The 72,089-nt window shown below is 45.8% G+C and overlaps 1 protein-coding gene across 4 annotated transcripts; it reads left to right on the plus strand.

Moving 5' to 3' along the window:
• Positions 1–19,441: 19,441 nt before the first annotated feature.
• LOC136625582 (arylsulfatase D-like) lies at positions 19,442–53,572 on the plus strand. Of its 4 annotated transcripts, none has more exons than XM_066599892.1 (10): positions 19,442–19,504; positions 20,147–20,281; positions 20,980–21,101; positions 30,278–30,400; positions 30,853–31,276; positions 35,604–35,740; positions 43,613–43,747; positions 44,178–44,340; positions 51,638–51,759; positions 53,012–53,572. In XM_066599892.1, exons 2-10 carry the CDS (start codon positions 20,223–20,225, stop codon positions 53,383–53,385), a joined length of 1,659 nt encoding a protein of 552 aa, XP_066455989.1. In that variant the 5' UTR covers positions 19,442–19,504; positions 20,147–20,222; the 3' UTR covers positions 53,386–53,572. The 4 variants fall into 4 exon arrangements, with proteins under 4 accessions (XP_066455989.1, XP_066455987.1, XP_066455988.1 ...); XM_066599890.1 differs by lacking the exon at positions 19,442–19,504 and adding an exon at positions 19,878–20,009; XM_066599891.1 differs by lacking the exon at positions 19,442–19,504 and adding an exon at positions 19,878–20,009 and having other exon boundaries at positions 35,607–35,740.
• Positions 53,573–72,089: the final 18,517 nt, after the last annotated feature.

Below are 72,089 nucleotides of genomic sequence, written 5' to 3' on the forward strand. Positions count from 1 at the left end.
CAAAAAAGAAGGCTGAGAGGAGACTTAATAGCGGTCTACAAATATCTGAAGAGCTGTCACACTGCAGAGGGATCAGCACTATTCTCATTTGCACAAGGAAAGGCTAGAAGCAATGGGATGAAACTGAAAGGGAGAAGACACAAATTAGATATTAGGAAAAACTTTCTGACAGTGAGGGTGCTCAATGAGTGGAACAGGTTACCACGAGAGGTGGTGAGTTCTACTTCAATGAAGTGTTCAAACAAAGGCTGGACAAATCTCTCTGGGATGATTTAGTGAATCCTACACTGAGCAGGGGGTTGGACCCGATGACCCTGGAAGTCCCTTCCAACTGTACGATTATATGAAATACATGCACTGGGCAACTAAAGAAGCAAATCTGTGAGCATGTAGGTGCCAAGGCAACCTATCAATTCAGAGAACGAAAATTATTATTTTCCAGGACTTTTCAGCTGAAATCACACAAACTTAAAACATTCAGTCCAATTTGTTGTGTTTTGCATGAAAAGAACATGTTTCCAGCTTGTGTGCCCTGCAGAGCTACAGGTTCAGGACAGAAACGGCACCCTCACATTTGCCACTCTAGAAGAGGCTCAAAGACGCATACAATTAGATGTTGGGGACTGATTTCTGACAACGTGGGGAGGGGCGTCCTAATAACTATCGCACCTACAGTTTGAACTACCTGGATTTGGCGACTTTTATATGTTTTGTTAATGATAACATAGTTAAAAGTTACGTTGTTTCTTTCTTTTAGTCAGACCTGCTTAGCCCTCGAAAAACAATTTTACATCTGAGTGACAAAGGATGCGGACCACTCTCTGCACAGTACGGTATGTTTTGTTGTGCCTGTGGCTTGCTTGAATCGAAAGGAACAACAACGAACATGAGGTTTATGGAGGCTATGTATTCTATGCCATTTATCCAATTATGCCCACCAGAATAGTAACAGATGAGTTCCAAATGCCCTCAACTATACGATTCATACCCTGGAATGTAGTGGGACTTACTCCTATTTAATGAAAAAAAAAAAGTACACACTTAAAAAAACTGTATAAACCTAACCTTTATCTACAGGAAATGCACTGTAGATTAGAAGTGGGAGTGGGTGACATGCGGACACCCTGGACTGATTCTTGTCACACAGCATCACATATATTGGCAGCCTGAGATGTAGCCATTCTGATTCAGAGGAGAACATAATTTACAATAGAGGATCTGCTATTATTTCATATTGTGCATAAACATAGTTTCCCAAGTATACTGAACATATATGCCCCCAACAGCAACCAATCAACATTCTATTCTGCTCTATTTCAAGTATTACAACCATACAAGACACATTATTTAATCATTTTGGGTGTCTTTAATGGCGTGCAGGATAATTGCCCTGCCACACAACCACTTGTAACCACTGATGCATTATGGGATTGATAGTCAATCGCAGGGATCACAGAAACTTAGCTGATCTAACACTAATAGTAGGGAATATACTTGTTGCTCCACTGCGCATTATTACGTTGTGCCTCCTCATTGTTTGCCACCATCAATGCGCAATTCACCCAATCATCCTCTCTGATCACACACCTGTCTTGTTGGAGCTTCAGCTAGTCCCTTCCCAGCGTTTGCCAGATACGTTGTGAATCTCCATATTCTTGACAGTCTGAGGATTTTCAGAACTATCTGAGGCTCTGCTGGAACAATTATGTAGATGACAGCAAGGAACATAAGGATAGCATAGTGCTGTGACCCCCAAGGCTGTTATTTGAGGACATATTATAGGCTATGTTTCCCAATTTTTTTTTGTGAGGAATTTGCCAAATTACTTGCTTTCTTGTTGATCTCATAGAAAGAACATGCAGACTCTCAAACTGCGCATTCATATAAAACATATACACACTGGCACGTTCAACTAACAAAGAATAAATTTTTACAGATGGGGTAATCAAAGAGGCCGCTTATTAGCCAAACTTACCAAGCAATGGAAACCCCACAAACTGATTCTGAAGCACCCTACCACACGTGACCTTGTTACTGACCTTGATGAGGTGGCAGAGATGTTTGATAACTATTCTGAAAATCTCTATGGAGCAGATCTATTTAATACGCAAGACACACACTTTTCTGGACAAGGTTGGGATACCTTATCTTACCACAGAACAAGCAAAAATGCTGGATGTAGAGATACAAGAGTAGGGATTGCACAGGGCAATGGCAACATCAATAGGGCAGAAAACACCAGGGCCAGATGTTTTTTTGGCCGAATACTACAAAATACTTACAATATACCTAGTACCAATGCTCACCAAACTTTACAATGCGATATATCTGCAAGGAACCCAGGTAAACGACTTTGGGATTTCTAGAACTATTGTGCTACCCAAATCGAATAAAGACCCCACTGACCGAAGCTCCTATAGACCCACAGCCCTACTTAACCAAGGCTAAAAGTTTTTATCTAAAATACAAGTAGATGGATTACAATCTCTTTCCTTCAATACTCAGCACATCACAAAAGGGTTTCAAACGGGAACAAAACTTCCTAAAAATATTAGAACAGCGATGGCAGCAACCACAGTTGCTCCAACCCCCGATAGACCAGTGACAATGCTTTCAAGTTTTAGATGCTGAGAAAGCATTTGACAAAATGGCGTTGCCCTTCCTATACACTACATTGGAAGGACGTGATTTTGGGCGATGTTTTACCAACTACATAAATATAATACCTACAGAAGCCACCACTGCTCTCACCATCAACGGACTGAATACATCGTCAATCAACCTATTCCGGGGGGAGCCCATCAGGGATGCCTCCTATCGCCACTCCTCTTTGATCTATCCATAGACCCCTTACTTTTCCACTTAATATCTACATTGCTCTTCACAGGTATTCGATGAGCCAAATTAGAACTGAAAGTAGCGGCCTTTGCAGATGTACTTTTAATGATTAGTAACCCAAGAGACATCCTGACACTTATTACAAGAAATAGAAAACCTTAGTAGCTTTTTATGTTACACTTTAAACTTAAGCAAAACTGAAGCATTGCTACTCAAAAAACAGCAATACCTCTGTGCACGGCCCAATATCCATTCATATGGAAAAAAAATAAATACAATACTCAGGAATACGTGTCGCTAAACACCCCTCTAGGTTATATAGAATGAACATAGGTCTCTACATAAAAAATGGAAATAAACCTAGGCTATTGGAGGAACTTCCCACTCTTTTTTTTTTAGGGAGAGCTAATTTACTCAAGATGGTTGAGTTCCCTCACCTGTCTTATCTCCTTCATTCACTACCCATACTTTTAAAACCAAAAGATGAGATGGAATCACCTGTTTATATAGAACTTTCATATAGGGTGGAAAAAGGCCCTGCGTAGTTTTTAAAATGATACAAAACCCCAAATCCAATGGAGGAATTAATTTCCCCCCCATAAAGGACTATAACTTAGCACCACAAGTATGCAGCATTTAGAACTGGTATATATTCACTATCAAATTTCACAAATATAGTTTTAGAACAAAGAATGTCCTTCCCAGTATCACTACCAAATATCCTTCACCTCCCTATACAGAAACTATTAGCCCTTTAATTTTCACTGTATGGAAGTCATGGAATAGATTGTGCCGTGATAGCCACGCATCCCCTCACGTATCTACTTGTATTTTATAAGGAATCCCAATTTTCTAAGTAATAGCTCATACCGGATGTTTTACGATTGGACTACCCAGGGGGTTGACTCTGTAGATAAATTGCTGCATAAAAAAGAGAAATGTATTTTGTCCTATGAGGAGGTGAGGCAGAAGTTTGCTGAGATACGAATCCATTTTTTTCCTATCTACAAGTCTGACATTTCTATCCCACAACTTTTACCAAAGTTCTGAGACTTTGATTGGGATCTGATAGGAAACGCTTGGCTCTCTAGACCAACAACTGTACAAGTCTTGATTTCCAGGATGTATAGGTCCAACTGTAAATGCAAGAGTTGGGTGATATCCTGGATATAGAAAGTAGTTCACAGATTATCCCCTGCAAGGATTCTAAAATCAATGACTTCTGCTTATAAATATTTGCTCTCTGTTAGATTCTTAGAAATGAGATTACAAATTAGTCATAGATCTTATTTAACCCCGACGAAGGGATATTATATAGATATATATACAACCACAAACTGTTTCAAATGTAAAGCACCAAATCCAATTTTGTATCACCATCAGGTCTTTTGGTTGTGAAACCACAATAACACTATAATGCATCTGACAACCTTTTGTCTGAAAGAACCAATATGGGCTAAATTTGGATATTTAGAATTCAACAAGTATCGTTGCTCCATTGGGGCATGTAAACTGTTGCACTTCATAGCAGCAGGACTGAAAGCTATATTGCAGATGTAGCTACAGCCAACAGCACGTCCTTTCAAACTGTTCTTGGATAAACTTGCTTTTCTGTTTTAAATGGATTGAACCCAAAACTCACTTTTTAGGAAGAAAATGATGCAATCCTTTTTTGCGACCTGGGGGAGCTTTATCCTCAAAGAGTTGGGGACAAACTCAGAGATTGCTTTTATTACACTTTCTGGTTTCAGGAGCAAATATGGTTGGGGGAACCACTCCTTTAGGGTGTTTTGAATGCTTGACTTGGGCTGTAGAGGGATTTCTGCATCCATCCATCTCATCTCCAGGATGAAGTCCAACAGTTTGGTTCTGTTTTTGCATACATACATTGTGATTGATTTCTGGAAAGATAATTAGTACCATCCTTCCTCGTTGCGCGGGAGGGAGGGACACAATGAAATTACAGTAAAAGCAGGTATGACTTTATTTTCTTCACATTTTCATTTCTTTAAAATGTTTTCTGGTTATATTTGAACCTAGACATATTATCGAACTGACTGTATATAAATTTACCGTATAATCTCTGACCCAACAATCAACATAAACTGAGCGGCAGACATGGTCACAAAACTCAGACTTTTTTCACCCCACTTTGGGTGGGTGGGGGGGAGTGAATCTTTAAGAGCGAAAAATACAGTGCATGATGTAATAAAAACAGGAATTTATGACAAAGGTTTTCACCCAAGGTCTCCAAAGTGCAGAGCGGAATTCATCCCACTGTCACTGATAGCTGGCCTCCCACTGCAACAGCAGGGGTGCATAGGAGATGCGACCCCTGCTGTTAACCCCTTCCTTGCCACCACCTATGAAGATCGCTGCATGGCAAGGGTTCACAGAGGGTTCACAGATGTCATTGTAGAGAGCCCGGCTGGTTGCCATGGTAACAGGACGCCACCTACAGCTGTCCTGTATTACCACTGCCTATGATCGCTTATACAAGTGATAAGGCATTGCAGGAGAGAAGTCCTGCAATGCCTTATCATAGCGATCATCAGTGGTATGATGAAAGTCCCCCAGAGGGGGACAAATGGTGTAAAAAAAATTTTAAAATAACGTACAAAAAAGAAAAATGTAAAAAAGAATGTAAAAAAACATTTTTTGTGCTTTTTCTCATATTAGCATAAAAAAAATCCCACATATTTCATATCGACTTGTCCGTAATACCGCGTACAATAAGTTGAACATGCTTTTTTTCCTGCACGGCAAAAAAGTGTAAAAAGAAATTATAAAAAACTGAGACAAAATGCTAATTTTTAGCATTTTGCCTCTCAAAAACGCAATAAAAGTTATTAAAAAAGCCATATGTACCCCAAAATGGTACCAATAAAAACTACAGCTCGTCTCACAAAAAATAAGTCCTCACAGAGCTCAGTCAATGGAAAAATAAAAAAGTTATAGGACTTTGAATGCAGCAATTTAGAATTTTTTTTCCCGATAAAAGGGTTTTTATTGCAGAAAAGTGGAAAAACCTATAAAAAAAATATAAGAATTTTGGTATCATCGTAATCATATGAACCTGCAGAAAAAGTGTACTGTGTCATTTATGCTGCATGATTAACTCTGTAAAAAAAAAGAAATCGATGTCAGAATTGATGCGTTTTCTCTCCCTGCGATCATAAAAAAATAATAAAAGTTTTACAATATAGTCTATGTACCCAAAAATGGCACCAATAAAAGCTACAGTTCACCACGCAAAAAACAAGCCCTGATACGGTCGTGTCGAGAAAGAGCATGCTGCGATCTATTTCTTGTGTGTATCGATACAGTGTCCACACACCGATATGCATGGATCAATGAAAATCTATCGATCCATGTTTTACTAACCTTCTAGTAGGCCACTACTCATGAACCAGAGCTGTGTGCTTGCCTCCTCAAGCTAAAATTTGCCAGCTAGCCCCTGACAGGGCCATCGCCAACTGGCAACACACTGTAAAAGGGGAATGAGTGGCTAGCAGCTTAATACAAGGGGCCTTAGAACATAGCGCCACAATATAGGAATGTTAACAGGCAGCTATCTGAAGTGTGCAGATAGCAGACCTCACTTATCAATAGGGGAAGTGAGAGCTAAAAGTACATAGGGCAGCATGAATTGTAAATATGGCCATGTATGGGACATTTCACACTGGACAGAATGGCTGCGTGACACACCGCAAGCCGCAGTACATTCTGCACCAAAATCCGCAAGCTGCCTCTGGATTTTTATGCGAAATTGAAAATGGTTTAAAATCTGCCCCCAATTCCGTATCAAAATCAGCAGTTAGACCTGCAAATTTCGGTGTGAAATCCAGAAGCTGCAGATTTGGCTGCGACCTGTGAAGTAATTGTGTCCCTCGTGAAAGGTCCCTATGTGTCATCAGTGGTTTTCCATAGCACTGCAAATAAATGTGTAGCATTATGAGACGATGCACCCTAAAGAGTTAGCTGACAGGCTCAAGTCTCCTACACATGCACAATATTGGATGTTATCACGAGGAGCGGCTTACTCTGTTTGCACTGTCATTCTTCAACAGCAGGCTACATACACATGGATGATTTTAAAGTTATGCCCAATATTTTCGTGCGCAACTTACTTCGGCTAGTACATGGACAGCGTGCCGTCGGATGTATGGGACACTACACATGTACATGTATTATATTTGTCTGAGAATCGGACAAGAATAGAACATGCAATTTTTCTTTTACTCTGACTTTAAGGCCTCTTTCACACGGGCTACAAAGTCATCGCTACAAAATGCATGTATGTGGAGCTTTTGGTTTCCAATAGGTTCTTTCACAGGAGAGATATTTTGTAGCCTGAAAGAACCCATTGGAAACCACGGGCTTCACATACATGTGTTTTGTAGCGATGATTTTGCAGCAATGACTTTGTAGCCTGTGTGAAAGAGGCATTAGTCTGAGTAAAAAAGTTAGACATGAATGGGTGCTCTTACTGCCCGATTCTCGGACAAATTTTTTGATCCATAAATCGGACAGAAATATTGTCCATGTACAAGTTCCCTAAGGATAATTGTAGAGTAGATGATATTTACTTACCAGACCTAAGAGCGTACCGTCCTGTCACAAAAGCAGCTCTGCTGGGTGAACATAATGGTGCAGCTGCAATGTGTTGGGTGAATTTAACTCCATCATTTGCAAGTTTGTCAATATTAGGCGTCCTATAAAAAGAAAAAAAAATAGTTTTTTATTTTTGAGCATATTATATAAATGGTTTCTATGAAAAATATCTTCCACGCTGAGACAAATATTCTCTTGGTATGTACGAGAGAAGTATCAAAATTCTGTGCTGCTTCCTATAATGTTGGCGTCCATAATTCTAGTACCATATACGATGCTTACAGTAACAAAACCACCATAAAAAAGGCTGCGCATTCAGTCCACGAAAATCAATCAATTTTCACCGTCTTGTCATTTTTAAGTCAGAAATTCTGTGCAGCTCCATTTTCCTTCCGCAGAGCTCCAAATATCTCCTATAGACAGTGTGAAATGATAAAATTATGGCTGTCTGCATCCATCATCAGGATAGGCTGATGACATCACTCCGTACTGTTTTATTATGGAATGTGATATATTCAGCCAGCTCCATAGCTCCCCACAGTCGTGGCGGATACAAAGCTTTATTGCTAACCTGAATTTTTTCGAAAATTCCAGACCGACATTTTTGCAGACACATTGAAAAACCATAATGAATGCTAAATATTACAACTAATGCATGTTTATTAGAGATGAGCGAACACCAAAATGTTCGGGTGTTCGTTATTCGTAACGAACTTCCCGTGATGCTCGAGGGTTCGTTTCGAACAACGAACCCCATTGAAGTCAATGGGCGACCGGAACATTTTTGTATTTCGCCGATGCTCGCTAAGGTTTTCATGTGTGAAAATCTGGGCAATTCAGGAAAGTGATGGGAATGACACAGTGACGGATAGGGCAGGCGAGGGGCTACATGGTGGGCTGCATCTCAAGTTCACAGGTCCCACTATTAAGCCACAATAGCGGCAAGAGTGCCCCCCCCCCCCCCCCCCACTGTCAGCATAAAGATCGTCCTCCTCTGGCACAGCTGTAACAGCTGTAGCAGAGAAGAACGATGTTTGCCCATTGAATTCAATGGAACCGGCAATACAGCCGACTCCACTGAATGCAATGGGCTGCCGGCGATCGCAGGATGAATGGTCGGAAAGGGGTTAAATATATAACCCCTTTCCTGCAATTCATCCAGAAATGTGTTACACTAAAAATATATACCGGCGTATAAGGCGACAGGGCGTATAAGACGACCCCCCAACTGTCACCTTATACGCCGGTAATACAGTGGAGCAAAGAATAAAAAGCATTACTTACGTTTTTAGATGATCTGCGCCGCTCCTGCAGGCTGTCACTCCCTCCTGGTCCACGGCAGACAAGCTTTCTCCACGAAAGACTTTAAATCCCTGCCTCCAGAAGCACATGTGCCTTCAGCCAATCACAGCCAATGACAATGATGTCATTGAATGGCTGTGATTGGCTGTGTTTCTGGAGGCGGGGATTTCAAGGCTTGAAATCCCCGCCTCCAGAAACACAGCCAATCACAGCCATTCAATGACATCATTGTCATTGGCTGTGATTGGCTGAAGGCACATGTGCTTCTGGAGGCAGGGATTTAAAGTCTTTCGTGGAGAAAGCTTGTCTGCCGTGGACCAGGAGGGAGTGACAGCCTGCAGGAGCGCCGCAGATCATCTAAAAACGTAAGTAATGCTTTTTATTCTTTGCTCCACTGTATTACCGGCGTATAAGGTGACAGTTGGGGGGTCGTCTTATACGCCCTGTCGCCTTATACGCCGGTATATATTTTTAGTGTAACACATTTTTGGATGAATTGCAGGAAAGGGGTTATATATTTAACCCCTTTCCGACCATTCATCCTGCGATCGCCGGCAGCCCATTGCATTCAGTGGAGTCGGCTGTATTGCCGGTTCCATTGAATTCAATGGGCAAACATCGTTCTTCTCTGCTACAGCTGTTACAGCTGTGCCAGAGAAGAAGGATTTGTCTTCTATATGTTCTCAATGGGGTCAGCGCTGCTGCCGCTGGCCCCATTGAGCGCATATAGAATGCATCCATAGCGAGCAGCGGGAGGGGCAGATTTCAATACTCGGGTGACACCTTATCTCCCCAGCCACTCACAGCAGGGGGGTGGTATAGGGCTTAAACGTTGCAGGGGGAAGTTGTAATGCCTTCCCTGTCTTTATATTGGCCAAAAAAAAGCGCTAACGTCTCAGGGAAGAAAGTTTAATTTACCAGAACACCGCATGGTGTTCGTTACGAATAACGAACATCCCGAACACCCTAATATTCGCACGAATAGCAAGCTCGGACGAACGCGTTCGCTCATCTCTAATGTTTATAGGTCAGATACTGAAATGAACTCATTACCAGCATTTACTGTGAATTGCCAGATGATCGTAATTACAATCATAATAACCTGCTCAAGCACCTACAGCTTCAAAAATTTCACGGACGCATCAATCCTTTTTTTTGGAGGGGGGGGGGGGGGGAGTTGGGGGGGGGGGGCAGGACACTAAAATTAGTGCCTTATCTTTATTAACTGTCCAGTGGATAACTGTTCCCCTGCATGAGGAAACTAGACTTCTAAAAACATAAAAGCAATAGTGAACAGTTACTTCAATGGAGAAGCCATTGTTACAGATGATATATGTCACCAGTCCAGAACACTTCATTATAGACTTAACATTCTTTTTTACCATCTCTTTAAAAAGGTCACACTAATTACAATAATAGTGCTTAAATTATATTTTAAACGTGTAAATGTAACTTATTGTGGTATTTCCATAGCATCCAATATATGCCCTTATAAGTGTATTACCGGCTAAATACAAGATGACCAGAAAAATCCTAAAACAGACAGTCACAGAAATACATGGAATTACATAACATATACATGGCAGAGTCCATGTTACTTCAAGTTCCAGATGCTCATAGAAGCCCATTTTCATCCTCCATGGTACATAGGAATGATATTAGTTGGATTATATTTGCAGCCACTAAAACATTTAGGACAGAACAGAACCGAACAGATGTCATTGCGGGGCTCCTGCAGTCATCCACATCTCCTTCAGTGTTGACCTACCATGTATATGTGAGTCGTAGCAAACTGTGGAGAGCCTTCTGGGCAAGCATTTGCTTGCTCTACTGTTTTTCTTGTTTGGAAGGAGGATAAAGAGAATGGCTAGGAGTACACTGGTGTATTTTGGTGTGCAGCCATGAAAACAAATGCTCACCCCCTTTTCAACGGAGAAGTCAGGTTCACCAGCGTAGAAACGCATGGAGCTCTAGACACACCGGCAGTCCATCCAGTATTTATGAGCAAGCAGGGAAACAAAGTGTCGGCTCTAACGTGTGAAAAATACTTTATTCTTTAAAAACAGCAGGCATCTGGCTTACATCAGGCGTTTCCACCGACACAGCGGTCTTGATCACATAGTATATTTTGGGGCCCCATGCTGTCTGTGTAATTCCACGCACAACACATGGCCCCACTATAGTCTATGACGCTATACACTATATACATAGACGTGATTTTCTGTGTGAAAAAACTCATGGCAGGTCCTATTCTTGACCATTTCATGGATGAGATATACCAATGCCAGTGGTGTGTCTGTATATATAGGACAGCTCATGGGCTGGTATATGTGTATTGTCCAACGTGAGTTGCACTTGAATCTCTTGGGTGCAACTTGCAGTTATGGCAGTGTGTACCTAGCCTTAAAGTCCTTGTCCCACTTCTAGCTGTTTTGCTACAGTAATTTTGTCATTGCTTTGTTGTTCTCCTCCAGGGCGATCAAGTCATGAAAATGGTATGGGGGCATCAGCACCACTACTTGCAGGAGGTTCAGAGTGTGACGGTGTCTATCAGCACTTGTAAAAGGTATAATATTATCTTTACTATGGAGCATCCCATTTACTATGTGCGTCCCTCCTGCTATATTTATAGTATTTGCAAAGAGCACCTTACAAACATTTCATGTACATATAGTGCCTCGATAATACTTACCCGTGCCTTCTTGTAAAGCCCATTCTTCATCCTACACTGAAGGAAAATGTGGTAATGATTATTACCATGTAGATACGACTCTATTTGACTGTTGGAATTAACATTTCTTGCATGACTGAGGTCAAATTCCACATTGCTGACACTTTTGTCTCTGTGTTCTGTGTGAAGAGAGTTAAAAATTGCCCGCTTGGAGGAAAAGGTTCGGCTGCCGGCGCGGGTGAGAGGTGAGTTGCGGCAGTGAGCAGGGGAGAGTGGGGGGGAGAGAGGGATCTCCCCTCCGTTCCGCCCTGCTCTCCCCCGCCGCTCCCCGCCCGCCGCCGGCAGCCAAATCTTTTCTTCCCGAGTGGGCAGGTACTCGCTAAGGGCAATGCTCGATCAAGTAATTGCCCTTAGCGAGTATGCTCACTCATCTCTAATAGAGACCAATTTTAAGTGGCGGTAATATGACACAGATGCTGCAGGGCAGAAGTGAAGATTTGCCTGAGCAACAAGGTTCCATATTATATTTCATAATAATATTTCCATTGTATATTACTACAGTGATAGAACTACTAAGAGGTTTTAAGTTCTTTGTGTGCGGAGAACTTACACTTCTGCTGGATCCTGTGCTGCTTCCTGGATTCCACTGCTCTGCAGTTTCATTGGTTCAGCAGCTTCTGACTTCACTGTCCCCTCATTCAACCGGAGGCGTCAGTTCATGTAAACGCTGAGGCTGCCAGTATTACTCCAAGAAATGCAATTAAGTTTTTATTGGAATACACATCACTCTGCTGGAGCATTGTCTTACCAGCTTACTGACAGGAAAATGATATTTTCGAATATTTTAAGGATACGGTATATTCACAGGTGAAAGACGTGTTGCAGAAATGTCTTTTTCAAACAATGCTCACGAAAATCTAAGTTCTTGCCCCCAAATCATCCCTAATCAGATGAACAGAAATGATTTTTAGTCACATAATTGTTTTTTAACTAAACTGCTACGTGTGAATACACCCTTACTGGGCTTTCAATCAACTATTCCATCCAGATATTCTCAGTTTGGGGGGGTTTTGTTAAAGGGAACTTGTCACTGGGTTCATGCTGCTTGTAAACCCGGGACAGAACTGCACAGCGCCCCCATGTGTGTGTTATTTTAAAACTCTGTGATCTTTTAGAATAACTTCACTTTGAAATTTGCTGAGTTATTGAGTCAAAGAAGCAAGCAGTGCAGCCGCCCCCTCAATATTTAGGAGGCTTTGTGAGTGGCTGACTCATCAGTGTCCTCATGTGTTTCTTGCTCCTCCGTTTAGCATTCTGGCCGTCTGCTTTTTAGGGCTTACATGGTGTATATGTCTGCCCTTGCATCAGTATGGCCGTTTTCTGTGATTTTTTTTTTAAATTTTGTATATATGATATTTCCCTTTTTACAGCACTATACAGATCTATGGCACAATGCAGCTCTGTATTGCACATGTAACACCGAGACTTCCCTAGCATACAGTTATACACGGGTACAAAACACCTGTCTGAATGAGGTAATGTAATAGGTTAATTGGCAGACCTATGTCAAAGGACTTATATATTATGATATCACAGTGAGCGATTTCATATAACAAATCTGGTTCTGCAGCTAGCCTATTTATGTAGGGATCTGCTATGTGTGGCATTAATAAAGAAGGGAAGCATGGTGTTACGTCCGCTGGGCGCACAAAGCACCAATGCCTAGCACAGACGCAAGATGGTGCCCTAATAAAACTGCAAACACACACCCCATTTGCAAGGACCAATTGCAGCACTCCAGGCAAAGATCGAAGGAAACCTGTCCCTTACTAATCAGGGAAAGTGGGGCACACCTGCCTAAAAGCGGAGTAGGTTCCCTAATAAGTACGGCCCCATTGTCAGGGACCTGGCTATCCCTGATTAGGAACCTGGAGAGAAGTACGAAACACAGGACATGACACTGTTCATACACACTGAATATGGCACTTCATACTTCATGTCCGGTCACCTGCACAAACACTAAGAACATGTTGCTGTCCACACCAACACACCAGGTAATGCATACAGCACAGAACAGGACTGCGCATACACCACATGTCTGGCCACCTGCATAGAAATACAAAACATGCAGCTGTTCACACCAACACACAAGGTCATGCATATCACACAGAACAGGACTGCACATAGAGCACGTCTGGCCACCTGCACAGACATACAAAACACATCGCTGTTCACACCAACACACAAATGCATACCATACAGAACAGGTACCAAACTCAGAACTGTCATGCATGCAGCTAGTAAACCATAGCTAGTCCAAGAGTCCTCAAACCAAGGGGAAAGAGAGTCAGCCACCATGCTGACATAAAGGGAACAGTGTCTGGAATTAACCGTCTGACCATACGTGACATCAGATATCTGAAGGCCGCATCTGTCAAAGGGAAGGGGAGAGGGGTCTGCATAAGATGCAGATGGGGACAACTGGTGCCCAGGCCGTTCTCAGGGAAGGAGAGAGAAACACTTCAGACCAGCATGCATTACACCAAGCTCTGAGAGGGAATACCAGAGACTGAGTAAGGCTGCCTGTCCACGGGCAGGAGCCAGCAGATGGATCTCCATGGTGAGCCGATCTGTCAGATAGGCTCACTACAGAGAATTGAGGCAATTCGCAGCATGCTGCAAATTGCCAGACGCGACTGGAGAATCGCAATGATTCTCCACCCGTGGACAGGGGAGCTGCGCTTTCCATAGCAATGCTAGGAAAAGCGTTCCCTGCGGCCGGATTATCGCAATGAAACGGGGAATGCAGTAAAAATTCGCCCGTGGACAGGAGCCCTAAAACTGAGTAAAATGACTAGCATCCTGTAAACTGAGGAGCTGGTATTTATGTGCAGCAGACCAGGGGAGATTGGCTGGCTGGAGAAACTCCACACCCAGCTAGCACAATTATCCCTCACCCGTAAAGGTGGACTTCTGAAAATCCATAGAACTACAGGTCCCAGGAGCACATAGGCAGTGTTTCGTTCCACTAGTATTATGTTACTTCTTATAGAGGTGTCATGGTTTAGCTATGTCATTTTTAAAACAGTCTCATAACATAAATAGACCTGCAGTATTGGAACCACACTTCTGGTCCGGTTCCAACACCAGGTCATGTGCTATGCACTCTGGCTGTGCCTGTAACATCATCGGAGGTGGTTGATTGTTCTGTCCTTCTTAATAACTAAGACAGCTCCCTGCAATGACTTGATTGAAAAAGGCAGAGTGCATACCTTGTGAGCCACTGTCACAACTGGATTGGAAGTTCAGGACCCAACACCGCAAGTCAGGATATGGGTTTTGCTTTCCCTGGACAACCCCCTTAATGCTTTATTGGACATGATACATACTGTACTACAGTGAGGCTAGAGGAGAACAACAAAGCAATCACAAGTGAGGTATACAAAGATTAGCAAAGCCCACTATGCAAACAGAAAGCTCCAGAACTTGTTGCCCCCTCACCGTCTTCTGATCATTTGAAGTAGACGCTGCTATTAACATCTGCTAACTTTTTGGCTTGAGTAAACCCCCTTCTTCACACAACAGTTCAATTGGAAGCTTCTATGGCAGTTTTCTTAATTTCAGTATTCAAGTACCCCAATAGGAAATGTCTTCAGGATTTCCTAAGTAATTCTCTGATGATGTAATTGTGAGCACCTCAGAAATTGCCACAGGTATTCCCTCTGTAGGATATCCTCAGATCATGACCCATTGTAAGTACTTGAAGAATGGAGTTGAGAAACACTAGTCTATCATACATATGCCTTTGTAGCTAAGAGATATTGAATAGTCAATGGAAAGTTTTAAGAGGAAACATAATACCACAAATGTAATTCAACATATTCAATAGTCTTTATTATTCAGACCAACATAATACTTTACTAGAAGACTACTTAAAGGGGTTGTCTCGCGGGAGCAAGTGGGGTTATGCACTTCTGTATGGCCATATTAATGCACTTTGTAATATACATCGTGCATTAAATATGAGCCATACAGATGTTATACACTTACCTGCTCCGTTGCTGGCGTCCTCGTCTCCATGGTGCCGTCTAACGCTGTCTTCTCCTTCCATTTAGACGCGCTTGCGCTGTGCGGTCTTCTGCTGTGTTCAATGGAGCCGCTCTGGCGTGCTCGCGCCGCTGAGGTCTGCATGCGCAGACCAGCTCTCCGGGCTGAGGTGTGTTCTGAAGAAGAGTGCCAGGGGGAGGCACTACGTCCATGGTTTATTGAGCTTTGCCATGGCCTTTTGGATTTTGTTTTATAAGGTACCATTTAATCTCTCTGCTCTACCACTGCTTTGTGAATGGTACAGACCATGAAAGGCCCATTCTACCCCCAATGCTTTCTTTCATTCCTGCATCACTTCTCCCATGAAGGTAGTGCATCAGTTACACCGTACCTGCATACCACCTCAAAGATCAGTTTTTGACAGTGGCAATTGTGAGCGGGTGGGCCTGACTGGTCACCCTAAAAAGAGGTCTAGGCGGACTAAAACGTACTCGTACCTGCCCATCCTTGACAGTTGGATGTAGTCTATTTGAAGATGCTGGAATGGGTAGTCGGGACGAGGGATGCACTTTATGGGAGTCTGTACAGAGCTACCCACGTTATGCTCTGCACAAATCAGGCAGCCCTGTGTGTATTTAGCTGCCATGATGCTAAATCCTGGTGGATAGCAGTGACTAGTGAACACATCTGTCATAGCTCTTTTTGACAGGTGTGTATTTCCATGAGAGGCCGGAGCCATGATGGGATAGAGGGTCAGTGGAAGACTGAGCTTGTTGGATATCATCCATGCATCTCCAGGTGTCTCTCTGCCCCTTCTTCTGGTTCCTATTGTTCCTTTTTCCCCCTTTGTTGCCTGCTTTTGTAACTAAATCAACAGGTCATAATCCACCTGGGGTAGCATCTGAGAAGGTATCTATACCACCCCAACCCCATGAAGGATCAAGTCTTGGCTTCTGTGTGGCTGTCTTTACAGCCTGATCAGTTTGCTGATTTACGGTTGCCTCTTTTGTACCATCCTTGGACGGGGCTTTTGTTATGTTTTCATGCCACTATCTTGGGCAACAAGAAGGCTTCCATCAGTGCCTGTACACATTTAATGTTTTTAATTGGTTTTCCATTTGCTATCAAGAATGACCTCGCTCTCCAGATGGGTCCATAGTTATGAGGAATGCCAAAGGCATAATGTGAGTCTGTGTAGATGTTAGCCATGTTCTCTTGGGCATGCTTCATGCTACTTTCAGAGCTCACAATTTGGCTTCTCAAGCTGACATGTGAGATGGAAAGGGTTTGTCCTTGACCACATCATGTAAGGAGAGCACAGTAGAACCTGTATAAAACCTTCCTTCTTGACCGAGCCTCGATCCATCCACAAAGAGTGCAAAATTAGGGTTGTCTAATGACTGATCAACAACATGACTGAATCCCATGTCTGCTGGGCTATATATCAGCTTATGGTCATGTGTATCAGCAGCTAAAAGCAAAGCTATCAAATAAGTATCCCCCAACCCCCTCCTTTTCGAGATGCAGCATGGTGGCAGTAGTTCAGAGCTGAATAGACACGTTTAATGGCATGAGTAGAGCGCACTGTAGGCGAGATGACATGCTGTGGATAAATGTTTGAGCTGAACCTGTGTCAGTATGGCCATGACATCATGGAGGAGAATACTGTCACAGGAAAATTGAAACCTATCTCATAACATTTTCCAACATGGTCTGACCTGTTGCAACTATTTTTAACACAAGAGGGTGCACCACAAGCAACAGGGTCAAAGCGTGCTGAGTAATATGCCACGGGGCATTGCCAACCAGTCTGACCCTACGTGAGAACAGCTGCAGTGTGTCTATTAATTTCTGTACAGTAAAGCATGAGAGGCTTAGTATAGTCTGGTATCCCCAGGGCTGAGAAGAAGAAGAAAAAAAAAACTGGACCATAATTTTCAAGGTGCGAGAAGAAGAAGAAAAAAAAATTTCCTCAGTTTCTGCATTAACCTCACGGTCGAAATGTTGCTGCACTTCAGTGTTGTTGGGCAATAAATTCTATTTATATTTAGCACCTTTGCATGCTGCGAAAGCCTTTTTTCATTATCTGGATACCTTGTGGGAACTAATGTTTGGATTTCCCTCTTTGGTTGTTGCATCCTTTAGCCTGATGCAGAGTGGGTATGTGATTGGTGCTGCTGGTACAATTTCTTTCTTTGTACAGACTGCATGAATAAGAGGGTAAAAGGATTCCCCCTTTCCCCTTGCTTTGGAGCAGACAAGGTTCTCCAGATCTTTCCAGCAACAACTAGATGCGCAGGCAATTTGGCCAATGCCGGCCGGGTGCTATCACAGGCTGCAGGGGAGATAGTCGGGGGAAAGGGGTGGCAGCCGGGATGGTGGGGTTTCTAATATTCCTACTCAATTCAGAGAAGGCACTTATGATTGGTGTTGTACTGCCTGCGGTGTGGATGTGTCAGAGACTACTACCGATGCAAGCATTGGGATGCCAGGTAAAAGTATATCTGCAGGAGGTGAGAAACCTGACTGTGCCTGCTGTGGAGCTAAAATGGTGCTTAGGCGGCAGCCAAAGGTATTGTTGCAGCAGATTCTAAAATGACCACTGGGGGCGTGAATGGCATTGAAATGGCCACTGGATGCATGGCCTGACTGGGCACTGGTAAGGGGCAGTGTCTAGCAGCACTACACACTAGACACATATCATGTCAAGCAGGGTTCTGTTGGCTACAATGCCAACACGACCATCTGAGAGCGGGACGATAGGGAGGAGGCACCATCTGTGACACGTCCAGGGTGGAAACCTCAGATGGTGAAGAAGGGCTGGCCTTCTTTGTCTTACACACAAAGCACATGTAACAATTGCCATCTTTCAATTTCAACTATATTTCACTGTGTCGCCTGCCTAGACATTCTCCACTGAGCCTCTGCAAATTTGAGCAGCCCTCTATCAGACAAAGTACCTGTACTATCATCTTTTTCCCCAAAACTACTCATCTAAATGTCCATTGGGACACATCCTGTAATTTCAATCTTTTCATTTTCTGTACATGTCTACATGTTGCACTTTCTCTCCTGCTGTGAACATCTTATCTTTATCATCATCAATTCTACAGTTAGCGTCACTCATTAAGTATGGCTACAAAGTGACACCTATGGTCTGGCTTTTACTGTCAACTATTTTGTATCCTTATGCTCAAAATAGTTAATATAACGTTGAGATCAGACGTCCATACAGACATCATGCCAGCAGCAGGCTGTCTCTATTTCTCAAATATAACCTTGAGAGCACACAATTCTAATTCTCAAATATGCATCAAGTACCCATCAGAACTTGGAACCAGGGCACACTACTGACGATGATAACAGCTATCTGATGTCTAGCAGCAATTTTCATTAAGCAACACAATATAGCAAAATCCCAAACAGGGGTCATCAATAGACAAGCGGTTAGTAAAAATAAATCAGAACCCTTTACGCGAATTCACTTACCCAACACTTGGCACTCAAAATGACGGTACGTACAATGGGGATGGGAGAATATGTTGTCTCCATTGTTTGCGTCCGCCAATCCTTGTGCCTAATGGTTGGACTCGTGATTCCAGACAAACCCACTTGTTGTTCTGAGGTTGGATGCCATACGTTACGGGAAATAAATCACATCCCTCTGACTTCACTGTACTGCTCCAAATTGGTTATGAAAAGTGCATGCATGCAGAGTCACTGAGTCTGACGCAAAGTTTGTCAACATCAGTACACTTCTGGTTTGTTATTTAACATCATGGCACAAATATACCCCAAATGATGCAGCAATAGAAATACATCCCCCCCAAAGTCATAACAACTCATAATTGGCTTAGTTTGCAATGACTAACATATGTTAACGCCTTAAGGTGTGTTACTAATAAAACATGTGATTTCTTATAAACAAAACTTGACAGAGAATAGACTTATTAATATTCCTGCATGGCCTAAGCAATGTGAAAGTGGGGGCCCCAGAGCACTCTCGTGAGAAAGATCTGTGAGAGGAGGATGGTATGAGAGCTGAGAACTGTGTGTTGAAGATAGGACACAACAATCTAATACTTGCCAGTGTATAATATTGAACAAGTTAATCATTTAGATGCTGTTATTTACTAAGAAGGAATATATACTTATATATGTGTTTACCTAGGCTGCTGTGAGAAACATATAGAAAGATATATACAATAGAATACATATATTATTACTATAACAATAGCCTCATAGACTATAGTGGGGTTATGTGCTTTCTGTGGAATTACACAGACAGTACATGGCCCCAAAATACACTAGTTTACACCTAGCTATTCTCTGTATCCTCCTTGCAATTCTCTGTACCCTCCTTGCAAGACACAAGCAATAGAGCAAACAAATGTTTGCCTTTCCAGAGTTTGCTACAACTCACGTGTACATGGTAGATCAACATTAAAGTAGGTACGGATGCCTGAAGGAGCGCCACAATGAGATCTGCTCCCTAAACTGGATATATGATCAGTTCTGCTATTTGGATCCTAAAAATGTTAGTGGTTACAAATATTATCTAACTAGTATGATTCCTATGTACTTTGTAAAATGAAAATGGACTTCTGAGAGTATCTGGAACTTGTAGTAACAGGAATGTTATGTATTTATGTGACTTGTCTTTGTCTATTTTAGGATTTTTCTGGTTATCTTACATTTAGCCGGTGACGCACTTATAGGGGCATCAAACTCTAAACCCAACTTTGTGTTAATGCTTGCTGATGATCTTGGCATTGGAGATATTGGATGCTATGGAAATACCACAATAAGGTACATTTACACGTTTAAAATATAATTTAAGCACTCTTATTGTAATTAGTGTGACCTTTTCAAAGAGATGGTAAAAAGGAATGTTAAGCTTATAAGGAAGTGTTCTGGACTGGTGACATATACCATGTATAACAATGGCTTCTCCTGTCACTTGAAGTAAATGTTCATTATCTGATTCTTGTTTTTAGAACGGTGATTTCCTAATAGAAGCTCCATATTTGCCACCATATTTGGAGGGAGCTGTGGAGCTTGCTGCATACATTAAAATTGGTAATAAAACAGTATGGAGCTAAGTCATCAGCTTATCCTAGAGGTAGCTATAGGCAGCTGTAAGTTTATCATTTCACACTATATATGAGGGGGATTTGGAGCTCTATGGAAGGTAAATGGAGCTGCACAGAATCAGTGCAGAATTGTGAACCTCAAAATGACATGATGATAAAAGATAGAAAGGTGTAGGAAGTGATTGCTTCTCGAGGACTGTATGCACAGCCTTGTTTTATGGCAGTTATGTGATTTTAGGCATTGTATATGGTACTAGAATTATGGATTTCATCAATATAGGAGGAACTGCTGAACTTTGATACTACTGTTTTACATATCAGGAGAATATTTGATGCAGTGAGGAAGTTTTTTTTTTTCATGGAAACCATTTATACAATAAGCTAAAGAAAATTACATGTTTCTTCTTTTTGAAGGACACCTAATATTGACAAACTTGCAAATGATGGAGTTAAATTAACCCAACACATTGCAGCTGCACGATTGTGTACACCAAGCAGAGCGGCTTTTATGACAGGACGGTACGCTCTTAGGTCTGGTAAGTAAATATCATCTACTCTTCAATTATCCTTAAGTGGGATAATGACAGTGCAAAAACCTCAGGATAGGTCATCAATAATAATTGATTAGCTGGGGTCCGCTGCTCAGGACCCCAGCCAACCGGTTGATTGGGTGCCCTTTATCGGTGATGCAATACACGGGGTACAGAGCAGAATCTGCTGCTCCGACTCCTGAATAGAGGCCAGCGTTTGTAAGTTGCTTGTGCCAGCCATTACACAGGGATCAAAGCAGCAGCTTCCGCTCCAAACCCCTGTGTACTGCTGTGCTGACAGCTCATGCCTGATCGGCCGTGGTCCCAAGCGGTGGGCACCAGCCAATCAACTATTGATGACTTATCCTAAAGATAGGTCAGCAATAGTATTTCCCTGGAAAACCCCTTTCAGCTGCTGCCTACATACTTAAGATACCTGCCTGTTAATTATTATATATAGAAATTCTGCTGTCTGTTCTTTAAGCACAGCCAAATAACTGGAGCAATCTGTACCAAATTTGCCAGATAGCTAAATAAGGCATTTTGGAAATGTTTTAGACTAGGTTTTAGCTTTCTAGGACCTGGACATATTTGCAAAAAAATCAGAATGCAAATGTAAATATTAAAAGGGTTGTCTGATTCCTGGACAATCCCGCTTCAATAGGATGCCCTTTATTAAAATAAAAGAGTGAACTATACTTACCCCTTTGTGGCCACCAGAATTCAGTGCTGCAGCACCATTGTGGTCCTGGTGTTTGTTGTGACTGATCATGTCACAGGAAAACAGGTGATCGCTGCAGCATCATATTCTTGAACTACTAGTATCATGGTGCTCAGAATGTGAGCAGTGATGCTGCAACCTCTGTAATGGTCGCCTGAATTACTGTGATATGATCTGTCACAGCAATCATCGGGACCACAGCAGAGCTTCAGCCTCTGAGTGGTAAGTATAGTTCAATTTACTATTTTAATACAGGGGGTCCTATTGAGGCCATCCAGTAACCGGACAACCCTGTTAATTAAAATCTCTTCAGGGCGCTAAAATATTCTTAAATGTTTTATTTTTCCAAAAAATGATGGTGGGGTGTTCAGGTAGTTTATCTGTTAAATATGGGTCCCCATGTAGAATACTCCAATGGTTTTAATAATTGTCTTGTGTTCTGAATGTTTGGAGTTGACATGGGTGGAGATCAGTGCCTTTGTATTATACTCCCAATTGGTGTTGAATCTTTGCAGGCTGGCTGTTCTCCCCTCTGATTCAACTTGTTTGTATGAGGATTGAATAATATCCTCCTGATAATCCTTTTCCCTACAGCAATGCTTTAAAAGTTTTGACTGATTTTAAAAAACTTCATCACAGGAGCAATTCCTTCTGAATCTTTTAAATTCTCCACAGGGAACATTAGTCTTGCATCTCTTGGCATGGCAACTGAAAAAATCCAAGTAACTGTTGGAATCAACTGGTTTAAAATGTGTTTTTTTTAATGAATCTGGTTGTTAAGAATGTATATCTTCAAAAAAAACAACACTATTGTAGAATCGATGGAGCCTGAGAACACCAAACTTTGTCATTCAGCTCGGTGATTGATGATTCTAGCTCTGAGCGATTACTGGGGCAGATAAATATTATATCTTCTTTATATTTGTCAGTGTCTGTTTGTTGGAGCATCACGCACAAACTGTATGACTGATTGACATGACATTTTGCATACAGTATAATCTCGACCGGGAGAAGGTTATAGGTAGAGATGAGCGAACGTACTCGTCCGAGCTTGATACTCGTTCGAGTATTAGCGTGTTCGAGATGCTCGTTACTCGAGACGAGTGCCACGCGATGTTCGAGTTACTTTCAGTTTCATCTCTGAGACGTTAGCGCGCTTTTCTGGCCAATAGAAAGACAGGGAAGGCATTACAACTTCCCCCTGCGACGTTCAAGCCCTATACCACCCCCCTGCAGTGAGTGGCTGGCGAGATCAGGTGTCACCCGAGTATAAAAATCGGCCCCTCCCGCGGCTCGCCTCAGATGCGTTCTGACATAGTTTAGGGAAAGTGCTGTCTTGGTGGAGTTGCTATAGGGAGAGCGTTAGGAGTATTTTAGGCTTCAAGAACCCCAACGGTCCTTCTTAGGGCCACATCTAACCGTGTGCAGTAGTGGGGAGGCTGCTTTTTGCAGTGTTGCACTTTTTTTTTGTATATCGGCCGTGCAGAGCATTGCGTCCTGCAGTAATTTTACATTGTCCAGGGCCAGTAGTGGTGAGGCAGGGACAGAAGACATATTTAGTGTATATAGGCAGTGGTCCTTTCCAAAAACATTTGGGAAAAAAAATCTATTTGGGCTGCCTGTGACCATCCTCAGTGTACAGGGTCTGTGCTGGGGGTAGTTGTCCTAATTCATATGCAGCCAGCTAAGTGTTACAGCAGGCTTGCACAAAATTCTTTCCTGCCTCTGTGTTGCCTGTTACATCACCGCTGTATTCCTGTCCACAGTGAAACAGTCTGCAGTAATTTTACATTGTCCAGGGCCAGTAGTGGTGAGGCAGGGACAGAAGACATATTTAGTGTATATAGGCAGTGGGCCTTTCCAAAAACATTTGGGAAAAAAAATCTATTTGGGCTGCCTGTGACAGTCCTCAGTGTACTGGGTATCTGCTGGGGGTAGTTGTCCTAATTCATACGCAGCCAGCTAAGTGTTACAACAGGCTTGCGCAAAATTCTTTCCTGGCTCTGCTGTGTGTTCCGTAAGCGAAGTCAGCCTCCAACCACAGGCCAATAAGTGGCACATTTAATTACAGCGTTCTGTTTCTGCACTACTGGTAATACAGCATGCTGAGGGGTAGGCCTAGAGGACGTGGACGCGGGTGAGGACGCGGAGGCCCACGTCAGGGTGTGGGCACAGGCCGAGCCAGTGTGGTGGCCAGGGGTAGAGGCAGGGCCAGACCGAATAATCCACCAACTGTTTCCCAAAGCGCCCCCTCACGCCATGCCACCCTGCAGAGGCCAAGGTGCTCTAAGGTGTGGCAGTTTTTCACAGAGACGCCTGACGACCGACGAACAGTGGTGCGCAACCTTTGTCGCGCCAAGATAAGCTGGGGAGCCACCACCACCAGCATGCGCAGGCATATGATGGCCAAGCACCCCACAAGGTGGGACGAAGGCCGTTCACCGCCTCTCCCCCTGTGCCCCAACCTGCCACTGAGATCCAACCCCCCTCTGAGGACACAGGCACGAGTGCCTACCGGCCTGCACCCACACCCTCACCTCCGCTGTCCTCGGCCCCATCCAGCAATGTCTCTCAGCGCAGCGTCCAGATGTCGCTAGCGCGACTGTTTGAGCCCAAGCGCAAGTACGCCGCCACGCACCCGCACGCTCAAGCGTTAAACGTGCACATAGCCAAATTGATCTGCCTGGAGATGCTGCCGTATAGGCTTGTGGAAACGGAGGCTTTCAAAAGCATGATGGCGGCGGCGGCCCCGCGCTACTCGGTTCCCAGTCGCCACCACTTTTCCCGATGTGCCGTCCCAGCCCTGCACGACCAAGTCTCCCGCAACATTGTACGCGCCCTCACCAACGCGGTTACTGCCAAGGTCCACTTAACAACGGACACGTGGACAAGCACAGGCGGGCAAGGCCACTATATCTCCCTGACGGCACATTGGGTGAATTTAGTGGAGGCTGGGAGAGAGTCAGAGCCTGGGACCGCTCACGTCCTACCCACCCCTAGAATTGCGGGCCCCAGCTCGGTGCTGGTATCTGCGGCAGTGTATGCTTCCTCCACTAAACCACCCTCCTCCTCCTCCTCCTACGCAACCTCTGTCTCGCAATCAAGATGTGTCAGCAGCAGCAGCACGTCGCCAGCAGTTGGTGTTGCGCAGCGTGGCAGCACAGCGGTGGGCAAGCGTCAGCAGACCATGCTGAAACTACTCAGCTTAGGAGAGAAGAGGCACGTGGCCCACGAACTGCTGCAGGGTCTGACAGAGCAGACCGACCGCTGGCTTGCGCCACTAAGCCTCCAACCGGGCATGGTCGTGTGTGACAACGGCTGTAACCTGGTGGCGGCTCTGCAGCTCGGCAGCCTCACTCACGTGCCATGCCTGGCCCATGTCTTTAATTTGGTGGTTCAGCGCTTTCTGAAAAGCTACCCACACTTGTCATACCTGCTCGGAAAGGTGCGCCGGGTCAGTGCACATTTCCGCAAGTCCAAGACGGACGCTGCCACCCTGCAGACCCAGCAACATCGGTTTAATCTGCCAGTGCACCGACTGCTGTGCGACGTGCCCACACGGTGGAACTCTATGCTCCACATGTTGGCCAGACTCTATGAGCAGCGTAGAGCTATAGTGGAATACCAACTCCAACATGGGCGGCGTAGTGGGAGTCAGCCTCCTCAATTCCCTACAGAAGAGTGGGCCTGGTTGGCAGCCATCTGCCAGGTCCTTGGAAACTTTGAGGAGTCTACCCAGATGGTGAGCAGGGATGCTGCAATCATTAGCGTCACCATTCCTCTGCTATGCCTCTTGAGAAGTTCCCTGCAAAGCATAAAGGCAGACAATTTGCACTTGGAAACGGAGGCGGGGGAAGACAGTATGTCGCTGGATAGTCAGAGCACCCTCATGTCTATATCTCAGTGCGTTGAGGAGGAGGAGGAGCATGAGGAGGAGGGGGAAGAGACAGCTTGGCCCACTGCTGAGGGGACCCATGCTGCTTGCCTGTCATCCTTTCAGTATGTATGTCCGGAGGAGGAGGAGGATCCTGAAAGTAATCTTCCTAGCGAGGACAGCCATGTGTTGCGTACAGGTACCCTGGCACACATGGCTGACTTCATGTTAGGATGCCTTTCTCGAGACCCTCGCATTACACGCATTCTGGCCACTACGGATTACTGGGTGTACACACTGCTCGACCCACGGTATAAGGAGAACCTTTCCACTCTCATACACAAAGAGGAAAGGCGTTCGAGAGTGATGCTATACCACAGGACCCTGGCGGACAAACTGATGGTAACATTCCCATCCGACAGCGCTAGTGGCAGAAGGTGCAGTTCCGAGGGCCAGGTAGCAGGGGAGGCACAGAGATCAGGCAGCATGTACAGCGCAGGCAGGAGAACATTCTCCAAGGCCTTTGCCAGCTTTATGGCTCCCCAGCAAGACTGTGTCACTGCTCCCCAGTCAAGGCTGAGTTGGCGGAAGCACTGTAAAAGGATAGTGAGGGAGTACGTAGCCGATCGCACGACCGTCCTCGGTGACGCCTCTGCCCCCTACAACTACTGGGTGTCGAAGCTGGACACGTGGCCTGAACTCGCGCTGTATGCCCTGGAGGTGCTTGCTTGTCCTGCGGCTAGCGTCTTGTCAGAGAGGGTGTTTAGTGAGGCTGGGGGAATCATCACGGATAAGCGTACCCGCCTGTCAACCGACAGGCTTACACTCATCAAGATGAACAAAGCCTGGATTTCCCCAGACATCTCTTCTCCACCAGCGGACAGCAGCGATACCTAAGCAATACGTAGGCTGCACCCGCGGATGGAAGCATTGTTCTCTATCACCATCAAAAAAGGGGACCTTTTTGCTTCATCAATCTGTGTATTCTATTCATCCTCCTCCTCCTGCTCCTCCTCCTGAAACCTCACGTAATCACGCCGAACGGGCAATTTTTCTTAGGCCCACAAGGCTCAGTCATAATTTTTGTAAACAATTTTTATACGTTTCAATGCTCATTAAAGTGTTGAAACTTTCACCTGAACCAATTTTTATTTTAACTGGGCTGCCTCCAGGCCTAGTCACCAATTAAGCCACATTAACCAAAGCGAATAATGGGTTTCACCTGCCCTCTTGGTTGGGCATGGGTAATTTTTCTGACGTACATTAGTACTGTTGGTACACCAATTTTTTGGGGCCCTCGCCTACAATGTAATCCGATTAATTTTTTGCCCACCTGCATTAAAGCTGACGTTACATCAGCTGTGATGGGCAATGCAATGGGATATATTTATGTACCGCCGGTGGCTTCCTGGCACCCACCCATGCTGTGGGTCCACAGGGAGTTGTAACTGCATGTGTCCAATTCTAAAGAACCCCAGTCTGACTGGGGCATGCAGTGTGGGCCGAAGCCCACCTGCATTTAATCGGACGTTACCTCAGCTGTGATGGGCACTGCAATGGGATACATTTATGTACAGCCGGCGGGTTCCAGGGAGCCACCCATGCTGTGGGTGCACACAGAATTCCCATTGCGGAGTTGTACCTGCCTGTGACTATTTATAAAAAACCGCGGTCTGACTGGGGCATGCAGACACCTTGACAGAATGAATAGTGTGTGGCACATAGGTTCCCCATTGCTATGCCCACGTGTGCAGCTCCTGATGGCGGTGGCACAGGATTATATTTCTCATTGCTTCTGTACAGCATTGTGGGCTATCGCCCCGCCCCTTTTAAAGAGGGTCGCTGCCTAGCCGTGCCAACCCTCTGCAGTGTGTGCCTGCGGTTCCTCCTTATGGCAGACGCACTTATAAATAGACATGAGGGTGGTGTGGCATGAGTGCAGCTGAAGGCTGTGCAGGGACACTTTGGTGTGCGCTGTGGGGGGGAGGGGGGGGCGGTTGGTTAGCATGTAACCCAGGAGAAGTGGCAGCGGAGTGTCATGCAGGCAGTGATTGTGCTTTGTTGGAGGTAGTGTGGTGCTTAGCTAAGGTATGCATTGCTAATGAGGGCTTTTCAGAAGTAAAAATTGTTGGGAGGGGGGGCCCACTCTTGCCGCTATTGTGGCTTAATAGTGGGACCTGGGAACTTAAGATGCAGCCCAACATGTAGCCCCTCGCCTGCCCTATCCGTTGCTGTGTCGTTCCCATCACTTTCTTGAATTGCCCAGATTTTCACAAATGAAAACCTTAGCGAGCATCGGCGATATACAAAAATGCTCGGGTCGCCTATTGACTTCAATGGGGTTCGTTACTCGAAACGAACCCTCGAGCATTGCGATAATTTCGTCCCGAGTAACGAGCACCCGAGCATTTTGGTGCTCGCTCATCTCTAGTTATAGGTTAAAAAAATCTGAAATGTTGTTGTCTTTGCAAACTTATTTGTATTTTTTGCTTTTGCTTAAATTTTAATGTAGCAACCCCCAAATTTGCTTTCACCAATACACACATATATATGTAACAGATAAACAGATAAAGATAGATAGCATTTCCATGTTTAAAATTAACACAAGAGAAATAAGAAGGAATGCAGGAAGAAGTGGAGAACAAAGACAAAAACTAGATGAGAAAAACTAAATGAATTAAAGGGGTGGTCTCGCGAAATCAAGTGGGGTTATACACTTCTGTATGGCCATATTAATGCACTTTGTAATATACATCGTGCATTAAATATGAGCCATACAGAAGTTATTCACTTACCTGCTCCGTTGCTAGCGTCCCCGTCGCCATGGTTCCGTCTAATTTCGGTGTCTTCTTGCCTTTTTAGACGCGCTTGCGCAGATCCGTCTTCTCCCTTCTTCTCCCTTCGGCTCCGCTCGGCAGCATCGGCATTTTGGCTCCGCCCCCTTGTACGCATCATCGCGTAGCTCCGCCCCCGTCACGTGCCGATTCCAGCCAATCAGGAGGCTGGAACCGGCACACATCATGGGGCGGAGCTACGCGATGATGCGTACAAGGGGGCGGAGCCAAAATGCCGATGCTGCCGAGCGGAGCCGAAGGGAGAAGAAGGGAGAAGACGGATCTGCGCAAGCGCGTCTAAAAAGGCAAGAAGACACCGAAATTAGACGGAACCATGGCGACGGGGACGCTAGCAACGGAGCAGGTAAGTGAATAACTTCTGTATGGCTCATATTTAATGCACGATGTATATTACAAAGTGCATTAATATGGCCATACAGAAGTGTATAACCCCACTTGCTGCCGCGAGACCACCCCTTTAATCAATCAATCAGTATTCTACTCTATTTATCTATGTCTACTATAGTTCTACTCTTAAAAAAACCCACACTTTATTGATTAAACATATAAGACCATGTGATGAATACCTCCTGCTCATGGATATAGTTTTGTAAGTGGATTCTTATTTGATCTTACCTACATTTATTAAAAACCACATGTTTATAGTCTGATTTTGTGTTATTTTTTATAGTTACTTCATAGTCATAATTTTATATATACTAATATGAATTTTATTTTAACTTTACAGTAAATAAAGGAAATAAATTTTATCAATAATATATTATTTTAGCTAGCTAGTTCTGCCATGGGAAAACAGACAGACTTGTAATATGGACTATGGACTATTCATCATGTTCATTAGTTTTTTGCCTAATGAGAATTGACCTTTCTCAAAAAGTAGAATATTGATTGATTTTTTTCCCTCGTTTAATTTTTATTTCTGTTCTCCACTTCTTCCTACGTTCTTTTTTATTTCTCTAATGTTCATTTTATACATGGAAATTACACCCTTATATTCATATCTGTATAAAATCCCCTCCCATTTTGTCTATACATGTTTTGATAAAGTATATCCCCAGCAACTACTGACAAAGGGGTCTTTTTAGCCCCAAAACATGTTTATTTATGTTGGATAATAATAAAACAGAGAGGTGGAGCTAATATTTTTATGTGTTCATGCTTCTCTTAAAAAGATTGCGCCTATGCCCAAATTTTAATTGCTGATTTTAATTGGGTCTTAGTCATATACATGTCCTCCTTATAGGTTGAGGTGATATTTGGGTTGGCTGCACCTGTTGGATGAACATTAACCATACCAGGGAAACAAAGATAGTTCTAACAAAAGGCCCACCTCATCCTGGGGTTGCTCCACCCCTCTTTTTTTCCTCTGTTCTCTTATCACTGATATCTGCAGCAAGCAGACAGCTCCTCTTCCGCTGCAGTGGTTAGGCTTGGTATTACAAGGAAGGTTCCTATTCACATTAAAGTGGCAACTTTGCTGTAAAACAACATCTAGCCACTATAGTGGGAATGTAGCTGTCTGTTTCCTGCAGAAATCAGCTCAGTGCACAAGCACACCAGCCTGGTAAACAGCTAATTGGTGAGGGTCCCTGATAGCAGACCCTTGCTGATATACAATTGGAGGCCTATACTAAGAAAAGGCTATCAGTAGTTTATACCTGGACAACAATCCCTTAAGGAGTTAAGATATATTTATATTTTACATGAGTTATAATCAAAAGTGTTATATTAGGTATGGACTCATGCGGTGGAGCTCCTGTTATAGATTGGCTTGCTTCCCCCGGAGGACTTCCCCCTAATGAGACTACATTTGCCTCAATACTGCAGAAACAAGGCTATACTACTGGAATTATAGGTAATGTTGTAAAATATACTACTTTTTCCACATGGATAAAACTCTACCTTTACATTTTTCTTTGCCCTCCATATTATAAAGGGAAATTACATGTGTTCCGTGAAGAAGACTAAATCAGTGTGCTGAAAGAAAATGCGGAAGCAGTGAGGAATCACATAGAGCCAATTTAATAGAAAGCCGGTTACCGTTCCGGACAATAATTTGTGCTATTTATGCGGTGTGATAATACAGCTTAAGGTTTGGAAGGCTAAAGCCTCCAGATTTTGAGGACCAGTAGCGTTGTTTATTTGAGCTCTATGGCCAGCTCAATTAATTGTATTAATCAGTGTAATACTGTGCATTTTAAACCTTCATACTCAGACAGGCCTTAATATTCCCTTAAATTTCTGAAACAAGTTGTTTTTGCTCAATCGTATACTACGCTTTAACTTCAGTATCTTTTTCATCATTAGGCAAATGGCATCTTGGGATGAATTGTGAATCTCTTAATGACCATTGTCATCATCCTCTTAACCATGGCTTTGATTATTTCTATGGTATGCCACTTACCCTCCTCAATGAGTGCCAGCCTGGAGGGTTGCTGCAAATTGAGGTCCCTTTTCGAGCACAACTGACACTTCTTACTCAGATTATGGCTTTTGCTGTGATGACGTTAGTGATTGCCAGATACAGTAATATGGTCGCCATCAACTGGAAGATCATTTTCTACAGCGCACTGGTTGTCATTTTATTTTTTATCACATGGTACATAAAATATGGTTTTATACAATACTGGAGCTGTATAATAATGAGAAATCATGAAATCATTGAGCAACCAATGAATCTTGAAAGAACGGCATCTCAGATGCTGAGGGAGGTGCAGCACTTCATTGACAGGTATGTTGGCTTGGCTTTTATTCTGCAACAAATTAATTTGCTGCAGTAGCCTGTAACGTCTCATCAACAAGCTAGGAGAAAGGAGGTGCAGCACTGGAGCTCTGGGGTCCCAGGACGGGTGAGTATGGCTTAGTTTATTATTTTGTGGTGTTGTTAGCTAAATTAAAGAAAGTAACTCAGAAACCTGATTTAAGGGTATATTCAGACGTTTTAGAAATCTTCAGCATTCCCTCATCATAAACTGTGTCACAATCTGTAGCATTGGTGTGGATTTTGATGCATTCAGCCATGGGTCTGCAGCTGATTTCAGCTTGTACATAATGGCATCTGCGGTATTTTGGCCAAGTGTGAACGTACCCTAAGAATGCAGTTGGGGTCTTTGTCGTGTTGAAAAAGTGCTTAATAACCCAGAGTATATAGGGAGATAGGACCTTCTCTTTCAATACTTTGCAATGTATTTAGGAATTCACGATGCTGTTGATGAAATATTATTTGCCCCACACATTTAGTACTCCTTCATCCCCATATAAGAACTTCCCTGGTGGCCATTCCCTTCTCATGGTACTCTTCCCTATTAGAATGCCATATATATACATAGTGAGTAAATCAGACTTGCTGGAGCAGAACTTAACTTATGATTTATTTCTAAATTATAATTACTGAATGCATCAGATTTCAAAGAGGGTTGTACTCACTTATGTAGTGTATATCAGAACCATATCCATAGAGTCCAGGAGCTGCAAACTCCACAAAAACATACGAAAAAGTCATGTATTCAAGCCATTCAGCCAAATCTGTGGCCCTACGTTCTAAATTTGAGATGGAAAAATGCCTCTGTAGCATTACTAATAGAAAGGTAGCTTCCCTATAAGCCAATGTCAAACCTTTAAACACGTCTATCAACATGGGTTAGGGTCTGATTAGTTTTAAACAAGCCAATGACATCAGAGTTCACTTGTGCAGCCTGTTTATGCAGGCAGACACATCATTGGTTCTTCCATCGAGAAATTGTTTAGTTATTTAGCTGCACTGTGTAAGTGAATGAGAACAACTGAATGAACCAACAAGGATTTTTATCCCTGCATAAAATGAACAACAAACAAAATGTGAATGATTTGTAATGGCCAAATGGGTCCTACAAAAGCGCCTTGCCTTTAAATGGCGGTGCTAAATTCATGTATAACCAGCAGGGGTTAACCACTACTTAATTTGCTCTACGACAGAGCAATTAATAATCTGCCAGGTGGACAGTTAATTTTGATTGGTTGCCAGCAGATTGAACTCTGATTGGCTGCAAGCTAGTGGAGTGACAGTTGGGAGGCAGTTAATCATGCAGGTCTGGGGAGTGAAGAGAGAGAGGTAGGAGAGGAGTCGTGTCGTAGTTATAGTGAGAAGACAGTCGGTGAGATTTCAGTCAGATCAGAACAGTAAAGTGCGCAGAGTTTGTCAGTAAGTTGGCTGTTAAACAAGTAAACCGTATAGTTAATCAGTGTGACCATGTGTGTAGTTAAGAGCAGTTAGTCAAACAAGTGAGAAAGTTAGATCGTGAAAATCTTCGGGTGTCCATCAGAGAGGGAGAGAGGAACAGTGTTAGTGTGTATAGGGAGTGAGTTAGGATTATCGGGAGAAGAAAGATCCCTGTCAGCATTACAGTCAGGAAGCTGCCGGAAGCTACCGGAAGAGTTGTTGGACCTAGAGGCAAGTTGTGGCCTGTCACAGGAGAGTCCCTGCGAGGTGGCTGAGACACGAGAGGTAAAACACAGAAGTATACTTTTTACCATGGGGAGAGGGCCCCAAATACAGAGCAGAGTCATAATCGGGGACACTAGAGCCATGAAATACTCTCATAACCTGGGCCAAAACGGAGGTGTATACTGCTCACAGTTCACGCCACTGAAGAGCAAATAAACCCGCCCAGGGCAAACTAACAGCGCTGCCATATGTTACCCAGAACATCATCTCTGTCTTTAACCTGAAGAATTCCATATACATTATTCCTGTTAATGACACTCCTTAAATTTTAAAGAAAATAACCACTTTTACTGAAAGGCTTGCATGTGTCCACTGATATATGATCGCTACTGACATCAACAAAGAAGTAGAAAAGAAAGTAATCACATTTTAAACCCTGGTTCTTGTGATTTCTTAAAGGGGTTGTCCCGCGCCGAAACGGTTTTTGTTTTTTTTTCAACCCCCCCCCCCCGTTCGGCGCGAGACAACCCCGATGCAGGGGTTAAAAAAGAACACCGGAGAGTGCTTACCTGAATCCCCGCGCTCCGGTGACTTCTTACTTACCTGATGAAGATGGCCGCAGGGATCTTCTCACTCGGTGGACCGCAGGGCTTCTGTGCGGTCCATTGCCGATTCCAGCCTCCTGATTGGCTGGAATCGGCACGTGACGGGGCGGAGCTACACGGAGCCACACGGAGCCCCATTCAGAAAAGAAGAAGACCCGGACTGCGCAAGCGCGGCTAATTTGTCCATTAGACGGCGAAAGTTAGTCGGCTCCATGGAAACGAGGACGCTAGCAACGGAACAGGTAAGTGAAAAACTTCTTATAACTTCTGTATGGCTCATAATTAATGCACAATGTACATTACAAAGTGCATTAATATGGTCATACAGAAGTGTATAGACCCACTTGCTGCCGCGGGACAACCCCTTTAATTGCATCACATTTAACATTCTGGTGCTAATGTAGCTCTGATGACACAATTTACTAATAAAAAAATGTTTAAAAAAAAAGAAATCTTTAACTTGGTTGATACCAGTACCAAGTGCTAAGCTGGACAACAGTCAAGGCAGAGCGACCAAAGCAATACAAACATTAAACCTGTGTGATGTGTGTGACCAGGCCCAGAAACATCCTGACAATGTGATATGTATTTAGTACGGCTGCTTTCTGCAGTAGCATGAATACGTTTTTGTTTAGCTGTAATGTTTCTAGACATTTGTGTAGTGTATGTGGTCCAACCCCAGTGGCACAGAAGATGACCGGCACAATAAGTACTCCATCCATTCTCCATAGGCATCTTCTGTGGGAGTTCAGTGTAGTTAGTGATTGTCTCAGTGTATGCATTGTGAATGCTGTGAGTGTTTGGGATGGATGAAATAAAAAATAAATCTTGTTATTTGTAATTCATTTATTACCCCTCACCAAGCTGGGTACACATTTTACCAACCTCGAAAGGTTGGAAGGCTGAGTTGACCTTGAGCCAGCTGAACCATGCCGGAATTAAAGGAGATGTCCCGCGCCGAAACGGGTTTTTTTTTTTTTTAACCCCCCCCCCCCCGTTCGGCGCGAGACAACCCCGATGCAGGGGTTAAAAAAACCACCCGCACAGCGCTTACCTGAATCCCGGCGGTCCGGCGTCTTCATACTCACCTGCTGAAGATGGCCGCCGGGATCCTCTGTCTTCGTGGACCGCAGCTCTTCTGTGCGGTCCACTGCCGATTCCAGCCTCCTGATTGGCTGGAATCGGCACGTGACGGGGCGGAGCTACACGGAGCCGCTCTCTGGCACGAGCGGCTCCATAGAAGACTGCTGAAGACCCGGACTGCGCAAGCGCGGCTAATTTGGCCATCGGAGGCCAAAAATTAGTCGGCACCATGGAGACGAGGACGCTAGCAACGGAGCAGGTAAGTAAAAAACTTTTTATAACTTCTGTATGGCTCATAATTAATGCACAATGTATATTACAAAGTGCATTATTATGGCCATACAGAAGTGTATAGACCCACTTGCTGCCTCGGGACAACCCCTTTAAGTCTATGATGGATGTGGTTTGTTATGTTGGTCAATGAGTGTGATGTGTGGTTTGTTGTGGTGGATTATTTTGGCTCTGTCATAGTACAATTTATGCATATTATTTTCTGTTTCTGCAAAGAGCAACTGGAGGTGATGTGTTATATTGTTTCTGCCACATGTGGCATTTCCTACACATGTCATCAGTAAGTGGGGTGTCTTTTAGGATGCGTTTTCTGTAGTTTCTTGTGTTTATGACTTGATCCTGTATGGCAATCATGAACCCCTCTGTTTCTCCAAAGAGGTTACCCCGAACCAGACAGCAGTTTGACACAGTTTTGTCAACATGATCCAGATTGAAGTCTAAGGTATGCCTACCATGGAGCTTCCTTAGGGCCCATGATTGCTTTATGGTGTTGGCGTTTTTCATGTGTTATTACTTTTATTATTATCATGCATAACCCTTATGAATATTATTATCATCATGTTATTGATATTCTTTAGTGAAAATTGGAGGTTAGATTTTTTAATCTTTTCTTTTATTATTGTTTAAATATTGTATTTCTTTATTTGTTTTATAAGAAGTAAGGACACCCCTTTTCTGCTCATCGTCTCTTTTCTCCATGTTCACACACCACTGATAACCACAAAAGCATTTACGGGAAAAAGCAAGCATGGGCTTTATGGAGATAATGTTGAAGAAATGGACTTCATGGTTGGTAAGTAGAGATGAGCGAGCATCAAAATGCTCGGGTGCTCGTTACTCGGGACGAAATTTTCGCGATCCTCAAGGGTTCGTTTCGAATAACGAACCCCATTGAAGTCAATGGGCGACCCGAGCATTTTTGTATATCCCCGACGCTCGCTAAGGTTTTCATTTGTGAAAATCTGGGCAATTCAAGAAAGTGATGGGAACGACACAGCAACGGATAGGGCAGGCGAGGGGCTACATGTTGGGCTGCATCTCAAGTTCCCAGTTCCCACTATTAAGCCACAATAGTGGCAAGAGTGGGCCCCCCCCCTCCCAACAATTTTTACTTCTGAAAAGCCCTCATTAGCAATGCATACCTTAGCTAAGCACCACACTACCTCCAACAAAGCACAATCACTGCCTGCATGACCCTCCGCTGCCACTTCTCCTGGGTTACATGCTGCCCAACCCCCCCCCCCCCCGCACGACCCAGTGTCCACAGCACACACCAAAGTGTCCCTGCGCAGCCTTCAGCTGCCCTTATGCCACGCCACCCTCATGTCTATTTATAAGTGCGTCTGCCATGAGGAGGAACCGCAGGCACACACTGCAGAGGGTTGGCACGGCTAGGCAGCAACCCTCTTTAAAAGGGGCAGGACGATAGCCCACAATGCTGTACAGAAGCAGTGAGAAATATAATCCTGTGCCACCGCCATCAGGAGCTGCACACGTGGGCATAGCAATGGGGAACCTATGTGCCACACACTATTCATTCTGTCAAGGTGTCTGCATGCCCCAGTCAGACCGCGGTTTTTTATAAATAGTCACAGGCAGGTACAACTCCGCAATGGGAATTCTGTGTGCACCCACAGCATGGGTGGCTCCCTGGAACCCACCGGCTGTACATAAATGTATCCCATTGCAGTGCCCTGGACAGCAGAGCTAACGTCAGATTAAATGCAGGTGGGCTTCGGCCCACACTGCATGCCCCAGTCAGACTGGGGTTTTTTATAAGTAGACACAGGCAGGTACAACTCCCTATTGTGAAGTCCGTGTGGACGAACAGCATGGGTGGCTCCCTGGAACCCACCGGCGGTACATAAATATATCCCATTGCAGTGCCCTGGACAGCAAAGCTAATGTCAGGTTTAATGCAGGTGGGCTTCGGCCCACACTGCATGCCCCAGTCAGACTGGGGTTCCTTAGAAGTGGACACATACAGTTACAACTCTGTGTGGACCGACAGCATGGGTGAGTGCCAGGAAGCCACCGGCGGTACATAAATATATCCCATTGCAGTGCCCAACACAGCTGATGTAACGTCAGCTTTAATGCAGGTGGGCAAAAAATTAATTGGATTACACTGTAGGCGAGGGCCCAAAAAAATTGGTGTACCAGCAGTACTAATGTACCTCAGAAAAATTGCCCATGCCCAACCAAGAGGGCAGGTGAAACCCATTAATCGCTTTGGTTAATGTGGCTTAATTTGTAACTAGGCCTGGAGGCAGCCCAGTTAAAATAAAAATTGGTTCAAGTGCAAGTTTCAACGCTTTAATGAGCATTGAAACGTATAAAAATTGTTTACAAAAATTATATGACTGAGTTTTGTGGGCCTAAGAAAAATTGCCCGTTCGGCGTGATTACGTCAGGTTTCAGGAGGAGGAGCAGGAGGAGGAGGATGAATAGAATACACATATTGATGAAGCTAAAAGGTCCCCGTTTTTGATGGTGATAGAGAACGATGCTTCCATCCGCGGGTGCAGCCTACGTATTGCTTAGGTATCGCTGCTGTCCGCTGGTGGAGAAGAGATGTCAGGGGAAATCCAGGCTTTGTTCATCTTTATGAGTGTAAGCCTGTCGGCACTGTCGGTTGACAGGTGGGTACGCTTATCCGTGATGATTCCCCCAGCCGCACTAAACACCCTCTCTGACAAGACGCTAGCCGCAGGACAAGCAAGCACCTCCAGGGCATACAGCGCGAGTTCAGGCCACGTGTCCAGCTTCGACACCCAGTAGTTGTAGGGGGCAGAGGCGTCACCGAGGATGGTCGTGCGATCGGCTACGTACTCCCTCACCATCCTTTTACAGTGCGCCCGCCGACTCAGCCTTGACTGGGGAGCAGTGACACAGTCTTGCTGGGGAGCCATAAAGCTGGCAAAGGCCTTGGAGAGTGTTCCCCTGCCTGCGCTGTACATGCTGACTGATCTCCGCGCCTCCCCTGCTACCTAGCCCTCGGAACTGCGCCTTCTGCCACTAGCGCTGTCGGATGGGAATGTTACCATCAGTTTGTCCGCCAGGGTCCTGTGGTATAGCACCACTCTCGAACCCCTTTCCTCTTCGGGTATGAGAGTGGAAAGGTTCTCCTTATACCGTGGGTCGAGCAGTGTGTACACCCAGTAATCCGTAGTGGCCAGAATGCGTGTAACGCGAGGGTCACGAGAAAGGCATCCTAACATGAAGTCAGCCATGTGTGCCAGGGTACCTGTACGCAACACATGGCTGTCCTCACTAGGAAGATCACTTTCAGGATCCTCTTCCTCTTTCTCCTCCTCCTCAGGCCATACACGCTGAAAGGATGACAGGCAAGCAGCATGGGTACCCTCAGCAGTGGGCCAAACTGTCTCTTCCCCCTCCTCCTCATGCTCCTCCACCTCCTCCTCCTCCTCAACGTGCTGAGATATAGACATGAGGGTGCTCTGACTATCCAGCGACATACTGTCTTCCCTCGCCTCCGTTTCCGAGCGCAAAGCGTCTGCCTTTATGCTTTGCAGGGAACTTCTCAAGAGGCATAGCAGAGGAATGGTGACGCTAATGATTGCAGCATCCCCGCTCACCATCTGGGTAGACTCCTCAAAGTTTCCAAGGACCTGGCAGATGGCTGCCAACCAGACCCACTCTTCTGTAAAGAATTGAGGAGTCTGACTCCCACTACGCCGCCCATGTTGGAGTTGGTATTCCACTATAGCTCTACGCTGCTCATAGAGTCTGGCCAACATGTGGAGCGTAGTGTTCCACCGTGTGGGCACGTCGCACAGCAGTCGGTGCACTGGCAGATTAAACCGATGTTGCAGGGTCCGCAGGGTGGCAGCGTCCGTCTTGGCCTTGCGGAAATGTGCGCTGACCCGGCGCACCTTCAGAAAGCGCTGAACCACCAAATTAAAGACATGGGCCAGGCATGGCACGTGCGTGAGGCTGCCGAGCTGCAGAGCCGCCACCAGGTTACGGCCGTTGTCACACACGACCATGCCCGGTTGGAGGCTCAGCGGCGAAAGCCAGTGGTCGGTCTGCTCTGTCAGACCCTGCAGCAGTTCGCGGGCCGTGTGCCTCTTATCTCCTAAGCTGAGTAGTTTCAGCATGGCCTGCTGACGCTTGTCCACCGCTGTGCTGCCACGCTGCGCGACACCGACTGCTGGCGACGTGCTGCTGCTGACATCTTGATTCTGAGACAGAGGTTGCGTTGGAGGAGGAGGAGGGTGGTTTAGTGGAGGAAGCATACACCGCCGCAGATACTAGCACCGAGCTGGGGCCCGCAATTCTGGGGGTGGGTAGGACGTGAGTGGTCCCAGGCTCTGACTCGGTCGCAGCCTCCACTAAATTCACCCAATGTGCCGTCAGGGAGATATAGTGGCCCTGCCCGCCTGTGCTTGTCCACGTGTCCGTTGTTAAGTGGACCTTGGCAGTAACCGCGTTGGTGAGGGCGCGTACAATGTTGCGGGAGACGTGGTCGTGCAGGGCTGGGACGGCACATCGGGAAAAGTAGTGGCGACTGGGAACCGAGTAGCGCGGGGCCGCCGCCGCCATCATGTATTTGAAAGCCTCCGTACGGCAGCATCTCCAGGCTGATCAATTTGGCTATGTGCACGTTTAACGCTTGAGCATGCGGGTGCGTGGCGGCGTACTTGCGCTTGCACTCAAACAGTTGTGCTAGCGACGTCTGGATGCTGCGCTGAGAGACATTGCTGGATGGGGCCGAGGACAGCGGAGGTGAGGGTGTGGGTGCAGGCCAGGAGACGGTAGTGCCTGTGTCCTGAGAGGGGTGTTGGATCTCAGTGGCAGGTTGGGGCACAGGGGGAGAGGCAGTGGTGCAAACCGGAGGTGGTGAACGGCCTTCGACCCACCTTGTAGGGTGCTTGGCCATCATATGCCTGCGCATGCTGGTGGTGGTGAGGCTGGTGGTGGTGGCTCCCCGGCTGATCTTGGCGCGACAAAGGTTGCACACCACTGTTCGTCGGTCCTCTGCACTCTCAGTGAAAAACTGCCAGACCTTTGAGCACCTCGGCCTCTGCAGGGTGGCATGGCGCGAGGGGGCGCTTTGGGAAACAGTTGGTGGATTATTCGGTCTGGCCCTGCCTCTACCCCTGGCCACCGCACTGCCTCTTCCAACCTGCCCTGCTGCTGCACTTGCCTCCCCCTCTGAAGACCTGTCCTCAGTAGGCTTAGCAAACCAGGTGGGGTCAGTCACCTCATCATCCTGCTGCTCTTCCTCCGAATCCTCTGTCGGCTCCTCCTTCGGACTTACTGCAATTACTATCTGAGTGATAGACAATTGTGTCCCATTGTCATAGTCCTCCTCACCCACTGAAAGCTCTTGAGACAGTTGCCGGAAGTCCCCAGCCTCATCCCCCGGACCCCGGGAACTTTCCAAAGGTTGGGCATCGGTCACGACAAACTCCTCCAGTGGCAGAGGATTCGGAACCATTGCTGCCCATTCTGGGCAGGGGCCCAAGAACAGTTCCTGGGAGTCTGCCTGCTCCTCAGAATGTGTCATTGTAATGGAGTGAGGAGGCTGGGAGGAAGGAAGAGCAGCAGCCAGAGAATTCAGATTTGCAGCAGTGGACGGCGCAGAACTCTGGGTGGTCGATAGATTGCTGGATGCACATTCTGCCATCCACGACAGGACCTGCTCACACTGCTCATTTTCTAATAAAGGTCTACCGCATGGACCCATTAATTGTGAGATGAATGTGGGGAAACATGCCTCTCTCCTAATCCCGCAGCTGTCGGCTGCGATACACCTGGATCAGGAGCTCGGCCTGTGCCCACACCCTGACTTGGGCCTCTGCCTCCTCGCCCGCGTCCACTTCCTCTAGGCCTACCCCTACCCCTCAGCATGCTGTATTACCAGTAGTGCAGAAACAGAACGCTGTCATTAAATGTGCCGCTTATTGGCCTGTGGTTGGAGGCTGACTTCGCTTACAGAACGCACAGCAGAGCCAGGAAAGAAGTTTGCGCAAGCCTGCTGTAACACTTAGCTGGCTGCGTATGAATTAGGACAACTACCCCCAGCAGAGACCCAGTACACTGAGGATGGTCACAGGCAGCCCAAATAGATTTTTTTTCCCAAATTTTTTTGGAAAAGCCCACTGCCTACATAGACTGTATATGTCTTCTGTCCCTGCCTCACCACTACTGGCCCTGGACTATGTAAAATTACTGCAGACTGTTTCACTCTGGACAAGATGACAGCGGTGATGTGACGGGCAATGCAGAGCCAGGAAAGAATTTTGCGCAAGCCTGCTGTAACACTTAGCTGGCTGCGTATGAATTAGGACAACTACCCCCAGCAGAGACCCAGTACACTGAGGACGGTCACAGGCAGCCCAAATAGATTTTTTTTCCCAACTTTTTTGGGAAAAGCCCACTGCCTATATAGCCTGTATATGTCTTCTGTCCCTGCCTCACCACTACTGGCCCTGGACTATGTAAAATTACTGCAGGACGCAATGCTCTGGACGCAATGCTCTGCACGGCCGATATACAAAAAAAAAAAAAGTGCAACACTGTAAAAAGCAGCCTCAACAGTACTGCACACGAGCAGATGTGGCCCTAAGAAGGACCGGTGGGGTTCTTGAAGCCTAAAATAACTCCTAACACTCTCCCTATAGCAGCAGCAGCATCAGCAGCACTTTCCCTGATCTATGTCAGAATGCATCTGTGGCGAGCCGCGGGAGGGGCCGATTTATATACTCGGGTGACGCCTGATCTCGCCAGCCACTCACTGCAGGGCTGTGGTATAGGGCTTGAACGTCGCAGGGGGAAGTTGTAATGCCTTCCCTGTCTTTCTATTGGCCAGAAAAGCGCGCTAACGTCTCAGAGATGAAAGTGAAAGTAACTCGAACAACGCGTGGTGCTCGTTTCGAATAACGAGCATCTCGAACACGCTAATACTCGAACGAATATCAAGCTCGGACGAGTACGTTCGCTCATCTCTATTGGTATGTCATAGTAACATAGCATGAAAGGCTAAAAAAGACAGATGCACATCCAGTTCAGCCTATTATCCTGTAATGTTGATCCAGAGCAAGGTAAAAACCCCTTGAGGTAGAAGTTATTAATAGAGATGAGCGAGCACCCAAATGCTCGGGTCCTTGTTATTCGAGTCGAGCTTTTCGTAAAAGAGCTCTACTTGAGTAATGAACCCCATTGACTACAATGGGAGACTCGAGCATTTTTGTATGTGGAACGCAGGGTCCCGAGCTTTTTTCTTTCTCTCTCTCTCCAAAAAATTTGCCGTTGACACACGCGCTGCGTCGCGGCGGGGAGGGGCCAAAACAGGCACATCACAGTTGGGAGGAGGCAAAAACTGGGGCGGGATCGAACACGGTATGATGCTCGTTCGAGTAACGAGCACCATCCAGTATGCTAATACTCGAATGAGCATCAAGCTTGGCAGAGAACGTTCGCTCAACTCTAGTTATTAAGTTTATTTTTACATATTAATATTGATAAAATTGACGTTACCCATTTCGAACAAATCAGATAATTACTTTATTTTATATTTAAATAATTTGTTTTCTTATTCTTCTGTGTTTATTACTTATATAAATATAAAATATATCAAATTAAGAGCTTTGCGGTTTTAGCTCATAAAGTTTAGCATAGCAGAGAGATTTTATATGAATAAGTTAGAGCAGTGTTCCCCAACTCCAGTCCTCAGGGACCACCAACAGACCATGTTTTCAGGATATCCTATGGTAAGAACACCTGTGGCAATGTCTGAGGCATTGACAATAATTACATCATTTGTGCAACACTGAGGAAATCCTGAAAACATGACCTGTTGGTGGTCCCTGAGGACTGGAGTTGGGGAACACTGAGTTATAGCAACCACTATGTGCCTCCATATAAAATCAAAGTTACATTATGCGCCCTGCTTGTGAATTAGTTTCTATTAATACTTACAAAAACAGTGTTGTGTTGTGTATCATGTTAAAGTAGTCACTTCATTTATGTGAAACTCAAAAGGTATCATAGCCTTATCAATCAGGTATGTCTAATTAATAATTATCATTTGATGAATCAGAGACGAATACAATGAGAAACACCCAAGTAATGTTTCCAAGTTCTTCTGTTTTATTGGTCCAATGCAAGAGGTGTGTCATCCCCCTACAAAGTAAACATATAAAATTCTACAGAATGTGTGATACTTCTCTCTCAGCAAAACATTACAAAGCTTTATTATGACAAAGTTGCATGCTTAGCGTATGGAACCCTGTTAGTAAAATTTGACAAATGTGTCTTTTGCACACAAACTTCTTTCTATGCACACAACACAAATATCATGCACAGGAAACTACTGCATAAAATATAATTCAATACTTTCACAATGAGATATATAATATATAGAGAGCTATATTCAGCATATATGGAATTTGAAGGAGAGACGTTTACATAGGAGTTATGATTGCCACATTGTTTTTTGGAAATGTTCTAATTTCCATGTTTTCCAAGCTTTTTAGTCTTCCATGTAGTAGTAAGATGAGAAGAACACTGTCTTATATATTGTTGTAGATGTATGCATTTGTTGCTTATGGTTTTATATGAGTCCTCACTTTCTGTGCAGTGTAACCAATTTATCATTTAGTGGCTCATAATTTGAACAACAAATATTGTTTTTAAGGTTCAGTCGTTAATGCTATTGATAATGCAGGACTAAAGAACAGCACAATGATCTATTTTACCTCTGATCATGGAGGACATTTAGAGGCTAAATATGGTACACTCCAAACTGGAGGATGGAATGGAATTTATCGAGGTGAGAAAAGAGTTCATAGAATGATATCATACAAGCTATATCTGTATTAAAACATCTCACAGTACAACTTTATAAGTTTTCATTGTTGGTGGAGAGAGGGATGCTAAGACCCCCACTGATCACCGAAAGTCAGGGACAGAAGCACCGAGTTATGTGCTGTGCCTCTTTGACACCAATTGGCTTGTGATCATATTACCATAGTTGAAAGTCTACCACCCATACACGACTAACTCCATCTTGCGGGGAAGACTATTTTCCAGGGCAAAAAGTAGTCAGCGCTGTAGAAGCACAGCGTACAATTTGATTATTCATATATGCATTCAGTTTTTCTTTAAAATCCCTCATAACCACTGCATGGAAATGAGCATCATGTAATGTATTAAACTCATGTAGTGCATTTGCAATATGCTCTAATGATATAAAATTCTAGGAGGAAAAGGTATGGCTGGCTGGGAAGGCGGTATCCGAGTGCCCGGGATAGTCCGGTGGCCTGGTATTATTCCCTCTGATGTAAAAATTGATGAACCCACAAGTCTAATGGATATCTATCCGACCGTGGTCCACCTGGGGGGTGGTGAATTGCCTAAAGACAGGTTTGTGTTATTGAGGCTTCTCACTGGACCGCTATGTAGATTCTGTCAGTCATGTAGATGTGCAAGGATCATTTATCAACTTGATGTTTATTTTTTCAAACTTTTAATGTTTAAAAAAATTTTTATACTTAAAAACTTTATTAAACTTATTTTTACTATTTTTTAAGTTCCTGTAGGGAACGTGAACTTGTGACTTTTCTGTATTACCAACAAACTATTAAGTCCATCAAACTTTCCCTAACATTTCCATATAGTACCATTATTCCACATGTCCATCTAAATCATCAAACTGAATGCACATTCACGACTGTACAGACTGTGTCATCATTACAGAATTTGAAGGCACTGAGCATGCTTGACCAGCTGAAACAGTGCAGTACACAGGTTGTAACCATTGGATACCAATGGAGAGCTAAACAGGGGGAAGACAACTGTTAAAGAAATATCTCTGCAAATTGTAACATTATATTGCAAAATTATATGTTATCACTGTCGCGTCTGCTGCCAACCTGCAATAACTGTATTTATGAAATAAGCTATTAACACCACAGATCCCAAAAGCAAAGTAAATGGGTACTATCCCTGTGTGACTCTAAAATGTAAACGTCATTAACTAAATGGTGAGTGACCGTCCGTCCCGATAAGGACACACTCAACCAAGAACGGGAGGTAATCTCTAACTCTGATACCTGGAAAAAAGATACCACAATCCTACTGAGCACACTCCACAAATAATCAAAAATCCAGAACTTATCTTTAGTTGCAAGAAGAAACTCTGACTGCAAACTCTGGAGGAGCCACTGCACACAGCTATGATCTCTTTTACTCCCTGGAGACTAGAACAATTAAACACCACAGAGCCCAATGTAAGGAGGAAATAAAAACCCTCCCCAATAGCCCCTAGGCGCACTCAAACAGAAACACACCCAAAACTATTCCGACCAGAGTCAGAGAACACAATGAATAGACAAACCAAAACACCATCATAGTGACTCACACCAATCACCTTATGAAGCATACAACTTTCACTTTCAATTGTCGAAATACCCCTTCAGTAGACTGGAATTTATGCAAAGCCAGGGAGCCTTCACAAGGCCCCAGGCTGCTACGGCAATTGAGTGACAACCTACAATCTCAACAGAGCATAAAGCGTCTTGGCAAATAAACTTGATTTCCTATAGTCTTTCCTAAGCCCCATTTACACGCAAAGATCATCGCTCAAAAGACAGTTTGAGCAATCAGGACCGCCGGCTCCATTACCCGGACTGCAGCGGTGCGGCGCAGAGGAGCCCAGGTTCTAGTGACCTTCCCTGGCCGCCGGAATCCTACTTGCCGCCGGGTTACTAGGGACGCGGCAGGTGCCGCCCCGCACCCGTCTCTGCCACCATGATGACCAGGCGCGCGTCCTTAGTCTCACTCTCTCCAGCTAGGCTGAGGGCAGTTTCCCCAGTGCCTTGGTGATTGACTTGCTGCTGTCAGGCTCCCCGCCCCAATCAGCTGTTGGGGCGGGAGACGTGGCAGCACTTAAACAACTCTGTTTCCTTCCAGCATTGCCAGTGTTAGTTTGGTCTCCTGCTACTCTCGTGTCCTTGTACTTGCCAGAATCTCTGTTTTGACATATTGCTTCTGACCCAGACTTCGCCTTCACCTGATCCCTGGTACCTCGTATTCTCTTGTTGCCGACCAGGACTTCCTGACTTGCCTCTGTGTTTGTTTCTCTCTGTTTCTGTTTGTAAGTCTAACCCCTTGCCCCGCTTCCCTAGTGAGTATAAGGACCATCACCCAATTGTCACTCTGGGGTCTAGCCCAGGGGGGCAAGTTGGTAGGGACAGGGGTTGTGGGTAGCTGTTAGGGACTACCAGTACTGGACCCTAGTCCCGTGACAGTATGTTAGGCTGAATAAAGACAATGTCCATCTAGTTCAGCTTGTTTCAACCCCCCTCCCTTGTTGGTCCAGAGGAAGGCAAAAAAATAAAAAAAAACAATGAGCCAATTTAGCTCATTTTGAAGAGAAAAATTCCTTTCTGACTCCATAATGACAGCCAGAGTAATCTCTGGATCAACATTTGAGATCAACAACCCCTAATGTCTATATCCTGTCATATCATAGAGCTCTAGAAAGACATCAAGTCCCCTCTTAAACTCCTCTATGGAGTTTGCCATCACCACATCATCAGGCAGAGAGTTCCACAGTCTCACTGCTCTTACAGTAAAGAACCCCCTTTTGCATTGGTGATGAAACCTGCTTTTCTCTAGACGTAGAGGATGCCCTCTTGTTACCGTCGCAGTCCTGGGTATAAACCGATCATGGGAGAGATCCTTGTATTGTCCATTAATGTATTTATACATAGTTATTTGATCGCCTCTTAACCCTTTGCAATCCAATTGTGGATTCAGGATTTCCTAGGAGGCTTTCTCTTTCTGCCATTATACAATGGCGCCATCTGCCAGCCATCTGCCAGTGGTCAGTAATATACAGTAGGAATACCTTGCCGGACGTCTTCCAACATCGGAGCTGTACAGCCTTCAATCAGAATGTCTTTAGATGTCAGTGGATTGGAAAGGGTTAACCGTCTTTTTTCTAGGGTGAATAATCCCAATTTTGAAAGCCTCTATGGGTATTCCAGTCCACCCATTCTGTTTATTAATTTAGTTGCCATTCTTTAAACCCCCTCAAGCACTGCAACATCTTTCCTGAGCACTGATGTCCGGAACTGTACACAGTATTCCATGTGGGGCCTGACAAATGCCTTATATAGTGGAAGAATAATGTTCTTGTTAATTATATTGTGGTCACTATTTCCCAAGCGTCCCTGCACCTGCACCCCCAAGATTCTGTCTGGTTTGTCAGCTAATAATAAGTCCAGAGTGGCCCTCCCTCTAGTTGGCTCTTGCACAAGTTGGATAAGATAGTTGTCTTTAATTGTTCTCGAGAACTTATTACCCTTGTGAGATTTGCACGTTTCATCTTCCTATACTATATCCGGATAATTAAAGCTGCCATAATAATTACTTCATTGCAGTTTGACACCTCTTTTATTTGCCTTAATAATAAGATTTCAGTTTCTTCTGTTGCTTTTGGTTGCCTATAGAAAACCCCTATCACCATTTTGTTATTTTTTTTCTCCCTGTATTTCTACCCACAGAGATTCCACGCGTTTATCTCCTCCACCTATATCTTCTTGTAGTCTCGGCATTACGTACAATTTAACATAGGACATACCCCCTTTCTAGTTCGCGCAGTCTCCTTTGAAGAGATTATAGTCCTGTAAATTCACTGCCCAATCGCACTTATCATCAAGCCATGTTTCTGTTATTCCCACTATACTGTAATTTTCATCAGACATTCTTGCTTCAAGATCACCCACTTTACTGATTAGACTTACTGCATTCATTGCCATACAATTTATACGGTTGTTGTTGTTCTTTATATTCATTGCGCTACTAATGGTACTATTAGCTGTTCTGACAGTTCTAACTGCACTAACCCCACCACCATTTTGACCTCCATTCCCATTACTTGGTCCCAGGTCACTATCTACACTATCTACCCCCCTGTTTCTCTTTTTGCCCTCCCCCCTAGTCCCTAGTTTAAACACTTCTCTAGCCTTCTAGCCATCTTTTCTTCCAGCACAGCTGCACCCTGCCCATAAAGGTGCAGCCCATCCCTATGGTAGAGCCTGTAGCCAACAGTGAAGTCAGTCCAGTTCTCCAGGAACCCAAACTCTTCCTTCTTATACCAACTCCAGACCCACTTGTTTACCTCCCTAAGATCCTGCTGCCTTTCTAGTGTGGCTTGTGGTGCAGGTAGTATTTCCGAGAAAACTACCTTGCAGGACCTCACCCTAAGCTTGGATCCTAGGTCCCTGAAATACTTTTTGAGGGCCCTCCATTGACCTCTAATTTGTTCATTGATGCCAATGTGCACCATGACTGCTGGATCCTCCCCAGCCCTTCCCAGTAGTCTGTCAGTCTGATCCGCGATGTGTCGAACTCGAACTCATGGAAGACAACACACCGTTCGATGATTCCAGTCTTTGTGGCAGATTGCCCTATCTATTCCCTTATAATTGAGTCTCCCACCACTAGGACCTGTCTAGCCTGCCCTGCACTTGCCGTCCTCTTCTCACTGGAGCAGTCATCTCCCTGGCATTCAGTGTCGTGCTGCAGGGGTGCTGGCTCTGTAAAGGCATCCCCCTCATCTGCCAATTTTGCAAACTTGTTAGGGTGTGCCAGTTCAGGAGTAGCCTTCCTGGTTCTACTCCCTTTACCCCTTCCAACTGTCATCCAGCTGGCTGCCTGCTCCCCCTGCTCTCCCAAACTACCATCCGCCCCCGCCTCTACCCCAGCGAGTCCCTGCTCAGTGAGCAGCAAACTCCTTTCCATGTTGTTGATGGCTCTCATTCTTGCCAGTTGCTCATTTAGATCCAGGATTTGGGCCTCTAGATGTCCGACGTGCACGTATCTTACGCAACAGTATTCACCCTCAATCGGCTGATCAAGGACCACATACATTGCACAAGTAGCACACTGGATGGCATTTTCAACCCTAAGGGTGGCGCTGTGTTTGAAAGAAGAAAGCAAACATATTTTTCTAACCCTGGACAACCTCTTTAAGCTCTGGTACAAACGTAACTGATGTCTGGTAGTCTTTGTAAATACTGTAAGACTATACTTGTAGGCATGTAAGAGGTTTACACTGACAGCGCTCCCTCCTACAATAGAGCAGCTTGCAGCTGCTGCAACAAGCTAAGCCCAAACCCCTCCAGTCCGCGAAACAGCCAGGAGGGGGAGCAGGGAGGAATAAAGACCAGTGCTTTTCAGTTCATGTCTGGTGAACACTGTAGTGCTGTGCTAGAGCCATGTGGGGTGGGGGAAAAGAAGGGTGCTCCGAGTGCCATTTTGCTGAAGCCTCGTGTGAGGGTTTGTAGATGGGTTTCTGCCCCTAGATGATGCAACACCACTAGAGTAGGGGCGGTGTCCATCTTAGTCAAAAGGGCTGCGTCACAGCTTTCAGTGAATGCAATTTAACAGAAAGTAGCAGAAATGCAAGCTTCTCAGCAGCACACCATAAAGGACCCTCAGAAATGGACTATACCAGGGCCAGCAGCACCAGGACCAGCAGATGTGGCAGTGGCCATTTAGAGTTGCTATTGGAGCACTGCCCCCCAAAAAAGAGGCGAATATTGACCGTTAGTTTAAGACATATTGTGTAATTTGAGGTGAAAGAGTATATGAATTGCTATGTTGTACTTGGGTAAAATGCTATGAATAGTGAATGAAGTGTTGCATAACATGTATGTACCGTTGTGGCAATGCACTTAAGGCACTATATATGAAGGAGAAGTTACAGTAGATGGAAGACATGCACTGGCACCTATGGTGCATGAGGCTAGAGATGCAGTCTCAGTCCTCTCACAGGACTCCTATAGATGGCACCAACCACTCTCACCAGCTGACATCTTTTTTCCCATTCAGTTCAGATCTGGTAAATTGCTCATCTGAGACTCTCTCTCATGGGTATTTAACAGTGTCTATGCAACAATCTCCATCTCTTCTCTCATAAATTGTTGTGCCACACCACCAAGCATGGAAGCGTGCCTCTCGTTTATACCTAACCCTACAGCCAATTAGTGGGCCGCTCAGGTCCTGTCAGTCCATAGCAGTAAAATTAGAACAGACAGTCATGTGACCTCTCTGAAGGTCCTAGCAGAAACATATGCAAAGTCCAACAGTGAAATTTATATAATGGCAGTTAATCCCTCACACATGTGCTGCAGCCACAATACAGATACTAAAATGTGGCAGCACTGGAACTGTCTGTATGAGCTTGTGTTGCCAACACAGAGCTGGAGAAAAAAAATCAAGCATAATTAACCCCTTAAAGGGGTTGTCCCGCGAAACAAAGTGGGGGTAAGCACTTCTGTATGGCCATATTAATGCACTTTGTAATATACATTGTGCATTAATTATGAGCCATACAGAAGTTATTCACTTACCTGTTCCGTTGCTAGCGTCCCCGTCTCCATGGTGCCGTCTAATCTTCAGCGTCTAATCGCCTGATTAGACGCGCTTGCGCAGTCCGGTCTTCTCCTTTGCTGAATGGGGCCGCTTGTGCCGGAGAGCGGCTCCTCGTAGCTCCGCCCCGTCACGTGTGCCGATTCCAGCCAATCAGGAGGCTGGAATCGGCAATCGACCGCACAGAAGCCCTGCGGTCCACCGAGGGTGAAGATCCCGGCGGCCATCTTCACAAGGTAAGTATGAAGACGCCGGACCGCGGGGATTCGGGTAAGTACTATCTGTTTTTTTGGCCTATTTTGGGCTTAAGGACGTAACGAATTTTGGCGGATTATCTTCTCCATTTTTCAAAAGTCATAACTTTTTTATTTTTCCGTGGACGCGGCCATATAAGGGCTTATTTTTTGCGTGGTGAACTGTAGCTTTTATCGGTGCCACTTTTGGGTACATAGACTATATTGTAAAACTTTTATTTATTTTTTTTATGATAGCAGGGAGAGAAAACGCATCAATTCTGCCATAGATTTATTTTTTTTACATCGTTAATCATGCAGCATAAATGACACAATCCATTTTTTCTGCGGGTCGGTACGGTTACAACAATACCAAAATTCTTACATTTTTTTAGGTTTTTCCACTTTTCTGCAATGAAACTCCTTTTTTTGGAAATCTTTTTTTTTTCTAAATAGCTGCATTCAAAGTCCTATAACTTTTTAATTTTTTTATGTACGGAGCTCTATGAGGGCTTATTTTTTGCGAGACGAGCTGTAGTTTTCATTGGTACCATTTTGGGGTACATACGGCTTTTTTGATCACTTTAATTGCTACTGCACTGGCATGCCTTATCGCTCATACAGCGATCACAGGCTATGGCAATACAGGACGCCAGTGTCTGGCGTCCTGTTGCCATGGCAACCAGTCGAGCTCTCTGCGATTATATCGCGAGAGCCCCACGACGTCACAGAGGGAGCGCGCTCCCTCTGTGAACCCCTCCCATGCCATGATCTACATAGATCGCGGCAGGGAAGGGGTTAATAGCGGGGGACACATCTCCGATGCACCCCCGCTGTTGCAGCGGGAGGCGGGCTATCACTGACAGCCGGCTCCCGCTGCGGGATAGCGCGAGATCATAAGTGATCTCGCGCAATCCCCAGAACGTAAGTTTACGCCCTGTTGCGGAAAGTACCCTGCTGCCAGGATGTAAACTTACGCCCTGGAGCGGGAAGGGGTTAAAGCAAAAATCTATGGGCATTTATTGTACTTGTTTCTATTACATTAGAATAATTGATGGAAGGAATCTGATGCCGCTACTCACAAGAGAAACACTTCACTCAGAACATGTGTTTCTTTTCCATTATTGTGGGACTCAGCTACATGCAGTCCGTTGGCATCAAAAAGAGAGTAAGTACTTGGCTTCCTGTTCACTGTGATATATGTTTAAATCCACAGAATGGTTTTACTATGGCTAACACTGTAGTGTTTGTATGTTCTGCCAATGTAGAGATACGTTTTTAAGGTTTCAACGCACTCAGCAATGATGTGAATACCCTGATTAGTTCATAGTGAAATCATCTCTAATGCACACATGGTAACTTTTGGCTGCGACAGAGGTTGTGCAACCAAAGATCAAAGTGTAGCTCTGTGAGCTCACACACATATTGAGGTCAAAGGAGTCACAATGTGAATCACTGAGTACCGCTACTGTAGGTTACACAAATTCATCAAGGTTTAATTTTTTGCGACCTGCAACAGGCAGCATACCACCAGTGACCTCCATCAAGTAGAAATTTGCAGGGCTCCACAGCAATCTTTGTGCATGCAACCCATGAGGGTGAAGTTGCTGTTTAGCCCTGGTCTTCCTGTCTTCCTCCTTCGTAAATAAGTCCATGAACATTACTGAGGAGAATTGGCATAAGATCATTTTTGGTAGAGGTCTACTACATATGTTGGTGCTGGTACAGGAAATTAATAATTGAAATTGAAAATAATAATTGAAAAGTACAATTGAAATCTAGTGAAAATAAAGTGATAATTTGTCATCAAGACAAGCCTTTAAATCTTACAGAAAAACAAGTCAGCGATGCTCCTCCTGAATACTCCCTCCCTGAAAGACCAATGTTAAAGGGATTTTTTTTGAATAGGTCACCAATAGAAGATTGGCAGATAATGAGATCCTATAGATGGCCAGAACTGCCAAAACACCGTCCGTAGCGCATTAGCCTGATTTGGTATTGTAGCTCTCTCAAAGACCCTTCAATGCCTTCTATATGACAACAGCCATGACAACTTTCATGCTAAACTACTATGGATACAGCCACCTGGATCCGCCTGGGAGGGCATTCTTTCTTGTGTCACACTCAAAAGGAATCAGCAGCACTAACTTGTTTTTTTAAAGACATCTTTTAGATTTTCTAAATCAAAGAGGTCTCTCAAGGTGACTTCTTACCTTAGCCCATGTCCAGATCTATACTCTGCATAGCTACAGTCCAATAAATATGAAAGAGGTTTCAAAACCCTATTCATACAGTGATGAAAACATCTCCATGGATTTTGGAGTATACTGCAGACATGTAGATCTGCATCATACCTATTACATCATGGATTTGGCACACATATAGAAAATTAAATGTTTGTTTGCATTTTGTCTTCCTAGGTGGCGCTATTTGGAAAGCTCATTATGTGACTCCAGTCTTTTCCCCAGACGGTGCAGTGGGTTGCTACGATATTATAGTCTGTGCTTGTGAAGGAGACCATGTCCATCACCATGATCCGCCATTATTATTTGAATTATTGGCTGATCCATCAGAATCCAAGCCTCTGGACTCTCATGTAGACCCACAATATAAGAGCGTACTAAGCAGAATAAAGACGGCAGTGACAGAACATCAGAAGACAATCAGTGTGGTGCCTCAGCAGCTCTCTTACTTCAATAGTCTTTGGAGGCCCTGGTTACAGCCATGCTGCGGGACATTTCCCTTCTGCTGGTGTGATAAGGAAGACCACAACGTAACAGGACTCCTGGGATGAATTCCCATATATCAGTTGAGTCTGGCCACTTTGGAGATCTTGGGCAGAAACCTTTGTCATAAACTCCTGTTTTAATTACATCATGTAATTGCTAGAAGCTATCTAAGAAATAAGACATATGAACCCACCAAATGTTAGGAAACTTGACTTAACAGATCATGAAATAAATCATCATTCAGTGGATCAACTGTATTGCTATTCACGCATCCTTCTCTATTGATTCCAGTTGCAAATCCTTCTAATTCACCCTCTATAATAATGTCTATTGTTTTTTAGGAAACTTTTCAAAAGTTTGGTTCACAGAATTTCAAGAAAAGGTTTGGTTTGGTTCGATTTATTCAAAATAAACCCCAACTTCACCGAATACCTCTAAAAACTGGTGTATTATACTGTCTAAGAACTATAAAAGCCATGTAAATCACTCTTAGGTCACCTAGAATTGTGTCTAAGTACTCTTGAGCAGTTTTTTAGGCAAAGTTAATGTCAAAATTACAGCGACAATTATAGCTATGGGTAAACAGATGGTACCTGGCGGTAACTGACAGCTTATTTAAAATCACACTGCTCCAGTGGAGATTTTATGCTTTTTAAAAGGTAAAAAAGGACCAAAAATCAACCCTTTTTGTTGGCACAAACACATTGGTGGAAGATGCAATGACTTTTTCCAAGTGGTTCAAAAACTATCCCATTTTGGGAGTAGCAACATGTTTTGTGCCTGAAAAGTAAAGCATTGGCTGTTTACAAGCTGTCAAAAATTATCCCATTTTGGGAAGTAGCAACAGGAGTAGCATCCTGGAAATCGAAGAAGAAATAGCTTTTTTTTTACCAATAAAAGCGCCAAAAATTATCTTCTTTTTTGGATCATCTGGTTGATCTGTGATTGTATAGTCCTAGTAGTGGCAGCATCAGGGTGGTGGTAGAAGTAGCTGCATTAGTATCGGCACTGTATTAAACAATGGACAGGACAGGAGCTCTGTGGTTATGTAGGCTTGGTGGTTGAGAGCAGATAGAAGAAACGGACAACCCTGGCTTATGCAAATCCTGTAATTTGTCCGCTGGCAGTCTGCATTCCATAGCCTCTGTGTCAATGGCAATCCCCAAAAAATTAAGACACATTGGCGGTCCCAACGTCTTGCCAGGGGCTAACGGGACCCCGAAGCGTTACTCTAACCACTAAACTGTCCCAAGCAGGGTTGCACAAATCGCCACTCTTGCTGGACCTACGCATAAAAAAATCACCCAAAAAGTGGATCACCGAACCAATACCCATCTTGTCTTTTACCACTCATTACATGAAAGAACTAAATGCTTCGAAGCATGCGCATGAAATAGCACAACCCACGGGCAGACATCTGTGTTTGTAATATCTACCTTCCCAGCAACACCCCAATAAGCGAATACTCTCAGGGTGTTCCCCGTGAGAAGGCGAATAGCCAATTCTATGTCCGGTTTTGCCAACAGTACCCCCTTAGTATATTTCTTTACCAAACTTACCGTTGCATCAAATGAGGTATAAACCACCAAGCAGAGCTCAGGATCTAGACTGTCATTGACCGACGCACCTTTTGGGTAAGATAAATGATGAATCACCTGAAATGTATTTGGCTACTTCTTGGGGACTACTCTTAACGGTAAGACTATAAACTCCAAAAGAAGAGGTTCTGTAAAAGGTCCCGCCATGCGACCTAACTGAACTTCTTTCCTGAGGGCTGACTGCAAATAGGGCTGACCTACTAACGATAACTTTGCTTTGTCTATGTTTGGATACCTACTTAGAAACAGAACCCCATTCGCTAGTCTAACCAGCGTCATCTCTTTTACAAAAATTCGCTGTCCCATACCTTTTCTAAGGCATTTTGTTGCTGCATGCGATGCTGCATTGCAATGTGAGCAGATGTGCATAGACCCACAACCAGCCCCGAATTTACATTGTCCTTCAGTAAACTGCCAGCACAATTCCAGTTTGTGTCCCCCAGATTGCCCAGCCTGACTTAAAGTGTGGGACTTGCTGGCCGTGCCTGACAGCCCAAATCCCCCTTCAAAGGGCTGCCTGTGCTACACCGGGGCCATTACCTGAGCCAAAGGCCTATGTCCTTCTGATCGCACCTGATAGAAGGGTGAACCACTTTTCTCTACCTGAACTACTCATCATACCATAGCCAGGTCTGTCCCCCATAAACTCTGTAAGCCTCCCCAATCGAATCCAAATAGCAACACAGCGGAGAAATATTCTCTGGCGCCTTTCCCCCAATAATGCTAGCTAAAATGGCGAAAGCCTGCATCCAGTTAGTAAACATCTGCGGGATCAAACGCCTTCTTCTCTTTTCTTCCTCTTCTTTCTTATATTCCGTTCTCTTCCCTCTAGAATTTTTCCAAAGGGAGGAGAGAAAAATTTCCACGTATTCTTCCCACCATATTTTTTCCTTAACTTCCTTATTTAAAAAGAAGGCACCTAGCAGACCCTCATAACATAACCTCATAACCGGATCTGCTCCCACAGCCTGCTACCCCTGGGTTGTTGCTGCCAAATTTACACTGGGAATACTGCCCCTTATTGATGACGGAACTGATGGGACCGTCCACGCTGAAACAGGAGATGGACACGTCATCATGCCACGCGTGTTGACCAATTCCCACATATGCCCCACTATTAATCGCAATTCCTCTTCCCCCAATTGCTCCTTACCCATCAATCACCCCCTGGCTGTTTACATTGAACAGACAAAACATGGAATTTATCTCACCTGGCTGCACAGGAGCTGTGACCCTGCCAGCCGCTGATCCTTCGTCTAGATGTAAATTTTCCTCTTATTTTCTTCGTCCAATCTGCGCATCTGGATACCGTAATGACTAGGAATGCTCCTCAGCTCCCGCAGCTGCCTCTGTCTTCTCCAGGTCTCTTTTTGTCTTCTCTGTCCAAAACTGTGATTGAAGTTCTCCTCGCTTGGTTCCGTGCCAGGCGAGCAATCCGTCGTGCGTGGTCTCCATCGCACAGGGCCCGCTCCCTTTTTGGCTCTGTGCCCCATCTGCCTGATGGAAGACCATGCTGCCTCATGGTTGCAACAGCCCCGCCCTTTTTTTGGAGCTGGCCCCAGTGTGTGCCTCCACATCGATCTGAATCAGGGGATTCTGGAGGGGGCACCTGGATTTTACACAGGGAAATTCCTGCTGCTCCTTCTTCCAAGTGATTCTCCTGTTTGTGTGCCACTCCTGCTCTTCCTTCCTCCCTCTTCTTCCTTCGACCCTTCCTCTACTTCCCTGTTAACCCACTTCCCATTAACCCTGTCATGGGCGGCCTCTAACCACGGCCCTGCAGGCCTCCACATCTGTCTATTACACAGGCAGCCAATTGTTTTTAACTGTCACTGTGTAATGTAATATTTCCTCCGGAGTCATGCTGGGATAAGGCTACAGGTAATCACAAATTACAGGTAATTACTGGAAGTCCCAATAGCAGGCCACATTATAATCAGCTTGTTTTTAGGGAACCACTCATACAGATAGCCTGTCACCAGGTTCATTTGGGACTATCCACAGGCTGCATGACCACAGGACAGATCTGCACCTCGCCCCCTGGAACACTGCGGCATCACTGAATAACCACATTTTGAAGTTTGCTTCTTTGACTTGGGAACGGAGCTCTTAAGTCAGAAACATGAGCTGCGCCGCACTCTCTCTCACTAGCTCCATTCCGCTGCCACTGATGTAACTGGAACTGTGACTTCGTCCCCCAGCATCTGCCATACATATCGTATAAGCAGGTAGAAGACGCCGGGGCAAAGGGGAGGTCGGAGGTCACAACCTTTGATTACAGCGGTGTCAGCCAGCAGTAGCTACAGAATATCCAATAGTAGAGATGAGTGCGGCAGCAAAATATTATAAAAATATCAAAACTTTATTCCTCCATTGTGCATAAAACAGTGACGTTTCGACCAGTAATGGTCTTTATCAAGCTACAGAGACAGTGAATGGGTTGAATACTTGATGCTGTGGGGTTGCTACCCGATGGAAGTTCAGAAGAGAGAGAGAGAGCACAAAGAAGGGGCCCTGTTACTATTAGGGCCACTAATGGGGACACTATTACTACTTGAGGCACTATTACTATTGTGGCCACTACAGGGGGATATTATTACCATTAGGTACACTATTACTACTGTGGCAATACTGTAAACACTGTTACTAATCTTGTCACTACTTTGGGCACTGTTTCTATAGAAGCCACTACTGGGTACACTGTTACTATTGCGGGCACTACTACTACTAATGAGGCCACTATTACTACTGGGGACACTTATTATTGGGGCCACTACTACTGGGCTCACTATTACTATTGGGGCCAGTAAGGAGGACACAGTTATCACCAGTACTTGCAGCCACTAGAGTAACACAGAAAAAACCCCATCATGATAAGCCACGCCCCAAACCACACCTCCTTTTGCCTTGAGCAGTAATTTTTTGTAACACATGTGGCAACTTTATTCCGCACCCGCAGCATGTCAACTGACAGGTCTCTCCCTATACAAAAACAGGGAGAGGAACTGTCTGTCTGCATGCTGCGGGAGGGAAGAGTCCGATGCGGCTTGCTTCTTTGAATTAAGAACTCCATTCCAAGTCAGACAGGTACATTTCAAAGTGATATTATTCTGAGATTCTATTAAAATAACACACACATGGGGGCGCTGTGCAGATCTGTCCCAGGTTCACAAGCAGCATGAACCAGATAACAAGTTCCCTTTAACAAAAAACCCTCAAATTGAGAGCACCTGGATGGAATTATCCATTGAAGGCCCAGTAAGGCTGTATTCACATGCAGCAGTTCAGTTGCAGAAATTTCTATGACTGAAAATCATTTCCATTCATCTGAATAGGGGTGTTTTGGGGGCAAGAATTTGGATTTCTGTGAGTACTGTTAAAAAAAGGCATTTCTGCAACACATCTGCCGCCTGTGAATATACTGTGTCCTTAGGGATCTGAGAATATAATTTTCCTGTCAGTAAGCTGATAAGACAATGCTCCAGCAGAGTGCTGTGTTTCCCAATGCACACTCAATTACATTCCTTGGAGTAATATTGGCAGCCTCAGCGTGTACTTGAACTGACGCCTCCAGCCAAATGAGAGAACAGTGAAGTCAGAAGCTGCTGAACCAATGAAACTGCAGAGCAGTGGAATCCAGGAAGCAGCACAGGATCCAGCAGAAGTGTAAGGCTGGGTTCACACAGGGCGGATTTGCCGCAGAAATTCCGCGCGGAATTTCGCCGCGGCAAATTCGCCCGCGGCCGCTAATCTCGGGAATAGCCAGCCATGTGGACGAGATTTCTCAGAAATCTCATCCACACGGGACGGGCAATCCGCGGCGGTAAGTCCGTCTGAAAACGCGGCTGTGGCCGCCGCAGCCGCGGTTTCAGAATATGCAGCATGTCTATTTATCTTTTCTTTCCGCCGCGGCCGCGCTCTCCTCTATTTTTCCGCGGCGGTTCTCCCGGCTGAAATCTCGCGGTTTCGGCTGCGGCCAAACCGCGGGATTTCCGACGGGAATACGCCCCGTGTGAACCCAGCCTAAGTTCTCCGCATACAAACAACTTAAGACTGGGTTCACACAGGGCTGATTTGTCGCGGTTTTGCCGCGGTTTTTCTGTTGCGGTTTTGCCGCAGAAGAACTGCTTCTGCGGCAAAACCGCTTCAAAGGTTAATTTGGGCTTGCGGATTTTGCTGCGGATTTTCGTGCAGAAAAATCCGCAAGCGTTTTTTTCCGCAGCGCTTTTTTACTTTTTGTCACGTATTTGGTGCGGTTTTTGACTGCGTCCATAGAGGTCTATGGACAAAAAAGCGCTGCGGAAAAAACCAAAGAATGAACATGCTGCATCTTTTAAAACCGCGCCGCAGTTGCATTTCCGCACTGCGGCTGTGCGGAAAAAATCCGTCCTGTGAGAACAGCTTTTTGGCAAATCTTATTTGTACTGCATTGCACTGCAAACGCAGCGGTTTTGCCGCAGTGCGGATATGCAACGGCAATCCGCGGCAAAAACGGGGCAAATCAGCCCTGTGTGAACCCAGCCTTAAACTTCTTAGTAGTTCTATCACTGTAGTAGTATATAGTCTTATGTGAGTTAGACTCATCCACTCTTACTTTGATCTTCCAAAGTTTTCGTCTTTGTTTCATTGTTGATTGACCATAATTACACTTTGTCTTTCTTCGGTTTTGTATGTGTGAAATGTAGGACAATATAAAAGAGATATCACAGACAAAGGAGGACTAGTAACACCAATTGAACAAAGTAACCTTTATTGCATTCTATCTCTTAGAATAGAAGTACACCCATTAAACAATAAATCACTCTATTGTTACCATACCTACTAAACATACTAAAATTTACAACACCAAGTGAACAAAATTTACACACATCCTCCAGGATTGCATTGAAAACAGCCAAGAAATTACCACCACCTGGTGGGTTTGTATGCATCCACCCTTTTTGTGGCCCAATCCACAGGAGAGTTCAGCTAACATCGGACTGTTGGCAAGTAGGTAGTACCAGTAATTCTACGGGTGCACATTGAACCTTGGTGTGCCTCTGAATTTATACAAGCAATTTTTTTAACTTATGTACTTCAAACTGCACATACAAGTCCTCGTCACTTCCTGCCACCTCGAACTCAAAAACATAACTTATATATGATCTTTCCTCACCTCTGAGTCTTGACTACTGCAAAATTTTTCTCTGTAGCCTCCAATCCACCCTGAACAGTAGCAATCAGTGCATTGGGTATACACTATTACTAGTTGTATCTAAATACACTGAGAATCTGTATCAGTACATCAGGTCAGGCGGGGAGCGATCGTGCCTGGTGAGGAAAAAAACATCTGCAGAATAGAACGGCTTCCTTTAAGAGCTCCAGAGAAAGACCGCTGTATACGAGCGGAAGAACAGTACAATACGTGAGGGGGGGGGGGGGCTTAGTGGTATTGAAAATAAAGTATATCTAGAGACTAGAGATGAGCGAGCACGCTCATTGAAGGCTGCTACTCGATCGAGCAGCATGTGGGGGTGGGGGCAGCGAGGTGGGGGGAGGAGAAAGAGAGAGAGATCTCTCTCACTCTCTCCCCGCTCCCTCCCCGCTCTCCCCCACCGCCCCCCATCCCTGCATGCTGCTCGGGCGAGTACACAGTTACTCGATAAGACTGCTACTCGATCAAGTAGCAGCCTTAAACGAGCGTGCTCGCTCATCTCTACTGGAGAGTAGACCATTCATACACTGTTCTACTCAGCAATACAGTTGTATCTGTTCTAGAGAGAAAACTGCAGATGCATCTGGATAGAGCGCCCTCTACTGTTATACAGATAAGTGAAGATAGATTAATAAACCCCATCTTCACCTAGCTGCATAGCAGAAGAGGGTTTTGTTTTTTTTTAGAAAAATGTACAGAATAGACTGATAAACCCTAAAGCAAAAATGCCTAGAATCACCAATTCTGTACATTAAGAAAACAAAAAGTGCAGGTACTCTTTAATTTTTAACTCTATTCACATAGACCCAAAACCGTGAAAGCGTCAGCACTGTGGAATTTGCCTCAACCATGCAACAAATATTTATATTGTGATAATCATTATCAAATTTTCCTTCAGTGTACGATGAAGAATGGGTTTTACAAGAAGGCATGGGTAAGTATTGTCGAGCCACTGCATGTACATGAATTGTTTGTAAGGTGTGTGTAGTGGCCCAGACTTGGGGCCCCTACAGCACTGGTTTAGCTACCTTGTGTGGTGTGTATATGTTTGTTTGCATCTCAATGTATGTCTATGTGCATTAATTGTTGTCTTTGTGTGTAAGCCTTAACAAGTCACTAAACAGTTAATGTCTATGCCTGTTTTGTCTGTCTCTGCATGCGTTTGCAGAATTCCCCCTTCTGCTTGCCAATCACTCCAAGGATGAGCGAGTATACTCGCTAAGGCACTACTCGTCCGAGTAATGTGCCTTAAACGAGTATCTCCCTGCTCGTCCTTAAAGATTCGGGGACCGCTGCGGCTGACAGGTGAGTCGCGGCAGGGAGCAGGGGAGAGCGGGCGGGAGAGAGGGAGAGAGAGAGATCTCCCCTCCGTTCCTCCCCGCTCTCCCCCGCAGCTCCCCGCTCCGCGACGGCCCCCGAATCTTTAAGGACGAGCAGGGAGATACTCGTCTAAGGCACATTACTCGGACGAGTAGTGCCTTAGCGAGTATACTCACTCATCCTTATCCAACATGGGTTGGGATTGGTTCCTAGCCTAAAGAGAGTTCCCTAGCCTAGGATTGGTTGTTGGGTTGAGAATATAAAAGACAGCTCGGGGGTGGTAAGAGAAGGAGAAAAGAAAAAGGAGGAGGAACGTAAGGAAGATAGGAAGGGGCATGTGTGGAGGAGCAGGGCAAGACAGAGCAACGCTGGGTACAGTGGTGAGTCAGGGAGCAACGTCACCCAACAGCCTCTAAGGGAGAGCGGACTCTATTTCAACCCTGGCTGGAGGAACCAGAGACAGGGCAGACCTGGCAGAAGCAGGATGGAGAATAGTCAATCGAACTATGAGTTTAATCCGCCCAAGAGCAGTGAACAGTCAGTGTGCCCTTTGTCAAGCCCACAGTAGCTCCTTCATTGCTTCTCAAACAACTGCTCAGTTCAGTACCCAGATAACTTAGCCTAGTAGACTTATCTTCCAATAGAAAGAAAGAAAGAAAGTGTTCAGGAATTATAAAGTGTTGTTTAATTCCTGTAAGAAGCATTGTTGAAGTGTTCTAGGGGTTGTACATAGTAACATAGTTCGTAAGGCTGAATGAAGACAATGTCCATCTAGTCCAGCCTGTCTAGCCTCCTGTTTTGTTGATCCAGAGGAAGGCAAAAAACCCCAAGAGCAGAAGCCAATTAGCCCTTTTGGGGAAAAAATGCCTTCCTGACTCCATAATGGCAATCAGACTAATCCCTGGATCAACCCCTAATAGTTCCTACCTGCCTGTATACCCGGATTAACAAATAACCTTAGATTTATAGCCTATAATATCCTTCCTCTCCAGAAAGACATCAAGTCCCCTTTTAAACTCCTCTAAGGATTTTGCCATCACTACGTCCTCAGGCAGAGAGTTCCACAGTCTAACTGCTCTTACAGTAAAGAACCCCTTTCTATGTTGGTGATGAAACCTGCTTTCCTCTAAACGTAGCGGATGTCCTCTTGTTACCGTTACAGTTCTGGGTATAAACAGATCATGGGAGAGATCCTTGTATTGTCCTCTCATGTACTTATACATAGTTATTTGGTCGCCTCTTAACCTTCTTTTTTCTAGATTAAATAATCCCAATTTGGATAGCCTCTCTGGGTATTCCAGTCCCTTCATTCCATGTATTAGCTTAGTTGCCCTTCTTTGAACCCCCTCCAATACCGTAACATCTTTCCTGAGCACCGGTGACCAGAACTGTACGCAGTATTCCATGTGAGGCCTGACAAGTGCCTTATATAATGGAAGGATAATGTTCTCGTCCTTCGTCCCTATACCTCTTTTAATGCATCCCAAAACTTTATTTGTCTTTGCAGCAGCTGACTGGCATTGGTTACTCCAGTTTAGTCTACAATCCACTAGTACCCCCAGGTCTTTTTCCATTTCACTTTTCCCTAGCGGTACCCCATTAAGTGAATATTGGTAACATCCATTCTTGCTGCCCATGTGCATAACCTTACATTTATCAACATTGAACTTCATTTGCCATTTTTCTGCCCAAGCCCCCAGCTTATCTAGGTCCTTTTGTAGCCGTACATTGTCCTCCATTGCATTAATTATATTGTATAATTTTGTGTCATCTGCAAATATTGATATTGTGTAGCCCCTCTATCAGGTCGTTGATAAATATATTGTACATTTACTAAGTCCCATTCACTCAGCCTGCTGTACCAACTGAGCCACTGCACACTGTGTGTAAAAGCTATCTGCTTCCTTCAGCTAAACACCTAGACGTGGGATTACCCCCTTAAAGGAGATGTCTCGAGGAAGCAGTGAATTTTTTTTTTGCCCAGTCCCCCTAATTAAGCATACATTACTAAGCCCCCCTGTAAATGACTTTTCTAGCTGGTTTGTACTTACCGTTCCAGCGTTTCAGCAACTTATAAAAGTTTCCCCAAGATGGCCTCCGGCTTTTTTCCCGTCGCTTGCTGTAGCCCGACGTGCGCGCTCCCGAGACGCTGCCAGCTGTGTCTCCATGACAACACGACGCCCCGCAGCCGCCGACCGGACCCCTGGAGTGAACACGGCCGACCAGTCACCCACCGCCAGGCAGCAGGTAACCGGCGCAGCCCCCCCACGCTAGACCCGGCTCCCCCGCGCTACCGCCCCGGCTCCCCAGCGCTAGACCCTGACAGATGAAGGCCCCCTCGGCCCAGCGCTAGGCCCCGGAGCCCAGCGCTAGGCCCCGGAGCCCAGCGCTAGGTTCCGGAGCCCAGGTGAAGGCTCCGGAGCCCAGCGCTAGGCTCCGGAGCCCAGCGCTAGGCTCCGGAGCCCAGCGCTAGGTTCCGGAGCCCAGGTGAAGGCCCCGGAGCCCAGCGCTAGGCTCCGGAGCCCAGCGCTAGGCTCCGGAGCCCAGCGCTAGGCCCCGGAGCCCAGCGCTGGGCTCCGGAACCTAGCGCTGGGCTCCGGGGCCTACCGCTGTGGCCCGGGACCTTCACCTGTTAGTGAAGATCACCCCCCGACCCATCACTTACCTGGGCGGCTTCTCGGGACAGCTGGGCTGCTGGGCTGGGCTTCTCCGCTGGGCAGCTCCATTTTCTGCACCTTCCTCTAACAGAGGATGGTACAGAATGGCCGCTCCAGCGCGCTCCCGAGCAGTGACAGCTCGTCTGCGCATGCGCAGAAGAGCTGTAGCGGGGAGCACACTGAAGCGGCTCGTGCTGAAAGGAGAAGACCGGACTGCGCAAGCGCGTCTAAAAAAGCAAGCTGCCAGCGAATTTAGACGGAACCATGGAGACGAGGACGCTAGCAACGGAACAGGTAAGTGGAATAACTTCTGTATGGCTCATATTTAATGCACGATGTATATTACAAAGTGCATTAATATGGCCATACAGAAGTGTATACCCCCACTTGCTTTCGCGAGACCTCCCCTTTAAGGCAAGGTACATACTAGTCATAACTTCAAGTTGCACCCAAAAGATTTGAGTGCAACTTGCATTGGACAATACACAGACACCAGCCCATGCGCCATCCAATATATACAGACACAGTACATTCACATGCATTGGTATGTCTCTTCTGTGAAATGGTCAGGAATAGGACCTGTCAGGAGTTTTTTCACACGGACCATCATGTCCATGTGTATAACCTCATAGACTATAGTGGGGCCGTGTGTTGTACGTGGAATTATACAGACAGCACATGACACCAAAATACACTAGTCTACACCTAGCTATTCTCTCTATCCTCCTTCCAAGACAAAAAGCAGCAGAGCAAACAAATGTTTGCCCAGCAGGCTCTCCAGAGTTTAATACAACTCACGTGTGCATGGTAGATCAGCACTGAAGGAGATGTGGATGACTGCAGGAGCCCCACAATGGCATCTGTTCCCTCAATTGGATCTTACATCAGTTCTGCTGTGTCCGTAAGTAGCTACGAATATCATGTAACTAGTATAATTCCTATGTACTATGTAAGATGAAAATGATCTTCTATGAGCATCTGGAACTTGTACTAACATGGACTCTGCCATGTACATGTTATGTAATTCCATGTATTTATGTGATTTTGTCTGTTTTAGGATTTTTCTGGTTATCTTACATTTAGCCAGTCACGCACTTATAAGGGGATCAAACCCTAAACCCAGCTTTGTGCTAATGCTTGCTGATGGTCTTGGCATTGGAGATATTGGATGCTATGGAAATATCACAATAAGGTACATTTACATGTTTAAAATATAATTTAAGCATTATTATTGTGTGACTTGGTAAAAGAAATTAAGCTTATAATGAATTGTTCTGGACTGGTCACATATATCATCTATAACAATGGCTTCAACTCTCACATGAAGTAAGTGTTCACTATTCTTTTTGTTTGACCTGTAATTTCCTCATAGAAAGCTCCATATCTGCCACCACAGGACAGCGCTGTGGAGCTGACTACATACATTAAAATTAGTAATACAGCAGTAATACATGACTTAGTAATACAGCAGTATTACTAAGTCATCAGCTTATCCTAGTGATGGCTATAGACAGCTGTAATTTTATCACTTCACACTGTGTAACGGGGGGTGGGGGGTGGAGCTCTATGGAAAACAAAAGGAGCTTACTGAATAAGTACAGAATTTTGGATTTAAAATGATATGATAAGAGATAAAAAGGTGTAAGAAGTGCTTGCTTCTCGAGGACTGTATGCACAGCCTTGTTTTATGGTGGTTATGTTACTGTAAGCATCGTATATGGTACTAAAATTATGGATTCCATCATTATAGGAAGACATACGGAACTTTGGTACTTCTCTTTTAGGGCTTATTCACACGGGTGTAAAAACCCGGCCGATATATGCTGCTCCTCTGATGCATTGGCTTACAATGCATCAATGCATAGGGGCATATTTACGTGGCGTAAAAACGCCGACCGCTCGCTCCCACACCGGCGGCAGCAGCTGCATAAATTCCTATGGGAGCCTATACGAGCTGCCGGAGAAGGTAGGTGGGAGGGAGTCTAGCAGCATGACTACTAAACTCCCTCCCCGTTCTCTTCTCCTCTCTGCCCCTTGCCGCTGTTTGCAATGGGAGGAGCTGGGATGGGGGTGGAGCTAAGCTCCCCCCCTCCCATTGCTGGCTGTGAATAAGGGGCTGGGAGAGGGCGTGAGTTTAGCTCCACCCCCTTCCGGCCCCTTCCCAGTGCAAACGGTTGGAGGGGAGGAGAGAGGAGGTGAGACAGCGAGGGGGAGGGAAGAAGGAATGTCTCCCCAGGCCCCATGGCATTGTGGCCTCAGCGTATATGTGCTGGGCCCGATGCTGTTTAGGCGTTTTTACAGCACCGGCGGGCACACATAAAGCGCCTGCGGACGTGTAAATGGGCCCTTATATACAGAGTATTTGCCCTAGTGAGGAAGATTTTTGTTTTCATGGAAACCATTTATATAATAAGCTTAAAAAAAACAAAACTACATTTCCCCTCGTCATCCTGACACCATACACATGGAGGATGTCCACTGGACCCCTGTTGGGACAGGAAGCGGAAAAACATACAAAAGGCACCTCCCGCCACCGGCTCACCAGTGTCTTCCTGTCCCTACAGGACAGTCCAAGCGGAAGCCTCCAGGTGTATGCTGGAGGCAGAAAAAAAGAAGAAAGAAAACTCCTATGCAGCCTGTCCGCCCGTGGGGGGACGACTCTCTGGTCGGGCTGGCAGAGCTTGCGCGGGTGAGACCCTACGTGGGGACCCTCACCCGCAGGATCCCAAAAACCAGCACCACGTTCCCTGCGGGGAACCCTTCCCCAGTGCGCTGCCCAGTGGGGTTGTCGCACTGGGAAGATACAGCCCGGTACCTGCAGGGCTTGGAAGCCGCCCTCCGGACATCAGGCGCCCGCTCCGGACATCAGGACCCGGGCTCCGTTACCCTGGCTTCCAGAGATCCTCCGTCGGGCAGAGGGGCTGAGCAGGTATGCCAGCGAGGGGGGTGGGGAGAGCGCGCGGCGCGGGCCGACTGACGCGCTCGATCCGACATCCCCGGACATCAATGCGTCCTCCTCAGAGCCCCGACGTAGAGTGTATCCCCCGGGTCCGGCGCGGCGGCATGACGTCAGCACGGCCGCGTCACGGGGGGGGGCGGGGCCTCGAGGAAAAGGCGCCAAATTTGAAAATTTCAAAAAAAAAAAAAAAAGGGAGAAAAGCAGGATATTCCCCACATGTCTTTGGTCTGCAAGTAAAGATGTCGGCCAGAGAAGACACGGAGAGCAGCCTGCTGGTGAGTAGACCTCCGGGGGGTCTCACACCAGGGGTAAGGAAGGGATCAGGTGCTGGAAAACCCCCCTTTTTGCTGTCTCCGTCTCTTAGGACAGAGAAGCACAAAAGGGCAGAGAGGCCAAGAAGCGCGTGCGCAAGTGCCCAGTCTGCCTGCGGCGACTGGACGAGGGACACACCAAACCCTTATGCGCAGACTGCACAGAGAAAGTGGTCCGTGAGGAAGGCCCCTCGGGCATATCGGACATCCGAGCTATGATCCGCGAGGAGATCGAGGCCTCTCTCTCGTCTCTTTCCGTTCCGCCCCCCCACGAAAAGGGTAAGGCGGTCACGGATAGAAGAATCAGACTCTGAGGAAGGGTTCTTAGAAGATTCCCCCTCAGAATCCATACCGCCCATGGAAGACACGAGGAAGTACTTCTTCGCATCGGCGGATCTGGGGCAGCTACTAACAGCAGTCCGTCACACCATGCAGGTGGAGGAACAGACGCCGCAGCAGCCATCCTTCAAGGATACCCTGTTCCGGGGACTCATACCGCAGCCCAAACCATCATTCCCAGTCAATGATATCCTAAAACAGCTTATCTTGACCGAGTGGAAACAGGCAGAACATAAGTTTTTCCTGTCTAAGGAGTTTAAAGATCGTATGGTCTTCACCCCGGAAGACATTGAGTTCCTGGACACCGTCCCGAAAGTGGATTTGGCGGTCGCCAGGGTCTCAAAGAAGGCTGCCCTCCCCTTTGAGGACATCTCCCAATTGCGGGACCCACTGGATTCACGAGTGGATTCGGCAATGAAGAGGGCCTGGGAGTCGGCGGCCCTCACCATGAAAACCAACATTACGGCCACGTCGGTAGCGAGATCCATGACGGTCTGGTTAGACCAACTCCAGGCACTGGTCTCGCAAAAGGGTTCGAGGGAAGATATCCCCAACTGCCTTCCCCTCCTCCAACAGGCCACCGGCTTCCTGGCGGACGCCTCGATGGAGTCAGTAAGGTTCGGGGCCCGTTCGGCGGCACTTTCGAACACAGCCAGGAGGGCCGTCTGGGTAAAAGCCTGGACAGGGGACAATGCCTCAAAGAACAGGCTGTGCTCCTTGCCCTTCCAAGGACACCGCATCTTCGGACCTTCCCTGGATACACTCCTGGAGAAGGCTTCAGACAAAAGTCAGGGACTACCAGCAGAGAGACCCGTCAAGCGGCCTTCCTCCTCCTACCCTCCTCCCTTTGTTCCCCCGAGAACATACAGGGGGAAGGGGAAAACCGGACGCTGGTCTTACCCCAAAGGCGGAAAGGGTGAGAATCCGCCCATCGGGATCCGGCAGGTGGGGGGCAGACTTAGGGGGTTCGCCAATAAATGGAGCGAAATAACCTCCAATCCCTGGGCCCTACGCCTGTTCTCAGAGGGCTATAGAATTGAGTTTTCCGCCCCCCCTCCCCGGAGGTTCGTGGTTACCCCCTGCCAGTCACCCGCGTCGGCCCGGGCCCTCCAGTCGGGGGTACGGGACCTACTATCCCTGGGGGCCATTATCCCGGTTCCCGCAGAAGAACGGTTCAAAGGGTGCTACTCCCCCTTGTTTCTTATTAAGAAGCCTAACGGGGCCTACAGAATTATAATCAACCTGAAATACCTGAATAAATCTATAACATACCGAAGATTTAAAATGGAATCAGTAAGATCAGCGATCCCCCTAATCGCACCAGATAGCGTCATGGCCACGGTGGACTTAAAAGACGCCTATTATCATATTCCCATACACTCAGACTCCCAACAGTTTTTTCGATTCGCCCTGGTGATAGAAGGGTCAGTCTCGCATTACCAATTCACATGCCTGCCGTTCGGGATTTCCTCCGCACCTCGGGTATTCTCCAAACTAGTATTGGAGATGGTAGCAGCACTAAGGACGGACAAAGTACTAATTGTCCCATACCTCGACGATTTCCTGCTTATAGCAGGATCATCTTCGGAACTCCAGCATCGGGTCAACCTCACCCTCCACCTGTTCGAGTCGCTAGGTTGGATCATTAACTTCGACAAATCCAGTCTTCAGCCCGAACAAAGGAAAAAGTTCCTGGGGGTTATCCTGGACTCACACCACCAGTGCTCTTTCCTCCCGCTAGAAAAGCAAAAAACGATCCAAGACGAAAGCCGGGCACTTTCGTTAGCCTCCCAAGTCTCCCTTAGGAGAGGCATGAGGGTCCTCGGTCTCATGACAGCCTGTATTGGAGTAGTCCCGTGGGCCCAGTTACATGGTAGAACTCTCCAGGACTTTATCCTGAGCAACTGGGACAAATCACCAGCTTCCCTGGATCAGGAAGTCACCCTTACTCATAAAGTAAGGTCCTCCTTGGGGTGGTGGACGTCTATCTCCAACCTCGCCAGGTCCACAAGTTGGGACCCGGCATCCCCAGTATCCATGTTCACTGACGCGAGCGCAACTGGCTGGGGGGCCCACTTAGGCTGTCACTATGTCCAGGGGGGCTGGAACCAGAAAGAAGCCACTCAATCCTCCAATTACAAGGAGCTTTGCGCGGTCTGGAGGGCCATCCGTGACCTCGAGACAGAGATCGGGGGTAGACCCATTAAGATATTTTCGGATAACATAACAACTGTGTCCCTCATTCGCCACCAGGGATCCACGCGGAACCCCTGACTACAAGACCTGGCGGCGAAAGTGCTCGGGTGGATAGAGCAGTGGATGCCTTCCGTTTCAGCGTTCCACGTAAGGGGCCCAGAGAATGCCATGGCAGACTACCTCAGCCGCAGGAGGATAGACCCTGGGGAGTGGGCGCTACATCCAGAGGCATTCCAATTGATTACGGAAAGATGGGGGACTCCAAAGGTGGACTTGTTTGCCTCTCGGGAGAACAACAAGTGTCCCTGGTTCTTTTCCAGGGGGGCAGACGGGAGCTCCCTGGGAATAGACGCACTATCCCAAGCGTGGGAATGGGACCTGACATACGCCTTCCCACCTATCCCCCTGATCCCTCGGGTTCTAAAGAAGATCCAGGGGTCCCCGGGCTCCGTTATCCTGGTGGCCCCGTTCTGGCCCAAGAGACCTTGGTTCCCGCTCCTGGCCGCTCTATCAACACAGGAGCCCCTACATCTGCCGTGGAGAGACGACCTCCTACAACAGGGTCCCCTGATTTGCCCAAAAGCCCGACAGTTCAGACTAGCGGCCTGGAAGCTGTGCGGGTAAAATACCTGAACCAGGGCCTATCAGGGAGGGTGACCACCACCTTATGTGAGAGCCTCAAAGAGTCCACCAGGAACATATACACCAGGGTGTGGGACGCCTTCTCTAGGTGGTTGGGGCACAGTATTCACGACCTCCAACAACCAGACATTAATAAGATTCTAGAGTTCCTTCAGGATGGACTGGACATGGGCCTAAAACCTGGTACCCTTAAGGTCCAGGTGGCCGCCCTGGGAGCCTTCTTTGACTTCCCTTTAGGCGACCATAGGCTAGTCAAAAAATACCTTAAAGGAGCAGTCAGACTCCACCCCTTTATAAGAAGAACCATGCCCCCATGGGACCTGAATCTTGTTTTACAGGCCCTTTGCGCACACCCCTTCGAGCCCCTGGAAGAACTCTCAGTTAAGACCCTCTCATACAAGGTTGCCTTCCTAGTGGCCATTACATCTGCCAGGCGGATCGGGGAAATCCAAGCCCTCTCTATAAAAACCCCATATATGACCATCTTCCCGGACAAGATAGAGTTTAGGCCCGACCCCTTCTTTCAACCGAAAGTCCTCACGGACTTTCACAGAGAGCAAAGAATAGTACTTCCCTCCTTCTGCCAGGAACCCCGTAACACTACGGAACAGAGGTTCCATAACCTAGACGTGAGTCGAGCAGTTCTGAAGTACTTAGAGGTCTCACATACTTTTAGGAAATCTAATAACCTCTTTATTCAATTTCAGGGTCCACGCAGAGGAGGGGCCGCTACTAAGGACTCCCTAGCGCGGTGGGTCAGGAGGGCCATAGAAGAGGCATACAGATCCCAAGGGATCCCACTCCCGGGCGAAGTTAGAGCCCATTCTACTAGGGCGGTCGCCTGTTCCTGGGCGGAGAGAGCCCAGGCGACAACCGACCAGATCTGCAGAGCCGCCACATGGTCAAGCACCCATACCTTTGTAAAACACTATCGTCTGGACGTGGGGGCCAGCCGGGACACGGCCTTTGGGCGGAAAGTTCTGCAGGCAGTGGTCCCTCCCTAAAGCCCTTGGTTGTTGGTATTCCTCCATGTGTATGCTGTCAGGATGACGAGGGGAAGACAGGAATTAGGTTTACCTGTTAATTCCTTTTCTTGAAGTCATCCTGACAGCATAGGGGCTTTTCCCTCCCCTTCAATTATTCTTCTCTACGTGAAGTAACATATTGTACTATGGTTTCGGTATTAAAAATGAGTGATTAAGCAAAGCCGGGTCACTGTAGTTATTTGGTACACACTGGTGAGCCGGTGGCGGGAGGTGCCTTTTGTATGTTTTTCCGCTTCCTGTCCCAACAGGGGTCCAGTGGACATCCTCCATGTGTATGCTGTCAGGATGACTTCAAGAAAAGGAATTAACAGGTAAACCTAATTCCTGTCTTTTCTTATTTTTATAGAACACCTAATATTGACAAACTTGCAAATGATGGAGTTAAATTAACCCAACACATTGCAGCTGCACCATTATGTACACCAAGCAGAGCTGCTTTTATGACAGGACGGTACGCTCTTAGGTCTGGTAAGAAAATATCATCGACTTTAAAATTATGCTTATGTA

This window comes from Eleutherodactylus coqui, chromosome 4 (assembly GCF_035609145.1).
Source record: "Eleutherodactylus coqui strain aEleCoq1 chromosome 4, aEleCoq1.hap1, whole genome shotgun sequence".
Classification (NCBI taxonomy): Eukaryota; Metazoa; Chordata; class Amphibia; order Anura; family Eleutherodactylidae; genus Eleutherodactylus; species Eleutherodactylus coqui.

What these genes read in the sequence shown, in the direction of transcription:
- LOC136625582 (XM_066599890.1), top strand. Translation starts at nt 19,978, where the DNA reads ATGATCAGTTCTGCTATTTGGATCCTAAAAAT. An exon ending in CTATACTACTGGAATTATAG is followed by an intron (nt 30,401 to 30,852) that starts GTAATGTTGTAA and finishes TTTCATCATTAG; the next exon opens with GCAAATGGCATCTTGGGATG. An exon ending in AGAAATGGACTTCATGGTTG is followed by an intron (nt 35,741 to 43,612) that starts GTAAGTAGAGAT and finishes ATTGTTTTTAAG; the next exon opens with GTTCAGTCGTTAATGCTATT.